This window comes from Marmota monax, unplaced genomic scaffold (assembly GCF_021218885.2).
Source record: "Marmota monax isolate L192 unplaced genomic scaffold, Marmota_monax_Labrador192_F-V1.1 WCK01_AAM20220418_F8-fsc00071, whole genome shotgun sequence".
Classification (NCBI taxonomy): domain Eukaryota; kingdom Metazoa; phylum Chordata; class Mammalia; order Rodentia; family Sciuridae; genus Marmota; species Marmota monax.
Genome location: NW_026695217.1, coordinates 3,990,570 through 4,062,658, shown reverse-complemented (window position 1 = coordinate 4,062,658; position 72,089 = coordinate 3,990,570). Strand labels below are relative to the sequence as shown.

Genomic DNA, 72,089 nt, shown 5'->3' with positions numbered 1-72,089 from the left:
TGAAACTCCATTGCATATTTATAGTGATTATATTCTGGGATTAGAAATGGTTAAGGTTACCTCATCAGCGGGGCCATGTTCTTCTTGCCAAAACCCATTCATTCTGTGAAGACTTATGAAGAGCACTCTGTGCCTGTCCCTCAGATACACACAGTACATACAAGAAGCAATTCCAGACCCGCAAGCGTTCACCTTAAGATGAAAGGATACAATCTCATGTCATATAAAACCATGAAAAGCAAAGAAAACAATGAAAATTACCTCTGAAGCTCCTAAGCAGATTGCATGGGGGATGGTGAGGGAAGTCACCAGCCAGGGAGGATGAGGGAAGGACCTCTGAGACGATGGCAAATTTGAGGCAACTGCACAGAAGGCCTAAGTGTTTCATTGGAGCACATGGTTTTGTTTCCCCAGACCCTCCCAATCAACTTTCCTATCCAAATCAGCCCATGAACCCCAGAGAGCAAACTGTGGCCCAACAAGCTCTGCCTACTGGGTCCAATGAATGAGACAGAGAGCTCACGAGAGGATTTAGGGTTCTGGCCAACGCAAGAGAGTTCTTAACAGGATTTGAGAAAGTGGTGATATTTAGATAAAGGCATGCTATTTTTGTTTATTTGTTTTGTTTTATAAAACATTGATCTGCTGGGTGGGAGCAAAGTGGTTCTCTGTAGGATCAACACCAGATCTGGGCTGCCAGGAGAATGTGGGATCCTATTCCCTTGGAAACTGCACAGTGAGTAGGATGTGGGGGTCATGCACAGAAAACCTGCCCCACAGCTGTGTCTCTGGAGTAGAGATGGAGGCTGCTTCCCTGAGCACTCTGCATCCTCGACTCTCAGGTTCTGATGAAGTCCCGAACTCCCCTCCATCCCTCTCCTGGTTAATTTTGATCATCTTTCTCCATTCATCTTTGGACATTCCAATTTTTCTTCCTGGCTTTGCCTGAGGATTTCCATCTGAATCCTTTTGGACTTGCTACCCCTCTCTAATCCCATGGCTTCCTCCTTGGTATTTTCAACATATCACATGCTAGTTATTTTCTCTCCACTCTCCAAATTCATCTCTCATCTCCTCTGCCTTGATCTGTTTGATAAGAACGCTTTGATGATAGTGAAAATTTATTTTCCTGGGTGAGTAAACCAGAATTGATATCCCTTACCAATGATATGATGAAGCCCTCTCCTACATTAGGTACACAACTTCATCTAGATGAAATCAACCCAGGGAAACGAGAGATGCAGGTGGACACAATTCTGGGCTGTTGGTTCTTCTGTCTTTGTTCTCAGACTCATTTTTGCCATTTTGTTGCCCTGGAATTTGCCCCATGAGACAGACTTTAAAACTGTCCTCTGGAATAGTTGGGTTCCACCAATATGAGGTAGCACCTGAAGATGGGAGGGTGGAAGTCAGCACAAGAGTAAGGTCCTCACCCTTCCCTTCCTTCCTCATTGCATTTTGGTGTGGCTGCATCTGTTTGGGGCTACAGCTCTAGCTGGATAGCCCCCTATAGTCCACGCTCACAGGGGCCCCTGTCCCTTCAGGCAAAGTACCAGCACAGTTGTCTCCTGTTGTTTGTCCCTGGGTAATTTGCCACCCCAGAATACCTCCCTTGACCCTTACACCACTCTACACAGCACTTTCACTGAGTCATTTTCATTAAGCCTTTTAAAATGTGTCATTTGTTTCCTGCTGAGATGCCAAAGTGCATGCCCCAACTTTGCCTGCAGGTGACTGATCTCACTGAGAGCAATCTAGCTCCACAAGAATTTGGAAGACTTGGTGATGAGAAACGTGATCATCCCCACAGTGTTTTGACACTTCGCCGTAATTCTAGAGATATTCCAGAAGGATCAAAGGGACAAGGAATGAGTGAAGCAGCATCAGGAGAGGAAGCACATGGGCTAAACAGCTCTGGAGGGCTCATCCCAAGATCTAGGCTTGTGTGGTCTTCATGCATTCAGATCACCCCAGTGATCCCCAGACAATGGCAGTGGTCGAATAGTTAACAAGCTTTCAATGAATGGATGAAACATGATAAAGGAAAGAAAAAGTAGACTCTATCAAAGAGGAATTTTTGTTTGTTTTATCTTTATGAAAATGTATCATATAGACAATGTGGTATAATAAAAAAAATCAATGTAAACCCTGCATCTAGGTATTTTTTATTTGTGGGGTGATTTGTGTCTTTCTTTCCCCTTTTGTGTTATATTTTTTGGCAAGTAATAGGTTCAAAGTACTATTATCTGTTATTTTTGATCTGATTACTGATCTCACTGAGAGCATTCTATCTCCACAAGAATTTGGAGGACTTGGTGAAGAGAAACGTGTTTATAATTTGTATAGAAGATGCATCTATACCAAAAAGAGTATAAAGTAAATATATTTATTGTTCCACTATCCTTTATTAAAATTAAACCTACATTTTGGATTTTTTTAGTACTAGAAATGGTTTTCATCTTGAACTTTAAAAATTTGGAGACAATGTATATTTAAAAAAGCTCAGTATTTTTTTTCTTTTTCAGTGTCTATTTTTAAAGCTTCTTGAATAATTATAAAAATTACCTTGGGGAAGTTCTTTGTGAATTGCATTATCTTCACATAATATTATGAATATCATTCATAGCATCATAAGCCTGCCCTTCAAAATGGAATTACTGGAGCATCTTAAAGCACAATTTTCATATTTTTCTAACGTGAGTATGTCTGAGAACTAAATATGTGCAAAACATTAGAAGGATTTTATACAGTCAATAATTTCTTAGCCTGGAAAATATTTTTCTTTACTCCTATCTATATCTATGGCTCTATTTTAATTTCTCCTAAATGCAATACTGAGTAATTAGTGGTTTTATATCAAAAGATGATGATAAATTCTTTAGCATAATTCAGTATGATTCAATGCAGGAGGACTTAATGGTATAAAGATTTTAGATGAATAAATATAATAAAAAACATCACAACCAAACCTTCTTTAAATGTAAAAGAAATATCTTTAAGTATTTTTAATTTTAATTGTTTCATTAGGTCTTTAAATATAATTTTTCTTTTAAGTAGAGTAGGAATTTTATATTTATAATTAAATGCTTCAGTGTTGCAGAAGACAACATATGATTCTTTGAAATACATTGAATGTCATTTGCTTGTGTTTAAAAATCATGGTAACAATGATATTAAAGCTCCTTCAAGGAAGATGCAAATACCATTCATCAGGAAGAGAGTGACATGGAATAGAAAACAGCTTCAAAGTTCCCCAGGAACACAGACAGGTACTATTATTTCTATCAAACCCAGAAAATAAGAATAGGTTATTCATAGGAAATATTTTTTTAAGAAATAATTTTTTCTTTCTAGAATTTTCTTCTTTCTATCATGCAAGTAAGGTCCTGTCATTGTATATCTTAACAGGAAGTGAGTATGTCTTCAGTTTTGATGATCTATTAATAACAGTGATTGTAAGAGCAGTATGACCTCATACTTCATTTTTAAACTTTTAATACCAATGCAAAATGCCACTATTGATTTTCAAAAGATTTAAATTAATGTATCTTGTTTAAAGTGCTGTTTAATTTGTAGTCCATAATCCAGTCTCTTTTGAATTCATTAATTTAACAAACGTTGCGTTTCTACTGGGTGCACGGCATTAGGACAAACTTGGGGACAAACAAATCAGTGAGGCCATGTGTTTCACTAAATATCAAGGGAAACTTCGAAAAAATACTTCCAAAATACATTAACATATGATCAGAATATCCAGTCAACCTGCAAAGAGTGGGAATATCAATCTTTGGGCTGAATATGAGAATCACAGCTGGGACATAATGGTACACATGCTCTATTGTCACTTGTCACTTCATTGCTACAGAAAACTGAGAGTCTTGGAAATCACTTCTCTGTTGCTCCCTGACTCAGCTCTGGTCACCAAAAGGGTACCTGTACCAACACCAAAAGAAAGCACAATACAGAGTTTGCTTTCCAAGCTGTGGTCAGACATTTCCACTTTGTGCACACCACTCAAGGGTACTGAAATTCAAGGTAGCTTAAGGCCACAGATCAATAGTAGAAGGATTGGCATGGAAAGTCTGTGGCAGTTAGCATCTTGCATTTTGTAATTGCAACAGTGCATTATTGTAGAAAAGCCAAAAACAGGAAACACACTGTAACAGCACATTGGAGACTTCAGGTTTTCAGGAAGGACATCGGCTGAGAGGGTCAAATACATGCACTGGTACTGGAAGAGCGAGGGAGATGCTTTCAATGGAGGTTTGTGGGTAAGTGGAAGATGGCAACAAAACAGCTCATGTCTTAGCTATAGAACTGCTAGTGCGATTTTTAAACATGGTTTAGGGTTTCCAGGGATCTCATTTTTAAATTAGCAATCATATATTTGCTTTTGATCATGACATAAGCTGTGAACACGCTGGCATTCTTGTGCATGTTCAGTTTGCCCTAGAGCCCATGCCCACTGCATACTTAGGAACAACACCACGGGAGATGAGAAGTCCAATATTTCTCGAGACTTTCAAAAACCCTTTACCAGGGGCTGAACTCAGATGCCACTGCAATGTTGGCAGCCATAAGATCTGTAGATGAGTCTCCTTGTTCTGGAAAGAGAGAATAAAGGAAAATCGCTTTTTAGAAGGAATAATAAATAGTAAAAATAGGTAAAGGAGGAAAACCCTAAGCACAGGGCACACAGTACCGCAGGTGGGGCGGGTTGCATGGCAATTTCTTTTCTCTCTATTCTCCAGCTAGAAGTCGAAGACAGAGGCATGGGCAGATGTGAGTTCTTTCTGGGCCTCTCTTGCCCTGTAGATCAGTCTTCCCCTGGCGTCTTTACTGTGGACTTTCCTCTGTGTATGTCCCTGTCCTGATTTCCTCTTCTGATGATGACACTAGTCACAGAGGTTCAGGGCCTTGCTTATGACACCATTTTAATCCCTCCAGTCACATCCTGTTGGACTTGGGGTTAGGGTTTTACCACATGCACAGCAAAGAGGACAGGTCATCCCACAACAAATATCTCTGAAAATAATTAACTACCTAAATCAGCCAGGTGTGGTGGCCCATGCCTATAATCCCAGGGGCTCCAGAAGCTGAGGCACAAGGATCACGAGTTCAAAGCCAGCCCCTCAGGAAAAGCAAGATGGCAATAAACAACTCAGCGAGACCCTGTCTCTAAATAAAATACAAAATAGGCCTGGGGATGTGGCTCAGTGGTCGAGTGCCCCTGAGTTCAATCACCTGTACCAAAAAAAAAAAAAAAAAATCTAAATAACTCTAAATTACATTTATGTATAAAAATGGAGCCATTTGTATACACGCACACAGTAACAGTATTTTAGGGTAACAATGTGAATTGAGGGAAATTTTATCAAGATTCTTTTGCAAGATACAGTACAGATGGATGTTTTTGTGGGAAGTGAGTCCATAATATATAATTTCCTGTACAGGAAAGACAGTTGCACCAGAAGTCAATGAAGGGCAATTCGGGATAATCTTATTAATTCACTACACCCCGGAATGTCTTGAATTGATGGAAGAGAAGCCATGTGGCATCTGTGTGTGGCATCAGTGAAGAAGAGCACATTTCACCTCACCTTTCTCCCAGGAGGGCAGTGGGCACAGAGCAGAGCCCTGAGATGGCCCTTCCAGTTGACTCAGGGCAGATAGAGCAGTCAGTCACGTGGGACAGCACTGCTTCAGGGGCTGTTGGCAAGAGCAGCCATGTGGCTACAGCTTACCTGCAGCCTGGCCTAAACCCCAGGTGGGAGGTCTACAAGGCTATAAAAAAGCCACACACATATGTCTTTTCCTTTGCATCATCTGGAAATATTTGAAAGGGATCTGGACATCCCTGAAAGAATTCCTAATGCTGTTCTACAGTAGCTCAACACCAGATCACAGTCTGATATAGTAAATGTGAAATGTTTAAAATCAGTTGGGAAGTAATGGACTTCGGGGACTCTGCAGAGAGACTGTGAGAAGTTATCTCAGGGAATAAATGTACAATTTGTGAATATTATGGGAATCCGACATGTAACTACAATGCTGTAGCAGTTCTGAGCTTGTGCTCGCAGGGCTTAATACAGTCACAAATTCTCTTTCCATGCTACGCATCAGCTCCTTAGGAAGGCCCCAGGGCTGGGGGATTGACTGGCAGACATACCCATAGGACCTTCCTGGTGATCCATCGCCTTCCATATTGCTTACTATTTTCCCAACTAACTGCATTATATGATAGGAGTTAATTGTTTAGGATTTGAGACTTTATTTTACTAGTAATATACAGTCTTCAGTCACTTTAGAATTAAGATACATGACATAGGGCTCTAAGGATTTTTTAAGGCCTCTTAAGACCATCAAGATACTCACAAAGCAGGGACAGAAACCCCCTACCTTGGTCTTTATTGTTATGTGGTTTTTTAATAGTGTCTGAAAGAGCCCTAGAGAAAAAACAAAGCAAAACAAAAAACCCTAAAAGTCACTATTACATGTGTTTTGCAGAGGCTCTAGAAATACATTCTCTGCACTTGTCTCAACACACTCAAAGCCCAAGTCCAGTTTCAGGGTTGTACAGTGTACAGAAACGTACATTCTGATTTTCTCCAGAAGACAATGTCTGCCTGCTCCTCTGTTCTTGAATTTCTCTCAAGTGTCTATATCACAGAAGTTCATAGGGAAAAGGTCCTGGGAGAAGGGAAATAGACCCTAAATCAGAATCAATAATATATCTGTATACCCAAATTGTATCAATGGAAATTAATGAGAGAACATATAGATTGTTGTGCAGAAAACCTAATTTCTACTAGATGAGGATTTTGTCAGCACATCTCAAATATAAGCAAGGTGAAGGATAGAGCTTTATAAACAATGAAAATTTCTGGAATAATAGACATACATTATAAATTACTTTTCAAATTATTATTATTTTTTTATTTTTTATTGTTGGTTGTTCAAAACATTACATAGTTCTTGATATATCATCTTTCACACTTTGCTTCAAGTGGGTTATGAACTCCCATTTTTAGCCCATATACAGATTGCAGAATCACATCAATTACACATCCACTGATTTACATATTGCCATACTAGTGACTGTCCTGTTCTGCTACCTTTCCTATCCTCTACTATCCCCCCACCCTCCCCTCCCCTCCCCTCTTCTCTCTCTACACCCTCTACTGTCCTTCATTTCTCCCCCTTGTATTATTTTTCCCTTTCCCCTCATTTCCTCTTGTATGTTCTTTTGTATAACCCTGAGGGTCTCCTTCCATTTCCATGCAGTTTCCCTTTTCTCTCCCTTTCCCTCCCACCTCTCATCTCTGTTTAATGTTAATCTTCTTCTCATGCTCTTCGTCCCCACTCTGTTCTTAGTTACTCTCCTTATATCAAAGAAGACATTTGGCATTTGTTTTTTAGGGATTGGCTAGCTTCACTTAGCATAATCTGCTCTAGTGCCATCCATTTCCCTGCAAATTCTATGATTTTGTCATTTTTTAATGCAGAGTAATACTCCATTGTGTATAAATGCCACATTTTTTTAATCCATTCGTCTATTGAAGGGCATCTGGGTTGGTTCCACAGTCTTGCTATTGTGAATTGAGCTGCTATGAACATCGATGTAGCAGTGTCCCTGTAGCATGCTCTTTTTAGGTCTTTAGGGAATAGACCAAGAAGGGGAATAGCTGGGTCAAATGGTGGCTCCATTCCCAGCTTTCCAAGAAATCTCCATACTGCTTTCCAAATTGGCTGCACCAATTTACAGTCCCACCAGCAATGTACAAGTGTACCCTTTTCCCCACATCCTCGCCAGCAATTTGTTGTTGTTTGACTTCATAATGGCTGCCAATCTTACTGGAGTGAGATGGTATCTTAGGGTGGTTTTGATTTGCATTTCTCTGACAGCTAGAGATGGTGAGCATTTTTTCATGTACATGTTGATTGATTGTATGTCCTCCTCTGAGAAGTGTCTGTTCAGGTCCTTGGCCCATTTGTTGATTGGGTTGTTTGTTATCTTATTGTCTAATTTTTTGAGTTCTTTGTATACTCTGGATATTAGGGCTCTATCTGAAGTGTGAGGAGTAAAGATTTGTTCCCAGGGTGTAGGCTCTCTATTTACCTCTCTTATTGTTTCTTTTGCTGAGAAAAAACTTCTTAGTTTGAGTAAGTCCCATTTGTTGATTCTAGTTATTAACTTTTGTGCTATGGGTGTCCTATTGAGGAATTTGGAGCCCGACCCCACAGTATGTAGATCGTAGCCAACTTTTTCTTCTATCAGACGGCATGTCTCTGATTTGATATCAAGCTCCTTGATCCATTTTGAATTCATTTTTGTGCATGGCGAGAGAAAGGGATTCAGTTTCATTTTGTTGCATATGGATTTCCAGTTTTCCCAGCACCATTTGTTGAAGATGCTATCCTTCCTCCATTGCATGCTTTTAGCCCCTTTATCAAATATAAGATAGTTGTAGTTTTGTGGATTGGTTTCTGTGTCCTCTATTCTGTACCATTGGTCCACCCGCCTGTTTTGGTACCAGTACCATGCTGTTTTTGTTACTATTGCTCTGTAGTATAGTTTGAAGTCTGGTATGGCTATAGCGCCTGATTCACACTTCCTGCTTAGCATTGTTTTTGCTATTCTGGGTCTTTTATTTTTCCATATGAATTTCATGATTGCTTTCTCTATTTCTACAAGAAATGCCGTTGGGATTTTGATTGGCATTGCATTAAACCTATAGAGAACTTTTGGTAATATCACCATTTTGATGATATTAGTTCTGCCTATCCATGAACAGGGTATATTTTTCCATCTTCTAAGATCTTCTTCTATTTCTCTCTTTAGGGTTCTGTAGTTTTCATTGTATAAGTCTTTCACCTCTTTTGTTAGGTTGATTCCCAAGTATTTTATTTTTTTTGAAGATATTGTGAATGGAGTGGTTGTCCTCATTTCCATTTCAGAGGATTTGTCGCTGATATACAGGAATGCCTTTGATTTATGCATGTTGATTTTATATCCTGCCACTTTGCTGAATTCATTTATTAGCTCTAATAGTTTCTTTGTAGAGCCTTTTGGGTCTGCTAGGTATAGAATCATATCATCTGCAAATAGTGATAATTTAAGTTCTTCCTTTCCTATTTTTATGCCTTTAATTTCTTTCGTCTGTCTAATTGCTCTGGCCAGCGTTTCGAGAACTATGTTGAACAGAAGTGGTGAAAGAGGGCATCCCTGTCTTGTTCCAGATTTTAGAGGGAATGCCTTCAATTTTTCTCCATTCAGAATGATGCTAGCCTGAGGCTTAGCATAGATTGCTTTTACAGTATTGAGGTATGTTCCTGTTATCCCTAGTTTTTCTAGAGTTTTGAACATAAAGGGATGCTGTACTTTGTCGAATGCTTTTTCCGCATCTATCGAGATGATCATATGGTTCTTATTTTTAAGTCTATTGATGTGGTGAATAACATTTATTGATTTCCGTATATTGAACCAGCCTTGCATCCCAGGGATGAATCCTACTTGATCATGGTGTACAATTTTTTTGATATGTTTTTGTATCCGATTCGCCAGAATTTTATTGAGGATTTTTGCATCTAGGTTCATTAGAGATATTGGTCTGAAGTTTTCTTTCTTTGAAGTGTCTTTGTCTGGTTTAGGTATCAGGGTGATGTTGGCCTCGTAGAATGAATTTGGAAGTTCTCCCTCTTTTTCTATTTCCTGAAGTAGCTTGAAAAGTATTGGTATTAGTTCCTCTTTAAAGGTTTTGTAAAATTCTGCTGTATAGCCATCCGGTCCTGGGCTTTTCTTAGTTGGTAGTCTTTTGATGGTTTCTTCTATTTCCTCAATTGATATTGGTCTGTTTAGGTTGTCTATATCCTCCTGACTCAATCTGGGCAGATCATATGCCTTAAGAAATTTATCTATGCCTTCACTATCTTCTAATTTATTGCAGTATAAGGATTCAAAATAATTTTTGATTATCTTCTGTATTTCTGAAGTGTCTGTTGTGATATTGCCTTTTTCATCCCGTATGCTAGTAATTTGAGTTGTCTCTCTTCTTCTCTTCGCTAGCATGGCTAAGGGTCTGTCGATTTTGTTTATTTTTTCAAAGAACCAACTCTTAGTTTTGTCAATTTTTTCAATTGTTTCTTTTGTTTCGATTTCATTAATTTCAGCTCTGATTTTCATTATTTCTTGCCTTCTACTTCTTTTGCTGTTGTTTTGCTCTTCTTTTTCTAGGATTTTGAGATGAAGTATGAGATCATTTATTTGTTGTTTTTTCTTTTTTTAAGGAATGAACTCTAAGCAATGAATTTTCCTCTTAGAACTGCTTTCAATGTGTCCCATAGATTCCGATATGATGTGTCTGTGTTTTCATTAATCTCTAAGAATTTTTTAATTTCCTCCTTGATGTCTTCTATAACCCATTGATCATTCAGTAACCTATTGTTCATTCTCCAAGTGATGTATGCTTTTTCCTTCCTTCTTTTATCATTGATTTTCAGTTTCATTCCATTATGATCAGATAGGATGCATGGTATTATCTCTACTCCTTTATATTGTCTAAGAGTTGCCCTGTGACATAATATATGATCTATTTTTGAGAAGGATCCATGTGCTGCTGAGAAAAAAGTGTAACTGCTTGATGTTGGGTGGTATATTCTATATATGTCAATTAAGTCTAGGTTATTAATTGTGTTATTGAGTTCTATAGTTTCCTTATTCAACTTTTGTTTGGAAGATCTGTCCAGTGGTGAGAGAGGTGTGTTGAAGTCTCCCATGATTATTGTATGGTGGTCTATTAGACTCTTGAACTTGAGAAGAGTTTGTTTGATGAACATAGCTGCACCATTGTTTGGGGCATATATATTTATGATTGTTATGTCTTGTTGGTGTATGGTTCCCTTAAGCAGTATGTAGTGTCCCTCTTTATCCCTTTTGATTAACTTTGGCTTGAAATCTATTTTATTTGATATGAGTATGGGCACTCCTGCTTGTTTCCGAAGTCCATATGAGTGATATGATTTTTCCCAACCTTTCACCTTCAGCCTATGTATGTCTTTTCCTATCAAATGCGTCTCCTGTAGGCAGCATATTGTTGGGTCTTGTTTTGTGATCCATTCTACTAGCCTGTGTCTCTTAATTGGTGAGTTTAAGCCATTAACATTTAGGGTTATTATTGAGATATGGGTTGTTGTTCCAGCCATATTTATTTATGTTACTAAACATGGTTTGTTTTCCTCTTTGATTATTCCCCCCCCCTTTACTGTCCTACCTCCCACTGTTGGTTTTCATTGTTATTTTCCATTTCCTCTTCCTGTAATGTTTTGCCGAGGATGTTTTGAAGAAATGGTTTTCTAGCTGCATATTCTTTTAACTTTTGTTTGTCGTGGAAGGTTTTAATTTCATCTTCCATCCTGAAGCTTAATTTCGCTGGATACACAATTCTTGGTTGGAACCCATTTTCTTTCAGTGTTTGAAATATGTTATTCCAGGATCTTCTAGCTTTCAGAGTCTGTGTAGAAAGATCAGCTGTTATCCTGATTGGCTTACCCCTAAATGTAATCTGCTTCCTTTCTCTTGTAGCTTTTAAAATTCTCTCCTTATTCTGTATGTTGGGCATCTTCATTATAATGTGTCTAGGTGTGAATTTCTTATAATTTTGCACATTCGGCATCCTGTAGGCTTCTAGAATTTGGGATTCTGTCTCATTCTTCAAGTCTGGGAAGTTTTCTCGTATTATTTCATTGAATATACTTCTCATTCCTTTGGTATGGAGTTCTATACCTTCCTGTATCCCAATGACTCTTAAGTTTGGTCTCTTAATGTTATCCCATATTTCTTGGATGTTCTGCTCATGGTTTCTTAACAGTCTTGCTGAGCTGTCTATGTTCTTTTCCAGTTGAAATACTTTGTCTTCATTGTCTGATGTTCTATCTTCTAAGTGTTCTACTCTGCTGGTAGTATTCTCAATTGAGTTTTTAAGTTGGTTTATTGCTTCCTGCATTTCTAGGATTTCTGTTTGTTTGTTTTTTATAACCTCTATCTCCCTGTATAGTTGATCCTTTGCTTCCTGGATTTGTTTGCGTAATTCATTGTCGAAGTGATCTTTCATTGTCTGATTTTGCTGTCTAATGTCTTCCTTGATACTCCAGATCATCTGAAGCATATATATCCTGAATTCTTTATCTGACATTCCATCTGCTGCAGCTGTTACCTCTTCTAAAGTTGCGTTGACCTGCATTGCTTGTGGTCCTTTCTTTCCTTGTCTTTTCATACTGCTTGCGTTTCTTTCTTCTTGGTGAAACTGTTGTGTTTTTGAAATTTTTCCCCCCCTATCTATTTATATTGCTCTTGTATAGTTGAAAAGTCTCCCTTGCGGGCGCGGGCGGGGGCTCTGCTCTGCCCCTCCTCCAATTGGTGTGAGGTGTCTACCACGCCCTCGTACCACTGGGCCTGATCCGCCGTTCTGTCGCAGGTCTGCCTACCTTGCAGGCGGGGGCGAAGGCTCTGCCCTACCCCTCCTACCACGCCCGCGGACCGCCGGGCCTGATTTGCAGGTTAGTTGCCGGTCTGCCCACCTTGCGGGCACGCGTGGCAGTTCCGCTCTGCCCCCACTCCAATTGGGGTCACGTGACCACCACACAGGCGGGCCACTGGGCCTGATCTGGGCGCGGGCAAAGGCTCTGCTCTGCCCCTACTCCATTTGGGGTGAAGTGTGTACCACGCTGGCAGGCCGCTGGGCCTGATCCACCGGTCTGTCGCAGGTCTGCTTACCTTGCCGGCGCGGGCGGCGGCTCTGCCCTGCCCCTCCTACCACGCCCGCAGTCCGCTGGGCCTGATCTGCAGGTTGGTCGCAGGTCTGCCTACCTTGCGGGTGCAGGCGGCGGCCCCGCTCCTCCCCTCTGGCTCCACGACAAAGCGAGAGAGACTCGGGTATCTGTGACTCACCCTCCCTACCAGTTGACCAACTGTTTCCGTTTCCGCTGGCACCGATGAAGTTGTCTCCTCGGCCGCTCTCCGATGACATCAGATCTCTGCCATGCTGGCATCCCCTGTTCTATGGCTGAATCCCATTTTCTTCTCTTCCAATAGGCAGAGCTGTGCCCTCCGAGCCGAGCTTCTGCCCTCTATGTGCTGACAGAAATCACTGTAAGGTGGCTCCTGGGAGTCTCTCAATCCTGTTAGTCCAGAGCCCTTTCACTTATCCGGCCCCTCCCCCTGTTCCTCCTCCCAGCCAGCCAGCCAGGTCCTGTTCACCGGAGGCGGTTCCCCAAGTGTCTGATTACACTTGCAGCCCCACCGCGTGTCCTATATCCCGAACGATGAACACCCTCTCTGTCATTCATCTAAGCCCCAGTGCTGTGGTGGGGTGATCTGGGAACCAACAGTTTAAATTTTCTGGACCCCTTTGGTGGGCACGCCCCCAGAAACTGGCGGCTAAGATCTTGGGTGTCGCCGCTGGTGTTAAGGGAAGGTGGGGATCTGGAATCCCCTCTGCTTCCCTACAGACACGCCCCCGGTTTCCTGGCTGCTTGTATCTGGAGGGGGTGGGAGTCACACACCTGCTAATGTGGATTCCGCTGGGAAGGAATTCCATAGGCGGAACTCTGGTGAAGTCACCTGTCTGCTATGGTGGGCCCCAGGCTCCTTTCCGGAGTGTCCGAAGGGAGGGGTGGGACTGGTCTGTCTCTGGTTGGTTTCAGCTCCCGGTTCGCTATTTCATGAAGGCTTGGCGAGAGACCTCTTCCTAGAGTCCCTGCACCGCTCCTGCTGCGCCGCGCTGTGGAGGCTATCCGCCCAGACGCGGAGGCAGCGTGCAGGCAGCCCGACAGTCGCCGAGTCGCGCGGGCAGCGGCTGGCGGGTCTGGACCTCTGCGCTGCGTGGCGGAGATTCACTCGTCTAGGGCAAACTGTCACCTCCAAAGATCCTACCAAATTCCCGGCCGGTCTCTCTTTAGTGGAATTTTGCTAGGAGTTTCTCAGCAGGTCGAATCTAAGCGTATCCATGCGTCTCTCTGACCCCGTTGTTGCGGAGGTACTGAAAGCACTGCCTCCCCACTCTCCGCCATGTTGGATCCCCCCTACTTTTCAAATTAGTAACAGAAAAATAAACCTCTCCAGCAGCAAACTGCACATAAACACAAAGAGATAAGTTACAAATGGAAATAACCTTTGATATGACTATGAAACATGGTTTAATCTTGCTGGTACTCTCAGATGCAAAAATTAAAATAATAATATGAAATGCATTACTGAACTTGACAAAGATATTTTAAGAATGTCTAAAATGTCACATGGAAACTACTTAAAGAAAAAAACATCCTTATTAATTAAAGTGTGATTTTATAAAATTATTTGGGGTCAAAGTTAATTTCTGTCATTAACATGTTGTATATCACTTGACCTCCAAAGATAAATACTGTTTGCATAAAACTGCTTACCTAGGAAGTGAGACAGTGGAGGTTTAAATAAAGAATTAAAGGAAAAAGAATAGGCTGTTGTTTCTGAGCACAATTAGGTGTAGGCAAAATCTAATAGTTGACTCTAAGTTAAATTTGCATTGAGATATAAGAGTTATGTGTGTGTTTATAATCTTTTCTGCATTGCTTGTAATTTTGGTATTCCCAATTTCCCAAATCCTAATTACCCTTATGTTAGGCTAAGAATTCTAATTTGAATTGTTCAATATTCTAATATGCTGGAAATTTCCAAAATGCCAGCCATTTGATGCAGTTTGTTTTATCAGGAGGAAAACATTGCACTATAATGAATTCAGTGCTTCATGTATGACTAGAGACTTCTGGTTCTTCAACAGTTAACCTTAAGACAGGGTCATCCTTTGATGATGTTCTAGATCTTGGAATAATTCTAGGCATAATAAACATGAGTTGTCTCATGGCCTGAGAAAATGCCCCTGCAGGTGTATTTGCAGTCCAGAGATGATTGTTCTAAAGGTCTTGGAGTCTGGTCAACCCTGTACTTACTTTGGCTACCTCACTGGTGTGAGATAAGCTTTCGGCAAATCCCAAATGCTGCATACAGGGTAGGGAGAAGGGAGACAGTGAAGAGCCTTTGACTAACTGTCCATCTCTCTGTCCACCTGTCAGTCTTCTATCATCTGTTCATTGCTTTCTATCTTTTCCAAGTTATTTCTTATTACATCTATTTAGCGTCTCTTTGCAAACAGGGACAATAAAGAAGGAGAAGTTGGTACGAATAAATCAATGGTGAACTAAAAGCTAAGTGTCTGAAGGTTGGCAAATATGTTTACTGAAAAACCCTATAAATCAATATAAGTATTTTTCAAGGCTGTTTCACCACAGTGGAATTCAATAGTGGAGAAGGATAATTCCAAAGTCCATACTGAGGAATTTAATCGACTTTAATTTCACTGGCTGTCACATAAGATGTACTACTCTGCAGTAACATCAATGTTTAAGTGTTTTCTTTTTAAAAAATTATCAATAAGATATCTAGAAAACTTGGTACATTCTTTCTAATATCTAGTGTTTCAGACATTTTAATAATTTCCAGGGCTGGAGGTGTAATTCAGTGGTAGAGCAATTACCTAGCATACATAAAGCTTAGGTTCAATTCCTAGCACCACAAAAATAAATAAGCAAATAAGATAAAATTAATACTTTCTAGGTATAATTAAAAGTGTCATGTATTGACAGGAAAGCATCCATTTAAAACAAATACCAGGGGCTGGGGATGTGGCTCAAGCGGTAGCGCGCTCGCCTGGCATGCGGGCAGCCCGGGTTCGATCCTCAGCACCACTACAAATAAAGATGTTGTGTCCACCGAAAACTAAAAAATAAATACTAAAAAATTCTCTCTCTCTCTCTCTCTCTCTCTCTCTCTCTTTTAAAAAAAAACAAATACCCTTTCAAACATAAGACTTTATAACTGATATAGCTCTTAAGAAACAAATCTACAAAGATCAGAATAATTTCAAGATCTATTTGTTTCTTGAAAAGATAACACCAACCTTCAGTTCAGAAAGATAATAAAAACAGCCTAGTAAGAAATAATTATTTTTCTAAATCCCCATCTAAAATAATTTTTGCCAGGTGTTCCATTTTAGGAATTGATAATTTTAAATCTACATCATAATGAAATAACTACTTAAGGAAATAAATTTAGCATGATTGAAAATAAACTTTCTAAAACACATTTTATTCCTGAAAGAACTTAAAAGTCAAGTTATTAAAAATTTTTGCTAGATATGTATGAAGAATCAGTAGGATGAGGCTTCTAAAATTAATACCTCATTTGGTGTGATTTGAAATCAGCTTCCTTATTTCTACCCTCACTTCTTTGAACTCCAGAACCTCCCAGAACCTTCTCTGTCAAGTTCAGGTGAAGAATTGGCAGTTACTTACAGTTCTATACCCCATGAGTTGAGAGGAGAGTGAATTGTCTTAGAACAGAGAAGCCTGAGATCCAAGTCTCCATGGTCTGCACCCGTGTGCTCGTGTGTGTGCGTGTGAGCACACGAGTGCTGGCCAGCAGAGCAAGCAGCTCATCACCCCATGAAGAGCACTGAGAGCCCGTTGTGCAGAATGCAGAACTAGCAAATCTGAAGCATCTTCTCCACTTGTTCTTCACCCCAGTATAGGCTTTTGGGAAATAAGGATTATATCAAATGCTGTGGATTAATTGACACTTCTCTCCTTCAAATTTGGCCTTCTTTCATAAGACCCCACTGGCTCAAAAGACATGTGTGAATTCTCTCTCTGACCCAGAAGGACATTCAAAATTACTCTAGTTCTTACTGGTAATGTGAGCGCCTTTCACACCAGGAAAACAGATTCCATTCCAACACTGAATCACTTGTCATACGATTCTTCTGGTAAAGAGTGAGCATTTTTCTTAGTCCAAATCTGAGCTTCACTGAGGTGTCAGGGAGTGAGTGAGCCAGCTTCAGTCTTCCCACCCCTATCTGGTGCAGTGTGCCTCTGTAGGAGAGTATTTAGATGTATGGAAACTTGTTAATTTATGATTAATGGAAGCGTGTAAAAACAGACAAATGCATTTAATTTTGTTTGATCTCAAATAATTAATAAGATCCTTAGTTGCCTCGCATCAGACCAGAATTCACAGAGAAAACCACTTAAAAAGGAGCAATAAATAGAAAATCACAATTACACACTGGCTTTTTTGAGGTCAATGAATTCTAGTGAGGTTAAGTACAATAGAATTAAAGTAGTCACTGTACTAAATTAAAACTTTAATACCAGAGGAAAATGAGAGTTTTGAGATGAATAAAGTTTGTCTTAATTTGTATGTGGATATCAAGATAAATATTGCAACTTACAGAGGTCTCAAAGTGAGAAAGTCATAAACAGAGTTAGTGTTGCATGACATTTAAATTTTAATAAGAAATACATGCAGGTAAAGAAAGTTCATTTTAGGGTTGACTAGAATATAAGAACACGTGTCTTATCATCACCAAGTGTGTTTTGTTCCCACAAATAAGAATTGTTTTTGCTCCTTGGTTGTCTTTTGGTGTACTCTCTGAGTTATATGCATTATATACATGGACTTCATGAGGAGTAGGATTTTTAATAGTCTTACCTCAAAAATAAACTGTTTCTGTGTTTTAATTTAGAGTATATTTCTTAAGGCAAGATTGAATTGGGGGGGGGTTTGTGAGTTTTTAAGAGGCATTTCTTAGTCAAAGTGAGTTCCTTTTGCTTCACTTCATCTTTTATTTTTTAATTTTAGAGTTCTAGGGATCACACCCAGGGCTGCATGCATGCCAGGCAAGTGCTTTATCTCTGAGTGACACCAGCCCCTAGGTTACTTGTAAGAGTTAATTTGTTTCTGCTTCTATTCCTGTTTATGCATGGCTAGGATCATGTGGTAGATTATTCCTCTCTGGCCTCCAGGAAATCCCACCTCTCCTTTTCTATGCCTGTGTGTAGTTATTTTCTTTGTTGGCTTCAGGTTTGGCTGTATCCCTAAGGACAATGATACATAATTAAATGAAGCCTGTGCATTGATCTCCTCTCAGAATACTGACCTACCACAGCTCCTCAATGATTGGTGTTGCCTGTTACAAGATGAGAGACCACAAAGAAAACAGAGGCACCCCCCTCACTAGCCAGAAATAACACCTCCTAGCAGCAGAAGGATTGCAGGTAAGAAGAGCCCAAGCCCTAATTGCTAACATCAGCAAATTTTGGCATGGCTGGTTGCACTCCAATAGATAACTGAAACAGATAACGTGATTTTCACCCTTGACATCCAGGACTCTCATTGAATAGCCTTGGCTATGCAGCCTATTTCCTTTCCTGGCTTATAATTTGAAAAATCAAAGGTGCATGTGTTGGGAAGGAGAAAACACAGTGTGAGTAGCAGTCTGACCGCAAGGGCCAGGGGCATCTCAGGAGCAGGCAAGAGTTGCAACAAATGCTAATCTGAAAATCCGTGAAGCAGGAATCCTATACAGCTCTCTTTGCATTACCCCAGTTAAGAGTCTTTTCCTTTACCTGTAAGACAGAAAGTTATTTTTGATCCCCTTTTCTTTTCACTTAAATATTTCTCTTTAGTGGACTCACACCATGGATCTTTAATGCTTTCTGTTTCATGCTTCAAATTTAATTTGTTATTTGAATGTGCAGATCGGTTTTGCATAGATATGGTAAACTGTATCTGTGCTGGCAATGCTATCTTTCAAAAAATAATCATCTTAAAATACCCTCCTATAATTAGTTTTCATCTTATATTATCCTACATATAATCAGCAATAATCAGACAGTATTCATAATTTAGCCAGTGTTAAGACATTAACATAACAGCTTGTGAGATCAGGTGGCTTTGAGTTAATGAATAATTGTCAATAACTATAGATAGCAGATATTTCTGAGGTATCCTTAGACATTATTGCTCCTGTCTTCTCTCCTCCCTTTTTCTATGAGTTCAATACATTCCCCTTTATAGCTATTGATAGAAATGGGTAGACAGAAACTTATTTTCTTGATGTAAATGAAAAAACTACCTCCAGCTTAGTTTCTGAGTCTCTTGTCTAATCTTTTCTAATGGTGTGTCAATCACAGGTGGCTTTGTGGTTTGGAAGAAGGAATATTGGGAGGCTTCGGTGCAGATTCATTCATTCATTTAGCAAATGGGTTTGATGTTTAGTATATCTCAGCATTGCTCCATGTCCCAGAGATACAGGACCCAACAAAAATGAGTACAGCCTCTAATCTTTTGGAACTTATATTCTAATTATCTTCCAAATAATAAGTTGTCTTGCAATTGATCCACAGAAGGCAAGATTAATACCCCTGAATTCAAAATCAGCCTGAATGTTGGGGTAACAACCCGTGCATATGCCTAAGAGTATGCACGGGTTACTCGTGTGTTCAGGCTGGGGGCAGCACAGGACAGCCATCCCAGGGGTGGAAAGAGGGCCCAGTGAGGGGAGGGTAGAATGACAGTTTTTACTGTCATTGGGGGTGAGGTGGGGGTTCCACCTGACACAGGAGATTTTTTTCCTCACAGTTTCAGCCTCCCCAGTGCAGAGAGGGAGCTCAGGTGTGGGGTAAGAAGGGAGAAGGGTGGATGGAGTCTGAGGCCTGCAGAAGTCAAACATCAAAGATGGACTGATCCTGTTAAAGTTCCCCCAGAGTTTGAGTGCAGGCTGAGGTGCACAGTTCTTCATACTTATTTGAACTCATGTAAGTATGACATTGGGTGCTCTAGGAGGCCAACAGTTAGAGCTCCTGTGAGATCAGAGGTCTGTGGAAGCCTGGTTTAGGAGCCCAGGCTGTGCGTGGAGGATTTTTACCATGGAAATGAGTGCCTTGGTCACTATAAACAACATGTGGAGCTTAAAAGGAACACCGAGTACCTGGAGAGGCCCTGCAGCTTCCATATGTGCAGAGACACACATGAGTTTGGTTTATGCTTTTAGTCCCCTGATGATATTCCCAGAGTTCTTCATGGCAAAGATGATAACCTTGAGCACAGAGTTGTTGCTGTTGGTCAAAGTAGTCAGCTAGAAAGTTGGTGGTGGCCCTAGAGTCAAAAGAATGTGCAGATAGGACCAGAGATTTAGTTTTTCAGTACTGGGGATTGAACTCTCCCTTGCACAAGCTGGGCAGGTGCTCTACCACTGATTACACCACCAGATCGACCCTGACATTTTCTACTGTTAAGATAACTGCTTGAAGTGTCTGTCTGTGCTGATCCATGAGAATGATCCTACTTTTATGTGTTAATGTTCCGCCACTCACTTTAGAGTACAGGTTAATTTTAGCTCTCGGCTCTAGAGATTCCAGTTGCAGTACATTGTGTGGGGGCCTATGGAGGAGCCACCACCTCATGGGCCAGGCAGCAAAGAGAGAGCAAGGAGGGGGCTGGGGTCCCATCCCCTTCAAGGGCTTATTCCTAGTGACCTAAAACAACCCACTAGGCTCTAACTCTTAAAGATTCTGCCTCCTCCAACAGCACCCTCCACCCCAGGGACCAAGCCTCTAACACATGGGTATCTGAGGGCACTCAAGATCCAAGCTATAGCAGTTGGGGACATCCTGGTTAGGGATGGATAGCAGTAAGCCCCTTGTGATTCCATCACATGTAATGGTGACTCTGGCCTCAATAATCTTTTGTGTTCATTCAGTTGATCCACAGGGGCTCTCCCGGCCAATGTGTCCAGGAATGGGGTAACCTTCCCAATTGCAGCTGGTAAGGGATTGAACATGGAAAGTCACTTTCTTCTGTAGGTGGGATATGCCAGAGGCTCTTTCATGTATGTATAATCTTCATTTCAACAAGCAGCTTTCTAAAGTGCTGCTGGATCTGTGGGGTGCGGCCTTCATGTGCCAAGGTACAATGGGCTACTGGGCCTAAGGCTCACAATCCATAGCTGTTATCTTCATTCTCCAAACTAAGCTGTGCTTATGAAGTATATCCATATATATATGACTTCCCATGTGTGGTGGTCTGCCTTTCATTAATGTAACAAGGTAAACTGAGATTTATCTGTAACTGAGATAAACCAACTTAAAAAGAAGAACAGTTTGAGCAGGGAGCTGTGGTGCATTCCTGTAATCCCAACAGCTCAGGAGGCTGAGACAGGAGGATTGCAAATTCGAAGCCAGCCTCAGCAATGGCAAGGCACTAAGCAACTCAGTGAGACCCTGTCTCTAAATAAAATACAAAATAGGGCTGGGGATGTGGTTCGTGGCCAAGTGCCCCTGAGTTCAATTCCTGGCACCAAAAAAAAAAAAAAGGGGGGGAGGGGGATGGTTTGTTTTTGCTCATTGCTTCATTACCTATGCAAGGGCAGGGATCCCCAGGGGGTTCCAGGTCCAGGATCTTGGCATCCTGAGCAAAGAATTGAGCAAGACTTGAGAGGTTGGCAAGCAAGGCAGATATTTATTGAAAGCCAAAGTACCACTCTGGGAGAGCAGAATGGTCTTAGTTGTAAAGGAGCTCAAGGCCTCATCATGGTGAATTTTGCATTTATTGGACTATTACTAATTAACCCCTTCTCCCTTGGGTGGATCTGGATTTGATTGGCACTTCGATTGACACTTGAAATAATATAATTTCTTTTCTCCTGCCCAGGTGTAAGTTTCTTTTTGCCTCAGAAAATTCACAGAGGGGGAACAGACTATAATACTAATGATATAATAAAGATATAATGTTATTGTTTAACATGCCTTGAGCCATATGTTAGCCCTCAGTCACTGGGGCTATTGAGCATTACCAAGACTGGGGTTTCCCTTCATGGTCTGGCACTCCCCTTGTGGTCATCTGACTTTCTCATTTTAACCACACCCCGATCCAGCTTCCCCTCACAGGAAGGGGCTTCACATGGAGTATTGTGAGGGCCCTAAGTGGACCTGAGAGGCCCAGGGGTGGTCCCTTCCCCTTGCAGAATCTCCTACCTAACAGGTTTGGAGGTTTCAACGCATGACTGGCTGGCCCTGTTACTGTGGGCCTTCGGTGAGGCAGCACATCATAGCAGGAGTTCATGATACAGCAATCTGTTCACCTCAGCACAGCCAGGAAGGGAAGATGAGGAAGAGGAGGGGCCCATATCCCTTTAAGAGCACGCTCCCATGTGACTTCAAAACTCTCAAGGGCCCCCACCTCTGATGGTCCCCACTCCTCCCATTGGTGCCACAGGATGAAGAACAACCGCAATACCTGGCCGCTGGAGGACACTTCAACAAACCACAGCGTATGATGTTTCTGTAGCAGTTGTTGTGGCCAACATGTGTATGCCAGAGATTCCAAGATGCATGAGAGAAAACTGCTGAGTGCTCCAAAATACAGGAGAGTCTGAAGGGTGCTAATGGGATTTTGCGACTTACTACATTTGGAAATATTCTAGATCTTTTGTTATCAGAGTCCCATTTAAAGTGACCCAATTTGAAGGTAACAGCAGAACTGGACTTAATTAAAATTCATAAATGAGGACTATGTACACGACAATGGAGTATCCCTCTTTTATGAACTGATCTGTGAATATTTGGGTGAATTGAGTGTCAACTGATTCTTCTCAGGGAAGGACATTGTCATTGTACTGTCACACACTTGTGATTCTGGAGAAAGCTGGGCATGACTGAGCTCCTTCCTGTAAAGATGGTGTGAAGGCAAGGTTGTTGAGACAGCACACAGGTGGCAGGTAAGGTGTGTGAAGGTAAAGCCAGACTGTCACTGTGAAGTTGTTGGAATAGGCACTGAATGTGTCACATTCACAGCAGTGAAATATTTTCCAGCTGATGATCATATGGAATTTGGGTTCAGGAGATTTAATTGGGGAAACTATGGTGTTAATGATGGGATAACCCACTGATAAATAGCATTCATTTTTGATCACTGGAAAAACTGGATTATTAAGTGGGGCCTGGTAACTGGAATAGAAGTAAAAATGGTATCTTCTTTAATAGGCTAATGTGAGAGGTGGATCTCGAATGATGGGCCATGGTTTCTCTGTGCCTTGTTTTATTCTAAGTTCAGTCATATAAACCAATTTTCCAAAATATAGAAATGTGTTTGACATTGAATAGACCCAAATTACTCCCTTGGCAAATTATTTATTGCAATAAAGTAAGGAAAGTTTCCACATTTGGGGTTTTCCATATAATTGTTTTGCTCTAAGGGAGAATGAGCATGTAGAGAGGGCTTAGGGAAATAATAAAATTTAAGATAATAAGTAGTGTAAATGGAAAATGCAATGAAATTAATAATATAAGGAAGAGATGTATGAATTATAGTTGATTAGTTGTGCTTTTTTGTGTTTGAATTTTGAAAGAGAACCATAGTGGTGTAATAGTTGTATGATACCTTAATATAGATCTAAACATCTTCACTTCTATTTTAAGTAGTTTGTAAACTTACATTGGAAGGCAGGATTTGTGTCCATTAAGGTAGAAGTATTAGGCCTAACTATCCTGGTGGCTCAGTACTAACAATTAAATAATAACATGAGAAGTTTTAATATTTCTACCTTTGATTTTTCACCACCCAGGTAGAAAAGAAAACTTGTAATTTCTGATTTTCTGATCATAGTAGCCGTGGCATAAAGGGACCAGTCATCTTGTTAATAAAATGTACAATTTAATATTAACACATCTAAAATGTAGTTATTCTTGGCCTCATTAACTTCCCAAGTCTTAGTATTTTTACTATTTTTCTGTGCTCATCCCAGAATTCTCAGAGGTGGACTGTTTCCCAGTGCTCCTCACATGGGTAGGTATTTGTAACTAGTGATTGTAAAATACTGGGACACATGGTCATCATTCTTGTCATAAGCCATATTACTAGGGAGAAGAAAAACTATTAAAAAGTAGGAGCCATGGTGTGTTCGGCACAGCCCAAGTCATACAGGTACGCCATCTGACACCTGTGGTCAAGTCAGGAATCAGGGCTTCCAGGACAGTACATTTTTGGTACAATGATACACAGCCAGTAAGTGGGGAAAAGGGATTGAGACCCAGGATAGGATGCCAAACCACCCACTCTTTCCTCCAGATTTCTGGCTGCAGTGTCACTGAAAAATTGTTTGTATGTTTCTAAAATTCAATTACAGCATATAAAGTAATTTGTGAAGTTATTTGGAGTTTTATTTTACCATTACAATTACTCATGTTATGACTTACGTCAGGAGATGAATTAAAAACATAACCAAAGAGGAGTCAGGAAAAATCCATTCTGCCAATGCTGTTGTCTCAGAATCAGATCATACAGGTCACAATCTGGCCTATGTCACCAGCTTCATGACCTTATCCAACATGGTACAGTCCTCTGCCATTCAGGTATCTAGAGTACCTGCTTTAAAATTATGGCTATAATTACTAGACTGAGTTGTAATTACTGAGTGCAGTAAACTTATATGCTAAATCAAATGAATATTTTTGAAGAATGTTCAACAAGTAGATGTTCCTATACCTATTAAATGAGTTATTTTAGATAAAATTGTTTGTTCATTCTGAGATTACAAGAAGGGCCCATATCCAGGATATACTTTTGATTTAGTTCTGAGGAAATACCTTGCTGTTCCCCACCCCATCACCATATCCTGGAGTCTCTTGGTGGGCACCTTCTTGGATAAGGAGGAGCCTCACTTTTGAAATGGCAGGTCAGAAGCAGGCCAGAAGTGCTTTGTCCTGGAATTGAACAATTTGGGGTCAATGATGAGTTGTGTGGATGGAAAATAAATCTTAACAGATTTCTTCCAATGAAACAACAAATTGAAAGTGGTGAGTCATAAATGTAGCTGAAAATAATCAAATTTAAGAGGATTAGTACAGAGAATGATAGATACAAAGTAATATTATTTTAAAATGTTAAAATCAATTTGATTTTAACATGTGCAATGTGAAGTAACATTGAGAAGACAAAAAGAGCTGTAATCAATAATAAGTTAAGATATTCAGCGATATCTTTATATGCAGCATAGTTTTTGTGGATCATATTTCTAAATGTTGAAGGAAAATGAAATCACAATTTGCAAATAACATGCTTTGCCTGTTTGATAGAGATTTATGGCAAAGATTTACCATCCCTTAAGAACACTGAAGTCAAGTCCTGCTCTGTATTAAATAAGAGTTTTACTTAAATTTAATTTGGTTTCCCAAATAGATTTTTCTAATATGCAGAAAGTCTGCTGAGTAGCTGACATGAGTATTCTATCACTCTTTCAAGTTACAGCTCTCTTAATGTGAATAAATGAAATGTCGGCCTTTCATTCAGTAGTAATTAAACTCCAGTGTTTTTCCATCCTTGATGCACAAATAAAGGCATACCCATCATGGAATGATGGTAACTCCCTCAAATTGCAGACCCCATTGCTACTCTCCCAGAAATAATCTGTTCATGCAAAGTAAAACTCATCCAAGGTTTGAAGGATAGTATAAGTCTTTGAGATTTTTTTTCTTATACTCTCTGTCTTTCACTATTCTTCAGAACTCATTAATATTATTCTATTTTAGAAGATAGTTGTGTGAGAAAGTTTATGAATTCAATTTATAAACCTCCAAAATAGTTATTGTACAAGCCTGAGATGAGAAGATGATGAAACTATTACAGATTCTGTAATATTTTATGGTCAAAACTATCAGAGTTCATTTAAATTACATTCATCACAATAAAGGCACATTTAAATTAGCTGAATTTAAAAAAAATGGCTGTTATAGTGACAGCTAAGTGAGGATAGCAGAAAACCCACAGTAACTATTTTTAAGAAAGAGGCATAAACGAATCTGATAGTTTAATCATTGTTAATCCAGAGTTGTCATATGTAACCTTTGTTTTTTTCAATATATCACTATTAATTTTAGTCAGTCATAGATTTTTGTTTGTCTCCTATTGGGAGAGAAGATAATTGTATTTAATGCAATATTTGCATGGATATCTGCATAAAACCAGATGAAGTATTACTTCAGTGAAATAGCAATCTCCCTGACATCCTGATAATGAAATGACCCAATATTGATTGACATTTTATACACAAAGCTGTTGTTAATGCATATTTGCATACTGATGATATTATGTTAATTACAAGTCACTCTAGTATTACCATACACTGAGAGAGAATATGCTATTCTAAGGCTATTTTGAATTTGAAATGAAAGATACCCTATTTATGTATTTGAATCAAGACAAAAATCTCATAACTAGTAAAACAAATGTTGGGAGAATATTTATGTGTAAAATAGTGAGTATTAGTGAATATATCTATTAAAATGCCATTAATTAGTCTCAGTATGCTGATAAAATTTTCAACTAAAATTTTACTCTAAAATTAGTATTTTTATTCTTAACATTGAGCAAAGTTCTTGTTGTGTAAAATATTCATTTTTAAAGTTAAAATTTAGAGTTTTCTGTTGTTTCTACCACTATTGTAACTATAACCAATAAAATAGCTATTTTAATATATACAGAGAATTTAAAAAAAAAAATGTTCCTCCTTTTCAGCTCAAAACAGAATTAACTTGATGCTGTAGAGATCACATGGCATGTGTGTGTTCACATATGTGGCCACACACACATGGTTTTCCCACTTTATTATCAGTAACATTTAGATTTTCATCCCTCTCAATTCAGAACTCATTTTCAAGTCTGATGCCAACCGATCCAGGGGTCTAACTCTGTATTTGACAGTGTCCTGGCTTCCTGCTGCCTCATCGCCATCTCTGACTCTTCCTTATCCACCATGATCTACCTAATCTACCCAGTCTCCTTGTGTCCCTGGAAATGGAGGTGGAGATGATGCTTATAAAATGAATTGTAGGTGCTACTTATTTGGGGACAGAAAAGAAAGGATGATTGTAGAGTGTCTGAAACTGTTCCAACTACAGTAGAGCCGACAGCTAAAGAGGTGCTCATCCAAGAGAATTATGAGAGGGATCTGATAGTTGGAATCCCATAGATTGGGTAAGAGAGCATTTTTTCCTACCACTACTAGTAAAATTAACCTAACAGCTAACATTTTTTGGAGTTTGCTGTTTGCTGTGTACTATTCTAAGCGACATAATTGCATGATCTCATTCAAACCTCACAAAGTGGGTTTGCACCATAATCCTGAAAAACATGATCCCAAATGTTATAATCCTGAATGTGGAAACTGGAAGAAATAAAAAAAATCTCTAAAATTTAAAATTCTGAAAGATAGAAATCCTGGTAGTATAACTCTCTCGGGTAAACCTTGAGCTAGGGGTATAACTTGTTGGTAGAGCAGATGTTTAGCATGCATCAGGTCATAGGTCTAATCCCTGGCATGGAAGGAACATCATTGCTTCTTCATCTGATTATTCTTTCCATTATTCCCAAGAAGCACACATGTATTAAGCCTGTTCTTTTTGTGAATTTCCGTCCTTGCCACCAGATATATGCTCTTTTATGGTCAGAACTTGGTTTCCTCCACTCACATTTCCTTTCCTTCACCCTGCAGCAGTGCCTGGGCCTCATGAATATTCAGCAAAAACTGAATAAATGAATGAGTTTTAAATGAATGAGTGGTGAGTGAACAAATGGGTGAATGGAAAATGAATGCTCTTTTCTTCATATTAATCAGTGAAGTTGGGGAGCCCAGGAACAGAGTGATCTAGGACTTCTCTCTCTCTCCCTCTCTGTCTCTCTCTCTCTCTCTGTCTCTCTTTCTCTCTCTCTTAATTGTTTTCCAAATTTATAAAACAGAAGTCTAAAAATATTGAGGGTGGGTGGTGCTAAGGCTATTGGTAAGTCGAACAGATAAATCTTCAGCAGTCAGTTAATGAAAGTGACCACAGCATGAGATTGACTATTTAGAGACAGCAGATGAATCTTAACGAGGTTAAACATACATGGTGGAAAGGTACTGAGTTTGATGATAAGAAAAGGTGATGGAAAAAGTGTTATTCACATTTGAGGATGGAATAGAAATTAATTATGTAGGGTTGATGTTCAAATCCCAAACCCCTTCAAAGGAAAAAGGCATAATTTTTACAAAAGAGTTTTCTTAAATTAACCCAAATGTATTCAGAACTGCCTTACTTTGTTAATTGACAGGGTTTAATTTCCCCACTAAATAAATGTGTAGTGAGTGACAGGTAGGCTTCTACAGCTTCGCTTGGGCCTTTCCCCTGAGGGATCATAGACTTTGGATCAGCAGAGGTACTCTAGCTCTGACTATACCATCTAGTGCTGTGTTAGTATTTAGCTAACAGCCACATGAGGCTGTTTAAGTCTACACTTGTATTAATTTTATAGTCTTATTTATAGTGGATGACATTGTTTTTTTTTTTTTTTTAAAAAAACACCCTTCATTCTAACTGGCTATTTTTTTAGGGCTCAAAGGCCTCACATACCCAGTGGCTACCATGCTGGATGGTGCAGAAATGCAGAGCAAGTCTCCTCCTCTTCAAAAGTGCTATTGGATGCTACTGGAGATCTTTAGAGAACAGAGGCCTCAAGAGCCCTTGAAATGCTTTATTTTTGTCAGTGCAGTACTAAATATAAATAGCACATCAATTTGCTAATGATGTATTAGTGAGGGAAGACTTCATTGGCAGGTAAAACTGTAATTAACTAATAACAGGATTCTAATTGCTCTTTAATAATGCATTACTAAAATTTCCATTCCCTATTTGGGGGATGGGCAACAGGGCAGGAATCATTGCTCTGTTGACTACAACTTGGTATTATTCAAAGGGATGTGTAGGGTGATTAATTAAAGCACTGGATGTACAAACAAGGAAGCATAAGTTTGAAATTGTAGTGAGAAGCAAGAGGAACACTTGAACATGTTTCCTCTCATCAGTAGCTTAAGAAGGACATTCTGGGTTTCAAGATCTCGATGTTTAGAAATCCTACAAGACATGGTGTCAGCCTATGTGCCCATCGATAGATGACTGGATAAAGAAAATGTGGTAAATACACCCAGTGGAATATTAGGCAGGCATGAGGAAGAATGAAATACTCATCATTTGCAGCAAAATGGGTGGAAGTGGAGAACATTACATTACACAAAGAAGTACTAAATGTTCTCTCTCACATGTGGAAGCTAAAAATAGTCAACCTCAATTCAGATTCATGATTTCTAGAGGTTGGGAAAGACACATGTCTCAGTGAGGAGGAGGAAGAGTGGGTAACAGAATATCGATTTCATCAGTGCACACTGTATGCATGTGTGGAAATCTACATCACATTGAATCTCATTAATATCTACATGAAAATTGCTTACAGACCTGCACTAATATGGTACCACTTCCCATGTGTTATTTCTGAGCCCTTGAAATGTAGCTAGTCCAAATTGAGTCATGCCTCAACCATGAAATGCATATCAGAGTTCAAAAATCTAATATGTGGAGTTGTGTCCAATATCCCACTCATCACTTTGCACTGACTTCGTATTAACACAATAATGTTTTGGATATAGATATACTCTACTGAGGACCTGATTGAATCAATATTTTCTAGCCCATTTGACCAATTCCTGCCTTATCTGTGTCATTGCAAAATACTCAGTTAATTGTACTGCTACTAGTTGCTTAAACAAATCCAACAGTTAATACTACATAAAGTGCTAAAATCTAGCTGAAATCTAGGTTTCCATTTCTTTTATGCTAGTGAAATTGTTGTGGTAGGAAATTATTGATTAAGTACTTTTAAAGAAGGATTGGATAATAATCCATATATGGAAATAAGAGTAGAGTACAAAATTCTCTGTAAAGTACAAATTCCTCCAGCTGAATCTGAAACTCTGCAATTGCTTCCTAGAAGTCTGGGCAGTATCAAACTCTCTAGGGTTCTCTGATGCCTGCTAACCTGGAGAACTTCTGCTTTCAAAGTGACTCAAAATCCTTTCTCCTGAAGGAAGGATATCAGCCTTATAGAAATTACTAATTTTAAAATTGTTTCCTAAAAGACCCTTATGTCAGGAGTGTTCTTTTAAGAAAATTATATGCAGGCAGATGGGAAGGACAGATGAAGACAATTCATGACTACAAGGTCTCCCAGTCCAGTTAGGAGCATTTTCATTGATGTGTCTATCATTGAGTGTGGAGATTGAATGATCAGGACAGATGGAGTCCACGGCAGCAGGAGGAAACCCAGAGAACTAAGAAAGGGAGCATCTGTGGCTTGTCCATCGGGTTTGCTTCCATATCTAGTCTATGTCAGAAGTCTCTACGGTTGGATAGAGATTTACCCAAATAATAAAGGTTAATATTTTGCAACTCTGCCACCAAGATAGGGCACATTTCTAACTGAAAAAGATGTATCGGGTAGCCAAACTACTAGTATACCCTAAAAAACAAACAAACAAACAAAAAACACTGTTTGTAAATACTGTGAGGATAACGTAAAACAAGATGTATTTAAATTGGCTCCATTCACATTCAGATGCCTCTTATACTAAGTGGTACCTGAAATCTAAGGTGTTGCTTCTAAAACTAAAGTTTTCTGACACACCACATGAAGGAGTTGTGAGAATGCAGAGTCTGGTCCAGTGAATCTGAGGAGGGGGCTGGGTTTCTTCAATTCTCACAAGCTCTCAGCTGATGTTGATCCAAGGACCACATTCTAAATACCAAACACCCTCCTCCTAAAATCTGGAGTCAAAATCTTCATTTCTAAAAAAGATGCTTAGGCCATTCTTGCTTGGCACATTGAAATGTGAAAAGCTGATATTAGGATCTACATGATTTAAAACTCTGCACTTTATAATCAAATGGAAAACTTGAATAAAATTTGACTCCTGGTTCTAATTCTGTATCAAATAAGTTAGGAACTGTGGGGAATAACCCAGGTAACTGCATTTTAAGAACTCCCAGGCATGGTAGGTTGATGAATGTTCCCTCACATCTACTCCCTGGAAGCTTTGACTATTACCTTAAAATGTTAAAAATGACTTGGAAAATGTGACTAATGGTGTTGAAATGGGGGAGATTCTCTTGAATCAGTATAAGCACATGAGTTCTCCAAAACAGAAAATGTTTCCCAGCTGCATCAGAGAGAGATGTGATGATAGGAGCATGGTCACGAGAGAAGGACTCTGCCCACCCACCATTGTTACTTTTGAAAAGGGGTAAATGGGGCTGGGAACACAGGTTGGTGGTAGAGCGCTCTTGGGCATGTGTGAGACCTTGGGTTCCATCCCCACTACAGCCCCAAACTAAACAGATAAATAAAATAAGGAAAGACTTGGGCTTGAAACAAAGGGAAAAGGTTACCTGTAGGAGCTGAGTAAGGCACAGGAATGGATTTCCTCTTAGAGTCTCCAGAAGAGAACAAACACAGTTCTGCCAAAAACTCCGATTCAGTCCCAGTGAGATGCTCACCTACAGAGCTCCAAGCCAACAAATTTGTCAAGGCACTGTGCCTGTGTAACTTGCACCAGCAAATCACAGTGCTATACACCAGGGGACTGTAATCTGCAGCCACTGCTCTAGGCATCTATATAAGGAAGAAGCCAGCCCATGGCTTCTGGGGTTTTCCACATGTGGTAAGGTTTCCCTGTACCCAAGTGTTCTTCAGCTTCCTAGCATTTCCTGACCAGCCCAATGACTGAGCTCCATGTTTTGCACACAGGGATGTCTAAAGGGTGGAGTAACCACTGTTTACCTGTGCTCTAGAAACTGTGATTTTGCTGATGTGATACACTTCAGTGGGCTGTATAGGTCCTTTGTGTGCAGTGTGCTAGATGGGGGCACAGGTTTTCTTTTTTTAGCAGTAGGAGGGGTGTTGGAAGTTCAACAAGAAGTTAAAAAGAAGAAGGAATAGGATTTATCATGTGTCAAGAAGAGTTCTCTATGACATGAAACACAATTGCACCTTTTGGAGACCTGGCTATCTCAGGGATGAGCTAGTGAGCACAGGACATTTCCTGTCCATCTGTCCCCAGCACTGCCTTTCTCATTCCCTGCTGCTCTTGCTGACAGTTGCTGGGCTCCCTTAACCACTGTGCAAGACAGAGCAATGGTGGCAGCAGCCATGGGGCCCTGTGCCCACCAGGGCCCTCCTTTTGAGGTCAACACACTTCCCAGTATGGGTGGGGGGGGGGGCGTTCCTGCCTCTGCAATTCCTCTTCCACAACCCCCAGGGCAGGATGGAGTATGTGAGGGAGGCCTTGCTCTCTGAACCTAGTCTAGGCTAAATGAAGCCCATATCAAATAAAAATCTCAGGTGTGTATCGATTTTAATAATTTATGCTTTTTCAAGTAATTGGATTTTTAAAAGTGTCAACAATATAACAATGGGTTTCATCATCAGCCTAAGTTTCTGCGGTCTAACAAATTAGAACATTCAAGCAGCTTTTCAACACTGTCACTAAAGAAGCACTTCAAGGAAACATTAGATATCAGCATTTAAGAGAACAAAACATTCAAGTTTGGGAAAGGGCACCATGATATGATGGCTTATTAGCCCATTCTTAAATATTATTTAAGAAAGCTACTTTCATTTACAAAGAACACATTGATGGAGCACAAACTCCTTCTGAGAGGGCTTCATTCAGCAAGTACAGAGACCAAAGGCTCAAGGAAGCCGGCAGATGCCTTCTCAGGCTGTGATGTGTGCTTCCATTAGGCTTAGACTTTTCATATTTGTCCTTTGATAAACATAACTTTGAAACATATTTGGTGATACAGTTTAAAATGTGACATCCTGAAACCCCTTCTCCTTTCTGTTATGCTAAAATTCCCTCTGAGGTAATGGGGCAGGATGGAGAAGAGGGGTCATGTGTTGTAACCAGCTGTGATGCTCAGGGGCCTGGAGGCCATGAGGCCGTGCCCAGAGGTGGGCACGTGCTTTCTGCTGGTGTTGTTCTGGTGCCTGAAGGTGCTCCACTTGGGAACTGACTTACAGACTGTGGTGCTGGCCCAACAGAACCTCTGAAGGTGCAAAAGCCTGAAGAAGAGAGGAGAGAGCCTCTGTCAGGGGGAGTGTGACAAGAAGAGGGTAGGCAGGAACAGGAATAGCCAGGACTAAGGATGCTTTGAAGGTTCTGTGAATAGAGGGGAGTGACTAATGCCGAGAAGAGTGCAGGCACGGTGAAGCCTTTCAAAGACATTGAAATCCAATGAAAGCCATTTCCTCTCAGCTGCTGTCCTTGTGCAGACCTTGACTCCTGGGAGAGTGTTGTCTCCACTGCAGCCAGGAGAGTCTGAGCACCTGTCCCACCCTGGCCCTCTGCACCTCTGTCCAGCATTCTGCTCAAAGCCAACGCCCGCCTCCTGCTTACCAATCTCAAGTGGCTAGATTTCCTGAAAGTCTCCCCACCTCTGCTCCAGCCCCACCTGGATGCCAGCCTCCCTGCCTCAAGCACTCTTCTGCATCTGTGAGCCCCTCCCATGCTTGGTCCAGACACCCATCCAGTGTTCACACATCTGCCTTACCAAACTCTTCACCCCACCTGCATACCCACCCTCTTCCCCTTCTGTGCTTTATCTCCACCTTCAATTCTCACTACCCCCTTTGGCCCGCAGCAAAGGAAGCTCCAGGAGAGACAGCAGCGACTGTCAGACTGTCATCTCCTACCCTGCTGACACCTCAGGATACATTAGAGGGGCGGGGGGAGGGGGGAGTGCTGAAGGGACTAGATAGATACTTGCAGAAGTGGTGGGGTCGCAATGGCAATGTCATGAGATTGACCAAACCATGTTATGTGAACACATAAATAGGTCACAACGAATCTCACTATTAGGGATAATTATAATTCACCAAGAAAAATTTAAAACATTAAACAATCTCAGGAAGGAAGGAAATGGTAAATTAAAAGTAATTTGTCTGAAGAGGAAATAATAGCTAAGATTGACCTAATAGGCAACAAATATCACATTGAGCATGTTACATAGGTAATCTCATTTGCTATTTACAACAAATCTGTGTGACTGATACCACACTGGACCTGTTTTACAGGGGAAGCCATGGGCCAAGGCAATAATGTGGCAGAAACATGGTCATAGGGCATTTGTGAGGAGCTAAATCTGATCTTCTGACACCAGAATTATTGTCCTTTGACTTTTGATTACTTAGGTATGCATGAAAACTTTTGTTAACTATGATATTAAAAAATCTCAACAGAGCTATTGGGACAAACCATCCTGATTGATTTATGTGCATTAATCCTCAAACAAAGTGGTAGAGTGGAAGACTTGTTCACAACTATAATATATCTATTTTGTCCTAACATCAAACCTTAGAGCAAAATTTACTTTTCTGAAAGAAAAACAATTCAACAAGTTCAACTTTCTCTCTTATTTCTCTCTCAGGGAATGTTATTATGTTACCATTTTCCCCTGGAGGACTTCAGATTCTATATTGAGAGGCAAAAGAAATGGACATAGTAATAACCTCCATGGTTTTCAGTATTATATTAGTTGATTTATAAAGGAGAATTGAAAAGAAATATACCTGTTTCCAAATTGTGTCAAAATAATATTTGACTCATTTTGTAATCTTAAAATTGATAAAGTATACTACAGTAAAGAAAGTATATTATATAAGGATTTCATATCCTTATAAGTTATGTTTATTTCTGTTTTTTTTTCCTTAGTGAATGTGAGTGGTCTTTATCTCCTCAGAAATAAAGTATCTTTCATTACTCAGAAATAGAGCTCAAGGTGATTTTGATATGGCATTGTTCTATCTCAGAGTTCTGCAATTCTACTTCATTTTCCTTTACTGTGTCTTGTATCTCCAACAGGAAAAGGAATAAACCTGGGAGAAAAGGAAAAGAAATATTAGTGAAAAATAGGAGAACAATTTAAAAAGAATTATAAAGATGGAGTTTACCTACCATGAGCCCTTTCAGTTCAACACCTGTGCCGGTCAGGTTTCCACAGGAAGCAGAACCAATAGGCGTATGTCTCGGGAGAGTTAGTGGAAATTGGCTCACACCATCATGGAGGCTGAGAGTCCCACAGTCTGCTGTCTGCAAGCTGGGGAACCACCAATGGTATGATTTGGTGAGGCCAAAGGCCTGAGGACGGAGCAGCTGCTAGTATAAGTCTAGGTCTGAGACCTAAGGCTTGAGATCTAGGAGCACAGATGTCTATGGCAGGGGAATATAGATGTCTCAGATCTAATGGGAGATGAATTCACCCTTTTCCACCTGTTATTTTACTTGGACTCTCAAAGGATTGGTTGGCACTGCCCACCTTGGGTGATATGTCATCTACTGACTCCAATGCAAATTCTGCAGGAATAAGTAGTCATATTGGTAACCTCCTATGGTTCTGTTTCTTCGGAGTCTCTGACTAATATGAGTGTAATAGTCCTCAGGAACTGATGATTAAAGTTAGTTCAAATTTGAGGCTCAGGGCTAATATTGAGGAGAGACACATTGACAGGGAAATACTGTCTGCTCCTCAAGCAAGAGAGAAGACTGATTTAGACAAAGAAAAACAGGACTGAACTAATTAACCCAAATGAGTCCTAGTCCTCTGATGCAAAATCCATGTGTGTCCATTATGACTCTGGAGGTAAATGTCTTCAGCAAATTCATGTTTATTTCTAAATGACCTGGAATAGATTTGGAATGCTCTTTAAAGATAAGTAACCACTATAAAAATGGGCTTTGTAAGCTTTGTGATTGTGGTATGCCTTCATATAGGTCTTGCTAAATATTATGCTGAGATAGGAGTTCACACTTTAAATTATACATAATAAACCTACAAGTATATTTTTAGTTCTTCCCTTTTCTTTCCAAATGTAAATGTGAGATTCAGAGTAATTTTTTTAAAAAAATTTTAATATATTTTTTTTTAGTTTTAGGTGGACACAATATCTTTATTTTATTTTTATGAGCTGTTGAGGATCAAATCCAGCGCCCCGCACATGCCAGGCGAGCACACTACCAGTTGAGCCACATCCCCAGCCCTCAAACATAGTAATTTTTGATTCTGTTACTGGCCTTTGGCATGTAATTCTAAATGCCTCTCAAGTCCTTCTAAGACCATTAATGAACACTGATGACTAAATATTTTCAAAATTTCAGGTCTGAAATTGAGCTGTCACATAATGCCTTCTATTAGAAGACAATTTTTCCACAGAAAAATAAAAGTCACTCTTATCAACCTGTTTTTCCTAATGCAGTATTTGAAAAGGAAGACCTAACTAATCAAAAAACTGAGTAATATTTCCTTGGTATTATTTATGTGCATGTAATTGCATATAATTTTTATTGATAAATGACCTTAGCATGTCTGGAGTATATATTTATTTTTCATAGTGTGATATCTTTTATTATCCTATAAGATTCAATGTTTTGATACTCTTGGTCTATGATTTTGTGGGTTTTTTTGTTTTTTGTTTGTTTGTTTACTGTTTCACTCTATAATACGAATGATAGATTTATAAAAATATTAGATAATATTTTATTTTTCTCTGTTGTCACTATGATTGTTAAGACAATTAGATGTCAGGGTTTGGAGTGTGTAAGAGAATCTTTGATAATCGTTCTATCATTTCAGTACTGTTCGTAGCTTTTTATCTGCTGTTATGTGTGTATATATTTATTAATATGTATGTGGTTCTGATATAGAAATTAATTAGCTTAGAGGGATTCCAGTTTTTCTTATTTGAAAATTTTATAATATTCTACAAAGATGTTTTTGTTTGTATTACAGCCCATTTTTACATGTTTTTATGTATTAAAATAATTAATTTGAACATTTTTCCATATGTGAATGATTCTTAGATTAGATAATTATTTAAGAAATTATCAGCTGCTTCTTTTTCCCTTTTCTTTTTTCTCTTTACCTTAAGCAAGGCTGTAGAGAATATGGGTTGTATACTAGATTGAAGAACCAGGAAGCCCGAATTCAGATCAAAGCTTAATAGTTGAGTGTTCTTTGATGTTTAAAACAAGAAGTTTTTAAAATTTGTCATCCTTAAAATCCTCCCACTATCTTCCAGGGTTGTGGTGAGAACTGGGTGGAATGTGTAATCAAAGCCGTTAGAGTGCAGCCTGATACACTCTCTGCACTATGTATTTGTAGATATAGGAGTCTATTTGCCTCAATCACTTAGTCTATTTTTTTTCTTTCATGGATGGATAAGGAAGTACATATTGAAGTGTTGAAATTGCCTTGGTTGGATTTTCTTACATTAAATATATACAATTTTCTTGGGAAAATACTCATTTGACTATATTATGATATTTGTGGGAATACCACACTATGGCTGTACCTCCAGCTAAAATTTTAAAGAAACTATAGTTTTCAGAAATCAAAATCTCCATGATTTACCATATCGCATCTTTGAAAAGAAGCTCTTAGAACTTTTTATTACTCTTCTGAACAGACCAAAACATTTTCTCTGCTGAGTTACATTCCCTTTCCTGTTGGTTGCTTGTGTGTCTGTAACAGGTGCACATTTTGATAATCACAAGATGTCTCTGCTGGAAGGGACCTTGCCCATCTCTCAGTGTACAAGATATCTTCCCTTCACAGAGGGGGCAGCTAAGGCCAGAGAGGCTGAGTGACCTCCTCAGGGAACCTGAGCCCACTTCAGGCTTCTTTCAGGAACTCAGAAGTAATCACAAAGACCTACAAAGAAAACTTTATGATTTCACTCCTGCCTGTTTCTCTGAGCTCAGAATATCATTTCTAGTTTATCATATTAAGAAATAATATTAAAACCAACTGAAATGGCATGAAAACTCACTTTCAAGGGCCCCTGGCTCAAACACTGGCTCTAGCTCCCCCAGTTTCCCACATGACTCAATTGGTGTGAATGTGTTACTTTGTAGTCCCTGGGATTGGTAAATTTTTCACTAATTATTTATTTGGAAAATTGATCATACAGCGTGACAGATACAGCTGTGATGGCACTTGTGTTCTCGTCACATGAGCTAGTTTGACAGGTACCTGTCATTTAAGAGAATTGATTGTTTTCTTATTTTCTTTGATAGACTTCATGGCAATTCAAAAGGATTGGTGTCATATCTTCTCAAAGTTCCTGTGCCAGAACATCTGTCATCCTACAGAAGTGCCAAAGTAAGTTGTCCCCAAAATGCAAAGTCCAGCTTGATTCCCCATTGTGTAGCATGCTGTTAAAAGCCCTCTAGATAACACTGTCCCATTCCAAGTGCAGACCACACATCTTTGGTGAATTTTAAGGGTAACCTGCTGTATGGAGAGAAGAGGTCATGTATAATGTTTTGTCAGATGTGACTTCAGCCTCTCCTATCTTTGGTTCTAAGTTTAGAAGCAGGGCAGTTTGCTTTTTAACCCAACACAGAGGGGTTTTATTTATGCTTTTTTTGTGGATACCTCCGAGACAGCCTAGATTTGCAATGTCCTAAAAGCTCCTAAGCAAAATTACAGTATGGAGGTGGGCCATGTTCTCCCTAACAGCAAGTGTGTGTGTTGGGGGGGCGGGCACACAGGCACGCACACATGGGTGCCCATGAAGCTCCAGAAGTCAACAACTAGATGCAAACTCACCAGTTGCCCCCTGTACCTCGACCCCAAGGGCTCAGAGAGTGCAGGTGAGATACTTCCAGCTCTGGAGGGGTCTTCACAGTGCTTCGTGGGGGAGGCAGGGTACAATTACAGCACCCAGAAAGCCCTCGTGCCAGATCATAACTTTAACAACATAGGCATCGTCGTCCTCACTGCAGACTTTTGAAACTGAGCTGAGAGGAGCAGAGTTATGGAACTCCATGATGGGATGAATCTGTGATGTTATATGGTGCTTAGTTTTAATACCTAGATAAAGAAATTTTCAGTAGTGTCCTTTAGTGTCCAGAAGGTTGATTGTGTTGTTATATAGCACACACCCACACCTGTGCTTCAGTTGAGGTCCTATCCTGATTCAAGAGCTGCTTAATATACTGGATGGATATGCTGAAATTTGTGTTAGTAATACCCTTTGATAGTCATCTTATAAGTGCTATTTAAAACTAGAAATTGTGCACTGATTTGCATTCTGCCATGTTATATGACAGTGCTGTTTCCATAAACCTTTAAGTGGAACAGTGGAATGAATCTGACCTCACTTTCCTACTTTCCTGTGGGCATAGATGAATATACCACAGTGAATCTTACCATCACATATATCCCCAGGACACTAACTAAAAACAAATAACCAAAAGTGAACAACAGAAAGATCATTCAAGCAGAGGGGAAGGGAATTGGGGTAAGGAGGAGGGGAGGGACAGGTAAAGTACTAGGGACTGAACTATAGAAAATTGTATTCCATGCTTTTATGATGATGTCGAAATGACTCCTAAAGCTAAGTATAACTAGAAGAAGAAACAGTAAAAATGAATTAAAAATTAAAAAGGAATGCAAAAATGTTAATTATGATTTAAGAATTATTAAAACCTTGCCAATCTGATAGGTTTAAATGTTTTGTTATATCTCTTTCCTATAATTTTAACATCTTTTATCCTTATTAACTTTAAGCATTTATGACAATAATATTACAATATGTATTATGTAATAACTATTATATTAGCTTTTGTTCTTTGTTGAATTGCTTATGTAATAATATGTGAGGTCTGCATGAATTAAGTGAATTTACCTCATGAAAGCATTTATACTACAAATGTACTAGTACCCCTTTGTCTGTGGAAGATATGTTTCAAGATACCTAATAAATGTGTGAAACTGAATAGGACCCAAAACTGTAAAGCTACTAAATATGTCTTTAGACACATTGCTAAATGGCAAGGAAATTGGACAACGTGTCATATGGGCAATTGTGAAAAGTCAATTTAGATTCAGTGCTTAAGAGTGGTAGAGAAGCAGCCTCCCCTGATAATGGGAAGAAAATTTGTATTCATTTCTTTGAATGCTTTTGGTCCATTGCTCAGCTGAAGAAATTTTCATGTGAAGAGACATCATTGCATTCCCTTAGTTCCTATTTGGCTGCCAAGAGATTAAGTTTATGCTCTGGTGACTGATTAATTCCCACTCTGTGGAACAGCTCATATTTGCAGGCATTCAGGGAGATAAACAGGAAAAACTCTAAATTCCTTTTTGTAAGTGTTTATTTATTTATTTTTATTTTCACTTTCAAGTTAAGCTGAAAGTCTGTAACACCAGATATTAAGCCTCAGGTTTGGTTTCCGGTTAATAACTTTCTCTGTTTTGGTTCCCTTTGATTTTTCTTCTCCTGAAATTAGATATTTCATTTCTGAAGTTAATCTCAGTGGGTGCCTATTAACTGGGTGCAGACCACAACAATACCTAACCAACAACTCCATAGTTCCTTTCCTTGGCTTGGTTTCTGATCTTTGTGAAGAATGGAATTTAGAAGTTTATTACTGACCAGAAAAATGTAGAAAACCAGAACTGGAAGGTCTCTTTTGAGATGGGGCAGCAATCTTGGATTAGTCACAAATCAATGAAGACTGACTGCAGCAAAGAAGCAAGAGTCAAAACAAATATTCTCCCCCTAGTGTTTGTTCTGCATCATAGACAAGAAAATATGAGCTAGAAATGAACGAGGATCAACTACAGATCAGGCTGTTGAAAGGAGATTGAAAGCACTGATAGTTACCCCCCACCAGACACACCTTACCCTGAAATCTGGCTTCTGCATTTCTTTGCTATTTGTCAAAATGACTCCTAAAGCTATGTATAACTAGCAGAAGAACCAGTAAAAATAAATTAAAAATGAAAAAGGAATGTTAACTATAATTTAAGAATTATTAAAACCTTTCCAATCTGATAGGTTTAAATGTTTTGTTATATCTCTTTCCTATAATTTTAACATCTTTTATCCAATTTTAACATCTTTTAGCCAATTTTCTGTATAACAGATTTCAGCTTGTTTATCCTTGCAAGTGGTTTGGATTTTTTTCTTTGCTGTCATAGACAGGATAACTGAAAATTGTCTTGAATAGTATACGGTGCCAACAGGGAAGCTAGGGCCAGCGGGTAGATGCTCTAAGGAAACTAGGAAATTCTAACAAGTAGATTTGTCTTTATAAAGTTACAATAATCGTCCTCCAGGTCTTCATTCATTCTTCAAGGTTATTTCCTACAGGGTTTTAATTTTGTATGAAGAGCAAAACTCTAAGTACCCTTGGAAGAGAGAGCAACTTGAGTTAAATATGCATCAGTGGGAGCCTGATGGAAAATTGTTTCCAAGAACCAGAGTTGATAACATGTTTATGTTCAAAGTTTAAGTTGCTCAGGGGAAGAGGAGCATGATGCATTATGAGAAGCCAAACTGGGGTTGGACCTAGTGTCTTCCTGGAATTGGACCAATGAACTAGCACTTTTAATCTAATTTCGCATATTAAAATTGTTAGGTCATTACTCTGACATATTGATGTTGACTCACTATTAACCCTTTTCCACTCTAGAAAAAAGAACGTGCTTTGAAAAGTACTTGAAGCAGGACTAGATATTTTCCAAAGTCAAAGAGAATGAGATTATGTTACAAAAATACTAAACATGGATGCCTATTCACAAATCAAAATGTATTGTAACCTATTTGAAATCCCAGATGAGTAAAATGTTCTAGATATTCTGGTGATGTGAAAATAAATATAAAAGATGAATACTATATCCAGATATATGAATTACATAGAAATGAGAATTTTCTTTCTTGGATTGTGCATCAAATATATGGCCATGTCTGTTTTACTTACGTTGCATGACACTATGTCACCAATGTGAATTGATAGCTCTATTACTCTGTAAAAGATATTGCTGAGATTTGCTAGTTCATGTTTCATGTGCAACATTTTTTTTCATTTCTTGGAAAATTCATTTAATCTGACAGCTCTAATTTTACAGAATTGCTCTTTCAAGACCTATCTGAGGTTGCTCTTTATATCAGTATTGCACAACCTCCTTCATATTTTCTCAGCTCACAATCTAGACATAACTCTCACAAAACAATGTGCATATTTTATTGTCTGTATTTCTGCTGTCTTTGCCAATATGCTAAGAAGACTGGAGTATGGTCTTTGGAGACAAACTTGCTAACCCCAAGCATTTCAAGGGTGAAGTTCATATCTCAAAAAACATAGTCCCTAGAACATCCACAGATGCCCCGAATAAACACTGAGCATTCCATACCTTCTTTTTCTATGCAGTTTATCATATGCATCCATAGATGTCTAAAAATAGTTCCTTTCATGTAAAGTAGAATGCAGAGAAATTGTGTTAGTCTTATAGCCTGAGTGGTAATAGGATATGACCTATCCTATTAGATCCTGTGATAGGATATGACCAATTGACTTTCTGGTAAAATTAAAAACTTTATTCTCTCCTTGTAAATAAAATTACAAAAAAGTATTCCCTTTCCTTTCTCTTTACCTATGGCCTGTCACTCCCTGTAGTATGAACACTGGCTGGCCTTCAGTGTTTCTTTTGATATTTCCCCCACTCTTCACCCATTTGTGTGTTCAGTTTGTATAAAGTTCTAAATATTTATTTCAAGTCTCCTCTTCTTCCTAAACCAGTGAACTTTAGACAATTGTTTAATTGTCCATTTTTCCCTGAAAACTCTTCCTATTATGGTCAGTTGTGGACACTCTCAATGACCCTTCCTTCTTTATCCACAAGTGTTGGCCACAGGGGGATAAGGTAATTTGAACATAAGACTAAAATGACATATAAGTTTTTATAAAGAATTTCAGAGAGGATCCCACAATTTAATGTATTTCCCTCACATTAAGATGTTCAACCCTAGTCTTCCTCTTAGCCCGTTTTGCTGACTTCATCCTAGAAGACAGCCAATTGCTTTGCCCATCTCCACCATTTGCAGCTGGGGTTTCCCTGGTGCACTTTGAAGGCCCTGTAGAGTTGGCTCTGGTGTTGTTTCTGTTGCCTACGGGGCTGTAGTAGATACCAGTAGTACTAACAGTGCACCACGTTGCAGCCAATGTCCTCCAAATGCAGTCATTAATTTAATCTTCACAACAAACCAAAGAGAGTAGAACTATCATTTTCTACAACTTTGTCCTTCTTTTTCAAAGGTGCTTTGACATTTCAAGTTTCTCTTCATATGCACAATAGTTTTACAATTAATTTTGCAATTTTGACAAAAAAACACACCTGCTATAACTTGATTGAGTTTACACTCAATGCCAATGCAGTGATCAATTCCAATGCTCTGTATCAATTTAGAGAGGGTTGGCGTCTTAATACTACTGCGTGTTTCCAACCATGAATATGCTACCTCTATTCATTCAGGTCTTCATAACATGTCACGGCAGCGTTTTTTTTAGTTGACAGGTCTTTCCCATCTTTTAATTAGTTATTCCTTTTTCATATTTCCATACTATGTTTAAAATTTCAATTCCTAATTTTCTATTTCTAATATATGAAATATCATTGATTTTTACATTAAAGTTGTATACAGTATCAACCTAAACTCATTCATTATATTTGGTCGCATTCAAAGATTTTCAGATTTTTTCCCCATAGACTAGGGATAAGCAACCTTTAAAAAATAGGATCTTGGACTGGGGTTGTGGCTCAGGGGTAGAGCACTCGTCTAGAATATGCAAGACCCTGAGTTTGATCCTCAGCACCATATAAAAACAATAAATAAAATAAAGGTATTGTGTCCAACTACAACATTTTTCCCCTTTCAATTTCCTTGTGAAGTCAGATGCTACTTAAATGCATGTGAATTTGCATACAAATGTTTTAAATTTCTCAGTTATTTCCTTGTTATTAATTGATTATTTAATCCCATATTTGTCACTGCATGTATTTTGTAAGACTTGAATCTTTTTTCATTTACAAAAATAAAATATTTAAATAAAAAAAGGTTCGTGCAGAAATGTACTTTGCAAGCTATATGTTTCTTTCTTAAACTCCTCAACTCTGCCACAGTGTGAAAGAAAGTGGTCAGAAATTATGTCCACACAAATGAACATGGCTGTGTTCTACCATTTTGTTGATTGGTGTTTGAATGTTAAGGCCACCTTGCATTATGTGACAACCTTTGCTGGTAAGGACTTATCATCACATAGTATTGGTTCCACTTGCTCAGCTCCTGTGTGGCTCCCTGCATGTATGCTCATGAGGAGTGTCCACCAGTAGTTTCCAATTGTTCTAATGTCTTTGTCAAGTTTTTGCATCAGGATGATGTTAGCATCATAGAAAGAGTTAATTACTTTCTCTTCCTTTTATTTTCTGGAGGAATTTGTGTTTAAGTTTTATTATTTCTTGTTGAAGTTTTGGAGAGAACTCACCTGGGACCTGCATTTTTCCTTTCTGGACATTGTTAACCTAAAGACTCAAATTCTCTAATAAATACCTGGATATTCATGGCATCTCTTTCTTCTTTAATACAGGTCTTGTAGGTTGTGTTCTGTAAGGGATTTTTCCATGGAAGCCATAGTTTCAAGTTTCATGGCATAAATTTAATCATGGTGCTTTATTATTATTCTTAAAATATCTGTATGAACAGAATGCTCTATTATTATCCTTTAAAACACGGTAGTTATATAGTGATATAAAGTCTCTGCTTCCTGATGTTGGTTATTTCTGTTTCCTTTCTCTCCTGATAAATCAGATTAGAAATTTATTAATTTACTGATTTCCTCAAAGAACCAATTTTGTTTTTGTAATTTTTTCCTACTTAATTTTTCTGCTTTGTTATAACTGATTTCTACTCTGATTCTTATTATTTCCTATTCTCAACTTTAAAGTTTCGCTTGTCTTTCCTTGTGTCATAGATAAAAGGTCCGTTCTGTGAGGTCATAGGTTTGATACTTTTCTTTGAAAATACACATATTCATTGCTAAATGCATCCTAATAATAGTGCTTGAATTGCATCCCACAGAGTTTCATATATTTTCGTTTTATTTCATATTAAACACTTTTCCCCTTTTAATTTCCTTGTGAAGTCAGATACTACTTAAATACATGTGATTTTGCATATAAATGTTTTAAATTTCTCAGTTGTTTTCTTGTTATTAATTGATCATTTAATCCCATATTTGTCATTGCATGTATTTTAAGACTTGAATCCTTTTGCATTTACAAAATTTGATGGTCTAAAATATGCCTTATATTGGTAAATGTTTTATGTGTTCTTAAAAAAATATGAGTTTTTTGATGTTTCCTGCAATACCTCCCAAACATCAATTAGGTCATATTGGTTGGCAATGTTGTTTAAGTAATATTCATATTAAATTTCTTTTTATTCTTTAAAAATAGAATAAAATAGCTGTCCAAAGAGAAGGCAGTTGTAATCTTCAGCTATAAATACTGATTATGAATTTCTTTGGCATCCCTATCATTTTTGCCTATCATGTATTTCGAAGCCCATTAGTGGGTACTTAAATACTTTTAAAATCCTCTCAAGAAATTGATCTCTTTATTCTAAAATGGCTTTCTTTTACCTTGCCAATATTCATTGCTTTTTTCTCTACTTTATCCAACCTTAATATAGATACTCAAACTTCCTCTTGATTAGATTTGCCAAGGTGTTTTTTTTTTCCTCATATGTTAATTAGCCTTTTACATTGGATGTGATTAAGTAGGAACCAAGGCACACTCACCTGTAATCCCAGCAACTGAGTGGCTGAGGCAGAAGGATTGGGTTTATGGTGTCACAAGTTCAGTCCGTGGTAGTAAGCCCAGAGGTTTGAGGCCATTCTGGACAACATAGCAAGGCCCTATCTGAAATAAGAGAAAACAACAAAACATATATATCTGATGTGATTGTTCATATGGCAAGATTCAAATGTATCTTCTTCCTACATATTCTTCTTTTGTTCTTCTATGCCTTTTTTTTGGAGTTAATTGTATTAAAGTGTTCTCAATTTATCTCATGTTATCATATTAGCTTTAAATCTTTATTATTTCAATCCTTACTCTGTGCTTTATATCATCCTTTACATATTTAACTTACTGGCCTCCCGCCCAATGATAGTAGAGTTTATGGGTATGTTAAAATAGTAACTTGCATTCCTCCCACTGAATTACTATTCTCTTATTTTAATTTTTGCATGTTAATATTCCATACTTCCTATTACTTGTGTTTAAAGAATCAACTTAAATGATAAAAAGCCTTTACTGAAGTTACCTGTTATGGTTTGGGTCTGAGGTCCAAAGCTCCTGTTAATGCAGGAATATGCAGAGGTGAAATGACTGGATTATGGGAGCTGAAACCCCATCAGTCCATCCTAGATTGAATAGCCTGGGTGCTAACTGTAGGCAGGTGGGGCATGGCTGGAGGATGTGGGTCACAGGGTGGGGTGGGGGTCCCTGTACATTGTATGTGCCCTGTAGCCCCTTCTCCTCCCTCCCTCCCTCTACTTCATGGCTGGCATGAGTGTAGCAGTATTCCTCTGTCACACCTTTCCTCCTTGGTGTTCTGCCTTATCTTGGGCCCAAATCGATAGAGTCAGCCTACCATGGACTGAACCTCTGAACCATGAGCCCAAAGTAAACCCCTCCTTCTCTTAAGTTATTCTTGTTAGGTATTTTGATCACAGTGAGGAAAATGTGACCAGCACATTACTGCTCAAGTTTCCTTTTGTATAGATGAATATCTGCATCTGGGCTGGTCTTCCTTCTGTCTGTCTTGACTGTAATTATCCTGGAACTCTGGGGATGTGGTTTTAAGATGTGGGGAGGGGAGGCATTCTAGTCTATCATCTAGTTAGTCTGAGATCCTTGGGGAAGGGAAAAACCTTTTCCTCTAAGTTCAGGACTCTCCAGATGTATTTTAAAATGGCCCCTTTTCTCTCCCCATGCCAGAGCCAGGAAGGGGACTTTCTTTTGGCTCCTCATACAGAAGAACTGTGTGACCAGCAGGCAACGCTCAGGGTGGCTGGTGTTCCCCTAAGATTGCTTTCCACTCTTTAGTGAGTTGTTGTCAAGTCACATGGATTTGTCAAAGTTATCCTGCCAGTTCCTAACTGTTTATCCACACAGTGGCTTCTTCTGAAGGCAAGATGATCTGGGTGGATTCTCTGTATTTGCCTGAATCGCCAACATTTTCAAGGGCAGATTACTTTGCTACACCAATTTTGTTCGATTTAAGAAAAATCATGGATTATTATGTTTTTCAGTTTCTTTCTTTCTTATTTCTTATTTTAAGCTGTAACTGATAACTTGTAAAATCTTTATATATTGTACCTGAAACTGGAAGTGGAAAATATCTTTAATAATTGGTTTTTAATTTTTTTATTTTGCCAATAATTCTAATATCTGTGTCAATTCCATATCTGACTTATTTGATTCATTTGTCTCTTCATTGCTGATTTTGTGTTTACCTGCTTTCCTGTATTCTTTCCCATATCTTTTGCTAGATGCCACACATTGTAAATTATACCTTGTTTTGAAATCCTTAAAATATTCCCAATATTTGTTCTGGGATGTATTAACTTATTTTGAAATAGTTCTGAGTTTTCAGGTATTGGTTTTATGCTTTGTTAAGCAAAACTGAAGAGGCATAGTCTAGGATGCATTATTCTCTGCTGCTCAGGAGGGTAAGATCTTTCTGCATAGCCAGCCCTATCCCTCCATGATCCTGAGGGTGTCCAGTCTGGTTAGTGGGAGCAGGACTTCTAGGGACTGGTTCTTCCCATTCTTCCAGGTCATTTTTTTCCTTAGCTTCAAGGAGCCTCTTAGTCACACACACTGATGAACACTAGTCTAATGTCCTAGAAAGATGCTCCTCAGACCTCTCCACCTGCCTGGCTTTGCAGTTGTCCCCTTGGCCTGCTTTTGTAAACTCTAGCAAAACTGGTTTTCCTGGACTCTTGGCTCTGGGAATCTGCCACTCCTCCCTCAGTCCCCTTCCTGTGGGGGGAGGGGGGTTCTTTCTAGGCAAAAACTTGGATATTCTTCATATCTCTCAGGTCTGACTTTCAGAGTCTTTAAATAGTTTGAATACACGTTGTACTATTATTTTTAAGTGTCTTTCAGATGACAGGGTGAATTTTGTCCATTTTAGTTTATCTTCAGGAGAAGTAGAAGGTAAAACTAGTTTTTAATTTATTTATTTGTATACTTCAAGTCTACCTTTGTCCCTTCCCTGCACACTTAACATCATAATCCCGGTCCATTTTCTATGGATTCAGCACAACTGCTCTCCTGCAAGTCATTTCATATTTAAGTGGATCTTACAGGAGAAAGGATACACAAAGATATGTACTCCCTTACTTATGGATGCTTTCAAATTTCACCTATAGACTCTCTAGTTCAATTTTTTAGGAACTGGATTCCGCTTGCAGTATTAACAAAGAAGAATAACATTTTCTTCCTTTATTGGGTTGTAATTCTGTCTGGTCTGTATATTGCCAACCATAATTTAACATCTGCATTAAAAATATAGCAATCCTGAGTTTCATCTTCCAGTGGAAAGGAAAGATGGAAAAACATTTGGAAATTTCTTTCCTTCAACTCCCAACTCAAGTAAATGGAGCAGTATTGAGATTTAATTTAGATTTTAGTCAAAAAGTGTTTTCACTCTTCTGTGTTCATTTTGTCAACATATTCTTTGTGTCCCATTTGTAAAACACAGGCAGTTCTACAGCTAAGTTTTGTCATTGACCTTTGTGAGGTGAATATATATGTACTTATTTTGATGCATAGACCGAGTCTTATTGAAAGTCTTATTTAATTATATAAACTTATTCAAACTATTTAATTCTATACATTTAAATAATATAAACCAAATGCCAATACCAACATTAAAACCCAGATCTTTCAAGTACAAATGATTTGTGGTTCTTAGGGTTCAGGGACTTTTTTTTTTTTTTTTTGGTGCCAGGGATTGAACTCAGGGGTGTTGAACCACTGGGCAACAACCTCAGCTATGGAAACCCCGACAGGGTCCCCTTGAGTTGCTTAGGGCCTCACTTTTGCTGAGGCTGCATTTGAATAAATGATCCTCCTTCCTCAGCTTCCTGAGCCTCTGGGATTACAAGTGCACACCATCAGCCCTGCCCAGGACATTTTTTTTTTAAAGCAAAAAGCACCACTGTGGTCATTTCTGTGAAAGAGTGGCAGCAACCTTGAGGAATTGTGCATGGCACACTAATAAGAAATTAAAGCTAAGATGTAGGATGGTATAAACCCCTTCTGAGAAGTCAATTCTAAGAAAAACAAAAGATTGATCACTACTCCTCTATTCATAGGAAGATGCCTTGAAGCATTGTTTCAAAATCAATTAATGCAAAATTTCAATAAATTTTTTTGCACAATCCTGAAGGGCAAACACCTATATTGTTAATTCTATATTTCTAGCTTTAGCTCTCTGGGAACCAGAGGAAACACAGGTTGAAACACTAAGATGACTATGAAGTTCAAAGCTATACATCTTCTCCAAGCTGGAAATATAAACCTATTATAACTTAGCACAGGAGAATAACGATCTTTAACTCAAGTTACCAATTCTTTGCATGACTCAATAGGAAAAAAAATGAACTATTTAGCTTTCTTATTTCCTTGAATGAAGCTTGGAAGATATTTAATTTTGCCCATGTTATGCAATAGTTTGTAAGGAATCCATGTTGTTTAATACCATGAAGTGAAGGCTGTACCAACTCTATTCATCTCACAGTATTGTGAGAATGTAGAATAGACCTATTATCATTAAATTGTCCTTTGTTTTCCCTGGAAGAATATCATATTTATTTGAGTAGTAGACAGGGCAGTACATACAGGAACATGAGCAGTGTAACATTGCAAGTAAAGGGTGAGTAGCAGCAGCATCTTAATGGAGGGAATCCCAATTTAAAAGAAATATTAACCAAAAATAGATCCAGTAGCATAAAATTATCCAGTAGCATAACATACTTGATATCCAGGAGTATGTCAATGTTTTGATGAGAATATCTAGAAAAAATGGATTATATATATAAATTGTCTTTCTAATGAATTAGCAAATTACTAAAACCATGGGGAACTAATGAAGCTAGTATTCTGTTAGATTAAGTATGACATAAAAGTATGTAGAGTTTGTCCTGCAGTTTTCTCTGCAGCTGATAAATTGAAACTTAACCCGACATGTAAATAGACTGTGATCTACTCCCAGATCAGGGAACTGGAGTTTGACCAATTACAGCAGCCAAGCTTCCATCAATCACAGGCAGCCAAGTACTCAAACCAAATTCAAATAAAGCAAACCACCTAGCTTTGCTGACCAAGCTCTCCCTGCACCTCACTTTGGCTCTTTGTATGCCACTTCCTCTTCTCAGGTTCTAAATATTGCTGCACACGGGGCAAGGCAAAGCATTCTGAAGCAGTTTTGGTCTGAAATGCAGGTTGATCCAAGAATTGCTAATAAAAGCCAATGATCTGTGAACAGGGTTTGCTGCAAGTCTGTTTCAAGAGTTCCAAAATGAGAGTAACTCAAAGAGGGGAGCTGACTTCTGAGAACACACTCCTGGACACTTGCAGACTTTGCCTAAAACAGGAGGCACTGGAGAATTTGGACTGTGCCCACAGAGGGCAATTACTGCCAGGACATCTAATGACCTTATGTGGCTAGAGAGACACACTGAAGGCTTGACGCTGTTAAGTTGTACAGAATATTTTGTCTTTGAGACATTTGCCAAATTCTAAAATTGTATGCCTATAAATTCTAAATTTGTATACTGATAAAAAATATATATATCAGCCAGAGATCTCTAGAGTTGAGTTCAGAAAACAAGGGCTGAGTATATGTGCATGGTGCTAGTATAGAGTAAATCAAAGACCGAGCTTCCTTAAAACTTGAATTCAGCCTTGACTCTATTCGCCCAGACCAAATTAAGGTGATGAGATACACTATTCACTTTCATAGCAGAGGAGAGTAATAACACTCTGCTGAAATAAAACACAATCTCCAAAGTGCAATAAAAATCAGTAGGTATACCTAGAGGCAAGATGATGGAAAATACAAAGATACCTATGTGCCAGAACACGTTTAATTATGAATAAGGAAAAAAGAAAAAAAACGTGAGTAGAAAGATGTCAAATTTAACTAGATTATAGGAAACTAAAAAAAGGAACTAAATAGAAATTCTGGAACTAAAAAGAATGATACCTGAAAATAAAATTAAATAGGAAGCACAAGTGGTTTGGAACCATCCACGATGGTTCTGCAGAAGAGCCTCAGCTCTGGAACCAGACATCCTAGATCTGAATTCTTCCACTAGTCCTACTAAGGAAGTGAACTTTATTCACTGATTTGGACAATAGATTCTTTATCTTTACCATTTGCATAATAATGTTTATCCCTTAGAATGAATTCAAATGAAATAATACATAAGAAAATCATATAGAACCCTCCACAGATGGAATTTTACCAAAAAGATGTGTTTTTATTCTAATATTAACCCAAAATAATAAAATAGATTATTTTTGCAAGAAATAAGTGCTATCAGGATTTTTTTAAAAAGCCTATTTGTTACTTGAGTTATTTATTGTTTTATTTTGTTTTACTGCAGAATTGAGTTCCTTGTATATTCTGGATATGAACTCATCAGATATATAGTATAGAATATATATTCTGAATATTGTCTCTTGGGGATAAACAAAATATGTGTGCACAGACATCATATATATGATATATAAATATATGTCATGTATAAAATTCCATGACATAACATATTCCTATATATATGTGTGTGTGTGTGTGTGTATATATATATATATATATATATATATATATATATATATATATATATATATGAATGAATGACATGGAATTTTTTTCAGCCATCAAAAAGCATGATGGACAAATGAATGGACCTAAAAGGTAGTTATTATATTAAGTGAAATAAGTCAGGCACAAAAAGGCAAATGCTGTCTGATCTCCTTCCAGGATGGAATCTGAAACATTGATCTCATGAAAATTTGGAGCAGACACCATCTCTAGCAGTCAGAGAAATGCAAATCAAAACCACCCTAAGATACCATCTCACTCCAGTAAGATTGGCAGCCATTATGAAGTCAAACAACAACAAGTGCTGGAGAGGATGTGGGGAAAAGGGTACACTTGTACATTGCTGGTGGGACTGCAAATCGGTGCGGTCAATTTGGAAAACAGTATGGAGATTCCTGGGAAAGCTGGGAATGGAACCACCATTTGACCCAGCTATTGCCCTTCTCAGACTATTCCCTGAAGACCTTAAAAGAGCGTACTACAGGGATACTGCCACATCGATGTTCATAGCAGCACAATTCACAATAGCTAGACTGTGGAACCAACCCAGATACCCTTCAATAGATGAATGGATAAATAATGTGGCATTTATACACAATGGAGTATTACTCTGCACTAAAAAATGACAAAATCATGGAATTTGCAGGGAAATGGATGGCATTAGAGCAGATCATGCTAAGTGAAGCTAGCCAATCCCTAAAAAACAAATGCCAAATGTCTTCTTTGATATAATGAGAGCAACTAAGAACAGAGCAGGAAGGAAGAGCAGGAGGAAAAGATTAACATTAAACAGAGACATGAGGTGGGAGGGAAAGGGAGAGAAAAGGGAAATTGCATGGAAATGGAAGGAGACCCTCATTGTTATACAAAATTACATATAAGAGGTTGTGAGGGGAATGGGAAAAAAAACAAGGAGAGAAATGAATTATAGTAGATGGGGTAGAGAGAGAAGATGGGAGGGGAGGGGAGGGGGGATAGTAGAGGATAGGAAAGGTAGCAGAATACAACAGTTACTAATATGGCATTATGTAAAAATGTGGATGTGTAACCGATGTGATTCTACAATCTGTATTTGGGGTAAAAATTGGAGTTCATAACCCACTTAAATCTAATGTATGAAATATGATATGTCAAGAGCTTTGTAATGTTTTGAACAACGAATAAAAAAAAATTTGCAAAAAAAAAAAAAAAAAAAAGAAAATTTGGAGCAGAATAGTGGTTACCAAGACTGGGAGAACAGAGGGGAAGAGAGAAGTGTTGGTAAATGGGTACACTCTTATTATTTGAGGACAGAATGGGTGTCAGTGGCCCAGCAGGGTGAATGTAATGAAAAATATTGAATTACATATCTCAAAATCATTAGGAGCTAGGAATTTGAATGACATCACCATAGTGAAATGATAGAAGTTTAAGTGATGGATATATTAATGAGCCAAGTTGATCACTACTCAATGTCCACATGAACTAAAACATCACATTATACTTCATAAACATGTACGAATATTATGTGTCAATCAAAATATTTTAAAGTCTGTTTTAAAATAAGGAGGCTTATATGAGGGCTGAGAATGCCACAGAAAGTTTGTAGAACTCGAAGATAAGTTGAAAATAGAAGAAATAGTAAATTGAAAGTCTAACCCCAAAAGAAAAGGGCAGCGAGGTAGAGTGGAAATAGCTAGGCAAGGAGTTTGACGATTTGAAGAATACATGTTATATTGATCTTGATTCCTGAAAGTTCCATCCTCATTGAAGTGATGCCCGTTGCTCTCCTTATACTGATTGGAATGAGGAGAATAATTCATGAGTTTCTGCGGTGTAAGCTCAAAGCACACACAAACACACAGGCTGGCTAGCATCACCCACATTACCCTCCTTGCTGAGGATACGAATTTGCTAACTGAAAACCGCTCCATAAATAAAAACATATATCTGTGCTAATGGCCATGCGACAGGGTGTAAATCCTCAGCTAGAAACTACTCAGAGACATTCACTTAAAGTTTATTAGCTCTGGCTAGCATTCCTTCAGCTTGTCAACAGAGGAATATTTTTTTTCAGATGGTGGGTAATATTCTGAGACTCTGTGTAAATAAATCGTCTTAGGGAATATGTATTTTGATAAATTACAGTCTCCCTGAAGCCAAAGGGAATCCTGGGGCCACATATCTCTTGCTGTTGCTACACCATGACACAGCCCTAGAATTTAAGATCAGTAACTTCCGTTTTTATTTCTGTTTCAAAATGATATATCCTGAATTGTTAAGTCAAATTTTATTTGACTTGTAGGGAACCATGTGCTACATCAGTAACAGAAAATTTTCAAAAATTCTAGATATATTATATTTGACATATTATAACTGACATAAATAAATAACATTTATTTATGGAGTACCATATTTAACTCCATATATGCATGCATGAGTAATGATCACATCAGGGCACATAGCATTTCATCAAATATTTTTATTTATATTTGTTGGAAGCCTTAAACCCTCCCCTTCTAGTTATTTTGAAATGTATAGCTAATTGCTCTGGATGGACTATAATTACTGTCCAATGCAGCATTAGAACTTCCTCTCGCCAATGGTATTTTCTTCCATTATCCCCACTCTCTATCCCTACCCCTTCCTACCTTTCTAGTGACTGCTATTCATTGCTCCACTTGTATTTTCTGAATTTTTATACCTTCCACAACTGAATGAGAACCTGTGGTAGCTTTTATGTTCTTGGTTCATTTCACTTAACATAATTTTGTCCCACTTCCCACCATGTTGCTGCCAATGACAGATTTTCATTATTTTCATGGTTGAATAATATTGGATATAAATACCTTCCACATTTTTATGGCCATTGATAGACAACTGTGTTGATTCTATATCTTGGCTATTGTAAATATTGCTGCAACTCACAGGCATGCAGTTTTCCCTTTGATAGAATAACTTCATTTCCTCTGGACGTATACCCAGTGGTGGGATTGCGGAGTGGCGTAGTAGTTCAATTTTGTTTTTATGTTAAGGCACTGTATCCTATTTTCCCTAATGGCTGTATTTCTGTTGCCTTCACCATTCCCTAAGCGTTCCCCTTTCTCTGCTCCTCTCCAGCATTTGTCTTTTTGGTCTCTTTTATAATGACCACTCTGTCTAAGGCAAGATGAGATTGTGATTTTCGCTTTGCATTTCTCCTATGGCTAGCAAAGTTGAGCAATGTTCTATATAATTGATGTCATGTATCTGTCGTCTTTGGAGAAATGTCTACTTGGTTCTTTTTCCCATTGTTAATTGGACTATTCACTTATGGCTATAGATCTGTTTGAGTTCCCTATATATTCTGGATTTCAATCCTTGTCAGATGGACAGTTTGCAAATATCTGTCCCCTTCCACTGCCTGATGTCTTTTCCCTCTGTTGCTTGTTCCCTCTACTGTGCAGAAGTTTCTTTGCTTGGTGCAATCCCATATAAGAGAGCCAGCTTTTGTTGCCTGTACTTTTGGAATGGATCCAAAAAGTCTTTGCCTATACCAGTGTCTTAAAGTGCTTGTCCTATTTTTGCTCGTGTTTCTGGTTTCACAATTAGGTCTTTGATTCATTTTTTTGTTGATTTTTATAGGTAGGATTTTGTAGGTGAGGCATAGGAGTCCACTTTCATTCTTCTACATATGTGTGGACAATTTCCCAGCACCCAAGAGGTTGCATTCAAGAGACTGTCATTTTCCAATCTATTTTCTTGGTGAATTTGTAAAAAAGTGAATATATGGATCACATGGATTCACTTCTGGATTTTTTTCACATGTCAGGCAAGGAATCTGTCACTGAGCTACAACCCTAGCCCTAATTTCTGGATTTTCTACTTTTTTTTCCTTTGGTCCATGTTTCTATTTTATGCCAATAATTATCCTATTTTGATTGCAACAGCTTAGTAGAATGGTTTAATATCAGAAAAGGCCAGGTTTGGTGGCTTACACCTGTGATCCCAGCAGCTCAGGAGGCTGAGGCAGGAGAATCTCAAGTTCAAAAGCAGCCTCAGGAACTTAGCAAGATTCAGCAGGTTCTAAGCAACTCAGTGAGACCCTATATGAAAATAAAACACAAAAAGAGCTGGGGATGTGGCTTATGATTAAGTGCTTCTGTGTTCAATTCCCAGTGGCCCCACTTTAAAAAAAAATCAGGTGGGGTGGGGCCTCTAGAAACTGCAGTGGCAGTCTGTACTAGAGCCTCTACTCTGGGAGGCAAGTCCTCATTATATAGCACTGCGTGGGCTTGGCTGTTTGGGTCACAGTGCACATCTCAGTCTTAGTGTGTTTGTGAGGCCATGGCCTTTTGACCTTTACCTCCACAGCCTGGAATCCTCCCAGTCAGGGAGCTGGGGATCAATTGTCACACATTTGTCTCTCTACTCTGCTACCCTAGGCCTCCAAGTCACAGGGCTCCCCTCTTCCCCTTGCTGAATTATAGTGCTCTCCTCGGCCACCCATCTGGAAATGCAGTTTTTTGTTTGTTGTTTGGGTTCTTCTTTACAGAGGAGGTAATTGCTGGGCACCTCTATTCTGCCATCTTGAGTCTCTTTTCCCAACTTTAGCTTTAAGAATAGTCTATAACAGTTCAGATATAATTTTCAGAGATGGCTGCACCACTCTGTATCCCAACCCCACTTCTCTGTGGAGAGGTGAGATCTGCCTCCTCCCCATGAACTTGATGAACCCATGTAATGCTTTGACCAACGGAATCCCAAGGGAAGGATGTGGTTGGTTTTAGAGGTTAGGTCACAAATGGCAACCAGTTTATTCTAGTCTAGAATCCTCTTGGTTTGCTGGAGAAACAATTGGATTAAATAAGGACACTGTAGTCACAAATAATTAGATATCATAATTTTAAAGATGTTACTTATAGTAACACAAGAAGGCATCAAATATATCTACTAATTTAGAAATACACCCAGGAAAGCAGCTACTGAAATCATCTAAGTCAATTGAAGAACTCTCTCATGTTTCTGTCACTAATTAAAGGTGACCTTAATAAATTAAAGGATAAACTGTTTTCCAAGAATGAATGAACAATTCGTATCTTGACAAATGTATCTGTAGATTCAATGTAATTCCAATAAATATTCCAGTAAGCTGTTTTGTTCAAATTTAAAGCTGATTTTAGAGTTTTTGAAAAGGTCAAATTTGGCAAGTCCAATTCAATATCAATATCAATATCAAATATTGAGGTTTACTATAATGTGAGAATACATTTTTTCAGAAAAAAAATAAAGTATTTAGCAAACCATGAGGTGGAAGAAGACAGATTGCTGAAACATGTAGACACATGTGTGGTTATTGGATTTACTAAAGAGGGCTCTGAAACCCAGTGGGATGAATAGTCTTGCAATAAATGCTTTATCTGATACATCTGTCCTACCTCATAGAGACAAACTGTAATTCCAGACTGAGTGGATGGGAAAGTTAAAACTTCCTGGTGATGACAGAGTGGTCCTCCATCCCTTATGTCTAGCAGACACTGAGGGAGGTGAAAATAGACCAACCACACTCAAGCTTTTGCATGCAGTTCAGTGAAATTAGGGACTTTCTTCTCAAATAATGTTCATCCATTAAACAATAGACTCCATTCAAAATATCAAAAAAATAACTTCAGATCCACTTGAAAAATACAACAAGTCTCTCAAGGAAATGGCAAATAGTTGCAGACAGGCAACTTGCTAAAAATGGTCACCATATACCCCCAGTTCCTATAAGAAAATACTTTATATCAGTTATTATCAAGTAATTTTCTGAGAAAAACCAAATAAAATGCCCTTATGTATCTAACAGAATAGAATAAAAGTATGTAAACAAATTGGCACTAGTAATCAAACAAAATTCTCAATACTTCTGGAAGATGTGCACATGAAGGCAAGCCACTGGTGGGGAGTGACAGTGTCTCCTGGCTAAGAACGCTCCACAGCCCATCAGGTTTGCTTGCTGGAATCCACCAGCAGACATGAGGACATTCATCATCAGACACACATCTGCAAATGACTCCAGTGGCCTCATTATTAGGAGCAAAGACCTGGAATTGACTACATGGATCAATAGTAAAGTGGATGAATGCATTTTAAAATATTCATGAGATGGAATGCCAAATATCAATGACCAGAGGACTCGTCAGGATCTGGCATATGTGCCCTGTGACCTGAAGGATCTGAAACTAGAACCAGGATATGAAACTAGGCTGTGGTCAAGATGTTGTGGACTCTCATGTCCATGTCCACTTGGGCAAGAGAGCAGTCACTGGGTAACAGACAGTGTTCTCTATGGTCACCAGGCTATGGATTCATGATATGTGTAACTGTCTGTAGCATGTTGTACTGTCACACATCATTTAACACCTTGACAACATCTTCCCATCTTGCATGTATCAAGGTGTGTTTTGAGTAGGAGCAATGAGAGCAAGTGCCAGAAGGGCGCGTAATGTCACCAGGCACCATCCAAATGAGAAGGAAGCCCCTTATCTCCAGCCCACCAAATGCTCTCACACAAGAGGGGAAAATCCATTGCTGCCGTAAAGTGGAAATTTTAGATTTTTTGGGGGGTTTTTCTTATTTTAAAAATGTCTATTTCATCCCCCCAAACAGTGCATCAGCATGAAAGATGCAAAATACATTTGGTACGTTTAGGGGATTTTTTTTAATTCCTTGTGATCCTGATATAATTATTACAATATCAATGACAGATTTCTTCTGTAATGTTTTGGGAGACACATGTAGACCTCCCTGTGCTGTTTGGTAAAGCAAACTCAGTGCTGTGGCAGAGTTGTTTGCCTTTTGTGGCACATTTTCCCCTCTGGCACCTCAGCTCAGCTGGGTGTCATAAGTGTCACTCTGCAGGAATCATCAGTGTGGAATGGTTACAATACAATCACCTGGCAGAGTACCACCCCCACCTCTGCTGCTTAATATATATATATATATATAAAAAGCTGAGTTGAGAAACAGAATACATGGAAAAGTCTCTGAACATTAAACCTTGCTCTCATGTCTCTAAATGTCCAAAAGCCAGCCATAAATTAATCCACAGTGGAAGTGTACCCTCAACCTCCACCATGTGCATTTACCACCACCCAGTGCAATAGCAATCCCAGAAGTGCTTTATGGCAAGATGCCGTAGTGTAAAACAAGGGGCAGCTCTGAGGCATTTGTTGCTTTTATGCTACAATGCTTTTACCTGTGACAGATTCCCAGGAAAATGCCTCTCCAATCTGAATATCAGAAAAAAACTGAGCATGGTTTTTGAGTTGCTTTTGTTTCTTGGACTCCATCATTTGCATGCCTCCCTGCTTCTCAAAAGAAGAGTACTTCGAACTATATGCATGCACTAGAAAATAGAGAAGGAGTACACAATGTAGGGATGTTTCACTGGAAAGTCATTTTTTCTCGAATATTTAAAGAAATGTTTTGAATTTTTGTGATGTACCCTCAAAACCCTGTTACACAAGTGCATAGACCAATTAAAACCTAAATTTTCCATTTGGCTAATCAACATTTTTTTGGTTTTTAGCTTTTTTGTTTGTTTGGTAAAAATCTCAAAAGCATAACATCAAAGCACAAGTTTGAAGTCAGTAAGCATGCATGAGATAATTAAAAATAGATAAAGAAGAAATAAGATTATGACAGAATTGAACTGTTTCATGTGTAAGTCTCAAATACTTTGGCAACAAGGGACATAAAAGCATTTATCAACTATACCAAGAAATTTGGTAGAAAACATTCAAGTATTTACAAGAAATATGTATTGAAATAGATAAACTCATTTTCTCCTTGTGATATAAAAGCAAAGAATAGCTACCTGAATACGTCACCTTCATGTAATTCTGCAAGCATAATTATTTCACACTTTTTGGTTTCTTATGCTAAGAAGATTAAGGAAACGTGGTATGAAAGGCAGATTGCAAAACTGTCATTTTTCCTGCCTACTATTTCAAGGCTGAAATTGTATTTACTTACTAATGATGAATATTTGGGATGCACTTGAAGCTTACTGAATTGAAACTTGAATGTGAGATATTATGAATATCAGAGGATACTAAGTTTCAAAAGGTGAAGAACAGAATACTTATAAGAATTTGGAATCATATTGGAACCAAACATCACATAACGATATCGAATGCAAAATGTTCCATACCTCTTGATTTCTAATGGCACATGATTATGAGCATACAACGCCAAGCCAAAACAAAATAGAAAAAAATATAAGCTACTATATTTGCATATCTGGAGGTTAATTTCCCTTAAACTATAGTCATAGATACATTTTGTCAAAACAGTAAAGGCGTCTAAAGTAACAGTGATATTCTATTTAGCCCATATATTTTATTGTAGAAAAAAAGAAAAATACCTCTGGTTTATCGTTGAGTACCATGATTAGCATGAAAGCAAGCAATTGAAATTAGGAAAGAAGGTCATGGGACCTTTAGGGAAAAATATATTACTGTAATAAAATTACTCTGAAGGCACTGGATACCATTAGTAAATGCTATCATCTGATAGCATAGCTTAAGTAAAAAAGAAACAGACAGGTAGCTGGAAAATCCATAAAAGTGCAATTTCACTTTAAATAATGTCTCACACGTCAAAACAAACTTTTATAATTATGAACAGCTTGCTGAACAATACTACATACCACATTTTCTCTGGACCATTCACCATTCACCTAGAGCAACAGATTTAGTAGATTTTAGCTTCATCCCTTTTTCTCCTGTTTCAATTTCATATTTTGTGCATAAATTAATATTTAGATAATCATAGTAGTATAAATCTTGTTCCTTACTTTTCCCTGTAGAATGGACCTATAGGAAAAAGGGAACTGTTTTTACTGTTTTTTTATATAGATGTTATGTTATATGATGTTTTTTAATTTAAAATATTTAAAGTATAAATGTTAAAATAATACTACAAATAATAGCTGGGAAATAAAGAGTAAGAGAAGATTGTAGACATATGCATTTAATTGGCCTGCTTAATAGGACCATTAAGATATAATTTCTAACATTGACAGATGGAGACATAATTGTGAAACATTTCACATAAATAAAAACCATATTAGAACACACAAAATTTGGGACAGTAAGTGAAGAAATAGGAATAGTTTCCATGAATTAAATTCCTGGATATTCATAAATAATATCCAAAATTAAGAAATGGATATTTTTTGGTCAGCTTTTCATGTCTGTGACCAAAATAGCTGACAAGAACAACTTAGAGGAGGAAAAGTTTATTTGAAGCTCATGGATTCGGAGATTCAATCCTTAGTCACTCAACTCCATTGCTCTTGGCCCAAGATGAGGCAGAACATCATGGCAGGAGTGCAAGGAGGAAGAAAGCAGCTCAGGACATGGCAGTCTATAAGCAGAGAGGGCTCTGTTCACCAAGGACAAAATATAAACCCCAAAGGCACACTCCCAGTGGCTCATGTCCTCCAACCAACCCAATCTGCCTGCAGTTACCACCCTCTTAACCTCTCTCAGTGGCTTAATTCATGATTAAGTTAAGGCTCTCATAATTGAATCCTTTCACCTCTGAACAAACTTGCATTTTTTCACACAAGACTTTTGGAGGACATCTCATGTCCAAACTATGACAGGTATATATTCATGTTATGTACATTTCATGAAGAGGATTAAAACAACTCTTAAAAATTGTTACTTTGGGGGATTCATAATTGAGAATAGGGATTTCATTTTTATTTTTCATTTTATGTTCTTAGTGCGTTTAAACTTAGAAAAAAACATTTTGAATATATATTACTCAATATCAAATCTGTATGTGTTTTGTGAAGTGGGACAATCTGGCTTTGCATCAACTTTTTTTCCTGGCTAAAAAAGAGAATTATTTTTGAGTTATCAAAACATCTGAGTATATTATGTTGCCATAATTAAAGACAAGCTGGTGAGTCCTTGGGCTACAGATCTGGTTAAATAGAATATAAGAATGGAAAGAGATTGCCAAAATAAAAGTTCTATATATTTGCTACAATTTGGATCTTGACTGACCCTCAAAGGCCTAGGAGAGTTATGGCATGGTCTCCAGGGTGACACTAGTGGGGATGGTGTGAACTTTAAGAGGTGGAGCCTAGTGGGAGGGCTTAAGGTCATTGGAGGCGTGTCCTTGACACAGTCTATTTTGCTCCCTGGGTCCAGACTTGAGGAATTTTACTCTGCCTCATGGTACCACCATGGCTTGATGCTTAGTAATGGAACTGATTATGGACTGGAACCTCTAAAACTGTGAGTCAAAATACTCTTATATTTATAAGTTGATTATCTCAAGTGTTCTTTTTTTATAATGAAAGCTGACTAACCATATTATCTTTTCGAATGCTGCTATCAAAATGATTTTTTAAAATTCCAAAGACATATTCAAGCAACTGGTTATTAAATAAAGGATAAATTTCCTTCACATCAAATTTTATGTTAGTGATCAGACCATTTTGTAGATCTTTAATAAAGATATATTTTGCAGAGAGTGCTTGATTGTAAAATCAATAATGAATACACTTTCAAGGGATTTCAATTTTATATCAATTTAAAAACAACATGGGGCTATGTCTTCGGACTGGCCTTATGCTGTCAGAGGAAGCACCTTTTAACAACATCCACAGAGGAAAATTGCCAGTCACCTCTGGATGAGTAACGTTATCAGGTACCTGCAGGCCTTTACTTTAGGTTTGCCATCCTAAGTAAAATATCAATGTCAATATGAGCATGTTGAGGTTTGTTAAATTCAGTGATTAATTTATCAATCTTTGTGGAGCTTGTGGTGACACAATGGGAAACTTAGATGCCTCACTGTAACATAAAAGTGAGCATAGTCTTTATTCTGGTTTCACAAATTCACCATTAAATTGCACCCGACAGCATCACAGTAATGAAAATTAAGTTTGAACAGTAGATGAAGTGGCTTGGTTACTCAAGACTCCTTTATATGCCATAAAAATTTAAAATTTTAGTTGTAAAATAAGAAACATCATTAGTCAACTTCCTTTATAGTGATATTCCTTTAATGAATATTTAACTATTTTTTTTAAAAAAACTTAATGATTGAATCATGAAACCTTTGACTCAGTCATGTGGCAGAAACAATTAGAGATCTAGTGAGGAGGATGTGTCTCTCAATACCGTGTTCAATCTGCGCAGTGAGCATTTCTTTCAAAAACTATGGCAGGTCAGTTTCTTAGTCAAGAGTTTTTAGTATTCATCACCAAAATTCTAGATAAGAATGTTCTGAACTTTTAAATGAATAGTTTTTACTAGGAGAAAAAAAGGAGCAATTCTCATCAGATAGAAAAAGAAATGAAAGAAGAAAAGACAGAGCAATGAAATGAAGGAATGAGAGAAGGAAGAATGCATGCTAGTTTTCCATTAATGTAACAAAATGCCTGAGGTAAGAATTTTAAAAGAGGAAAAGTTTTGGGGAGTTTATGGTATTGAACCATAAAACTGTGTTATATCACTGAGTTACACCCTCAACCCTGAGGTTTAGTCCTTGACTGACTGTCCCTGTTGCTTCGAGTCTGTGGTGGCATAGTACCTCATGAGACCACAGGGAGCCCCTTTATCTCATTGCTGCCTGGAAGCCAAGAGCAAGAGAGGGGAAGACATAGACATCTGCAGTCCCCTTAGAGAGCACCCCCTAGTGACCTTAAACCTTCTATTAGACCCTACTTGCTAAAATCTCCACCAGTTCCCAGTAGCACCATAGACTGAGCACTTAGCCTTAGCACATGGACCTTTGAGAGATGCTGGAGATCCCAACTATGGCAGGAGGAAGGGTAGGAGGTGGGAGGAAGCATGAATTCAACCAAGGTAAATGAGGGGGGAGCCCAAGAACACCCCAGTCTCACCTGCTGGAGCCTGGCTGGCCTGGAACCCTCACTTGATGTAGTCACAGAAGGCAAAGTGTGGTGTCTGAGGAGCTGGGAGCTGGGACCCAAGAGTCCTGTATGACAGCTGAGCTTGTAGGAAGCACGGGGAAGCATGTTCTCCCTTTCAATGTTTTGGTGTACTTTGAGTAGAATCACGGTTAATTTTTTGAAAAGTCTGGTAGAACAGCAGTAAAAACATGTCCTTTACTCTGTTTGTCTGGTTTATTTTCTTTGGAGTGGGGGGCTTTTATTACCAATTCAATCTCACTGCGCATTATTAGATTTTTAGGTTTTCTCTTTATTCATGGTTCAATCATAGTAAGTTACATGTCCAGCAATTTACCCATTTCTTCTAGGTTTTCCAATTTACTGATGTATCACTATCCATAATAGTCCCTAATGTTCCTCTGTACCTCTTTGAATATCTCCCTTTTGAAGCTAAAGCAGATGATCTCAGAAATGGAGAGAAGACTGGTTGCCAGAGGTTAGGGAGGGTAGAGGAAGAAGGGAGCGAGAAAGGACAATTACAGGTACAGGGTGCAGCTAGTGGGGGTAACACCTTCTGAGGCTCTACAGCACAGTGGCCTGACTGCGGTTGGCAACGATTATTTGCTCTTGTTGCAAAATAACTAAAGAGAGAGCATTTTGGATGGTCTCATTGTAAAGAAATGCTTCATGCATGAGGTTCTCCTTTCCAGGGTTTTCCCTCTGAGTGACCAATCTCCACGTACCCACAGCTGTTTCCTGGGATTGCTTCTCTGCATGGATGCAAGTCTAGGTGTGTCTGGAGGAAGCCACCAATTCAAACAGGTCTTGCTGTCCTGTTTCTTTCTGAGGTGTGTTCCTGCACTTCTACAAGCATGTCAAGAAATCACTCAATTTTCTGCAAAAGCTTTTCTTCCCATTTCTCCCCCAAATTTGTAATTGTTTCTGAATGAGGCCCTTTGCCATTCTGGAAAGTAGTACCTTCTGTCTCCCTCTTTTATAAAAATATAACATCCTCTGAAGAATAATGTAAATATATGAATTACTTTCTTTTTAAGTGCAATTTAATTTCAGTTAAATATTTAATATCAATGCTACATGCTAATTTTAAATTACCACCAGCTACATAGGAAAACAGTGAGCAGATAGATGATCCTAGACCTGGAGAACATAAATATATACACAATGTAAGAATCTAATTTACTTAAAGCATCAAACTTTTGAATATTCTATATTGAGAAATAATATTCCTTCTTATTCAAATGAGTGTTACTGAAGAATTGGTGATTTGTGAAGCAAAAGAACAATTTATGATCTTTATAAATGGCAACTTCCAGAAGATGGTGTGGACAATCTGACCAGGGAAGCGGAACATGTTATTTCTCTTGTCATTGAAAATCATCTGAATCTTGCTGCCTAGTGATAAAAATAAAACAAAATTTTTTAAAAAAAGATTTACTTTCCTCTTCTACTTTTATAGACGACATGATTTTTCTATCATTCTACTGATGCCTAAGTGATACTTCACAATAATATGTAATATATAGTGTGTGTTCTTGAATATCTTAACATTTTTGTTTCAATTTAGGTAATCATCTACCACTTTCACCTCTTTATTTTATTTTACAATTTTAATATAGAGTAAGTGAAATTTTCAGCAATACTCTCTTTAACTGTATAAATACATATTATTTATCTGTAACATATATATTCTAATCAGCCCTCCTATGTATACAATGTAAAATTCAGAAGATAATGCATTTGGTAACATAAAACACTTTATATTGTTAAATATATATATATATCACCCTTTAAATTTAGGAATGTGTTATTCCCAAGCTAAATCTTTTAAAAACGTTTTGTTCAGAAATAAGGCAAAAATAATATGACTAAATTGTGGTGGTGTGAAAAGATCATGCCAAATAATTGTTTAGAATATGGATTATGAGAAAAGGGGCTTCTGCTTTCATAATGACGGAGAAGAATGACAGGATTTCATCTTAGTGTGACCTCCCTCCTGCTCATTTTTAGGCAGAAACCTCCCCACAAAGCCATGCTCATTAGAGACAAGGTGCTTGATGACTTTAGTATCAGTAAGGATTTGTAATTCTGAATTTATTTCTTCATAGTATCTAGAAAATTGGAGAATCACATTCATAAGGCATGTAGCCACAAAAAATAAATAAGCAAACTCCTATTTTCTATACAGCTTGTCCTTTGAAAATACCATTCCTGTCACTTTGGGGCAGGCAAGACACAGTGGATGATGCTCCTATACATGACACAAACTGCAGCTAGAATTCCACAGGAACGGGAAACAGCTGAAGGTGCCATGCAGGACATCAAGAAGAAGCTACCTCACCTCAAGTTCTGGAGGGCATATACATGATAGACCTGTGTCAGTCTCATGAGACATGGGTACAAGTTATAGATTCAAGGAAGGCTTGGAAAGTGGGTGTTTCACTTCTTCAGGATTTACCATAAAAGACAAGATCATATCACAAAGTAGGAAATTAAAAACCTGTGAATTCATATGTTCGGTAGTCAAAAGAATGGCAGACATCTACCATGGAATGTTCTGGATGAAATGAAATGCACATTGACTAAAACCAATGTCATGTTAGCTTTTCAATGCTATGATCACAAATACCTGAGAACAACTTAAAGGAGAAGTTTATTTGGACCCATGTTTTCCGAGGTTCAGTTTATTGTAAGCCAACTCCGTAACTCTGGGCCCCTTGAGGTGAGGCAGAACATCATGGTGGAAGGGCATGGTGAAGGGAAGCTGCTCCCTCATGGCAGCCAGGAAGCAGAGGTGCAGGGCTAACAGGGGTAAGGGGCCACAAGGAAGATACACCCTTCCAGGGCACCCCCCTGTCACCTGCCTTTACCCCCCCCCCAACAAACCTCCTCCAGCCATGCCCCATCTGTCTACAGTTAACACACAAAGTAGGATGGACCAGTTAAGTTGCAGCTCTGATAATCCAATCTCTTTTCCTCTGAACATTCCTGCATTAACAAATATTTTGATTTTTGTGGGGACACCTTATATCCAAACCATAGAAATACCAAATGAAAATACCCACCAATTTAAAGTTAATTTAAAAGTTCTAATTGCATCTAATTTTATCTTTCCAAATGCCTTCTAAGACAACTTTAAAAAAGAATGAAGCATTGTTCGAGTATTCCTTCACTATAATACTTTCAGTTTCAAAAGGCAAACAAATCTAGCATTATCCAAAGGGAAGTATCTATCTGTTGTTCTCTAGGCAATGTTTTGTCCTAAATGATCATTTTCTTCCCTTTTTCTGAAGGCACATCTGTGATTTTTGCATTTCTAGTTTAAAAATGTGGCTTTTCACTTGCTCAGTTGGTTTTATCACCTGCTCATTCCTCACAAGGACAACCACAAGTGCAATATTTGCATAAAATAGGCTTATGTTAAGCTGCCTATGTTTAATGACTCCATTGAATCAGGATACCATCTACAGCCCAAAATTTCAACTATGGAGACCTTGTATTGCTGAATTCTTATTTCATTTGTAGTAGTGAAAAGTATTTCTTTTTGTAGGTATCTTAATTTATTGTATTTTGTGCACTAGATAATGATTACATTTCTTTGGTTACTTAATGGAATTGCTTATTATCTAGAAAATGACCAGAAAGTTATCTAAAATAATGCAAGTCTAGCATCTACCGTGTGAAAGTCAAGTATAAAATAGAAATTATTTTATGGTTATTTAAAAAGAAGCAGAATCAAGTTCTATGGATTTTTAATATTATAAAAACTTCTTTTATACTTCATCATATTGAATTTTATACTCACACAATGCTTCTAATTTAACCATAGATATACTTTCATTTGAAATAATATATGCATTCTGCATTTTATCCAAGGAAATCTTCAGCAAGAATTAGTAAAAAGAGGCGATATTCCCAAATACAGAGGTGGGAGACATAAACTCTGAATAAATAATTCACTAATGCACTCTATGCAAATCTGAAATGAATTTCCCCTGACATATAATTACATATGCTCGAATTGTCCTAAAGTTTATTCACGGACTTAACTTTAATGTTCTGTACCATCAACTCCACAGCCCTTGTTTTTTGCCATTAAGCCTGATCAATATGTGCAGCTCTATATTTCCGGGTTTCCTAATGCTTAACCTGATCTTTTAAGTCGTTGTTTTCACTGATTCCACATTCTAATGCTGAAGAACCCCCTTTAAGTCAATTAAAAGTTAATTATATGAAGCCCTGTGAAATACTGTGTTTATATTATTGAAATAAAAAGCTTGTGATATATTTGAAAAGATCATTCTCACAAATCTTGTTTGTTCCAGATAATCAAGCCTGTTTTACTTTCCTCTGTGTAAACAACTGGAAACACTATGTAGCCTCCATTCAAGTCAATTCACTTATAGGAAGAAAATAAAACTATGTGAGAAGTGCCAGGTTAGGAATTGCAGAGTACAGAGAAGGACACAGGTACCAGAACCCCATCACACAGGAACAAGAGAAAACTCAGATCGACCCAGAAACATTAGATAAAGGAAGGGGGCAGGGCAGGAAATCAGTACAGGCAGGCCTCATTTACTGCCCTTCTGAGATATTGTGTCTTTTACAGATTAGAGGTTGACAGTACCCACACCTAGCAAGACATTGGTGCCACTGTCCCAACACTGTGTGGTCACTTTATGTTTCTGTGTCACGTGTGGCAATTTTCACAATATTCTCAATTTCAGCCTGTTTCATAATTACAATAGCTGTTGTGGAGACCTGTGATGGGTGATCTTTGATGTTACCATGGTAATGGTAATGGGGCACAATGCACTGGACCCATAGAAGACAGTAAACTTTGTCCGCAAACCTCATTATCCCCTGTAATGACTTGGGGCATGAGGGATGAGCCTTTTCTCGCTAGTGTTTATTTCAATTGCTGGAATATGTAGATCCACATTCATCTTATGGCCCTGTGAGCAAAGCAGCAAAAGAACCAAACCCAAACTTCCTGAGTTAGATATCTTTCCCCATCAGATTTGATTCTTTTTTAAAAAAAAATTTTTCTTATCTTTGTTCTATTAATTTTTTATTTATATATGACAGTGGAATGCATTACAATTCTTATAAGACATGTGGACCACAATTTTTCATATCTCTATTTGTATGTAAAGTATGTTCACACCAATTCATGTCTTCATACATGTACTTTGAATAATAATGACCACCACATTCCACCATCATTTCTAGCCCCATGCCCCCTCCCTTCCCTTCCCACCCCTCTGCCCTATCTAGAGTTTATCTATTCCTCCCATGCTCCCCCTCCCTACCCCACTAGAATCAGCCTTGATTCTTGATGAAGGTATCTCTTAGAGGAAATATCTGTACAGAAGAACCATCTACACCTGGAAAAGCTAATCTCTTTACATTTCCTAGGCACCACCCAAATAATCTGAGGCAAAGTCTCAGGAATGTGAATCCAGTAACCTGAATTTAGAAGGACTTCTTCTCAGATGGTGGCATGTTTCTCCTCTTCCTTTACAGAGACTGGCTTGCCCAGTTGCCATGCAGAGACCAGCAGAGTGCGACATGGCTGTGGTCCCAGTTGCTGGGGAGGATGAGGCATGAGGATCGCTGAGCTCCGGAGTTCAAGAATAGCCTAGGCAACATAACAAGACCCCTATCTAAAATAATAATAATAATAATAATAATAATAATAATAATAATAATAATAATAATTAAGTAAGTACAAATATTTTGGCTATTCTGGAATGTTATAAAATAAAATAATTAAAAATTCTCATACTCCAAAAGCATTAAGTAGTTCATAATTTTCCTTAAGTTTTAGAAATCTGAGTTTATATTTTTGACTCACTGTAGCAAAAACTTTAATATAGTATAATCAAAATTTCTTCTTCTTTTTTTTTTTTTTTTTGGTTTGGAAGTATGGATTGAACCCAGGAGTGCTTAACCATGGAGCCTCATTGCCAGCCTTTTTAAGTTTGTGATTTTGAGACAGGGTCTTACTAAGTTGCTTAGGGGCTTGCAAAATTGCTGAGGCTGGCTTTGAAGTTGGGATCCTCCTGCATCAGCCCCCTGAGCTACTGGGATTACGGGTGTGCACCACCATGCCATGCTATAAAATTCTTTTTAAACTAAGCATAATCCTTTCCAGAAAGATTTAGATTGGTCCTAAATTATGCTTTTTGTTTTAAATAAGTTTATAATGCTGTCTAAAATGATAGATAGATGAGGGAAGATGATAATTACTTTATTTAATTTAAAACATCTTAGAAAAACAGTGTATTTTAAAATAACTTATCACTGTAATAAAATCATATTTTCATTTCTAAAGAGCACATGACTCTAAAGTTATTTAGAGTTTTATAAAATACATAGTATATATAATAATTATAGAATATTGAAATTAATTTTAAGCATAAAACATGTATATATGAGCCATAAAATTTGCAGTCCATCATAGTAATGGCATTCAATTTATAAAATTAAAACAGATTATATACATACTTAACATTTGTGCACAAGTACCTTTATATACCTCATGTATATTTAGGTATGTATAGGTATATGTATGTGTGTATGTAGGGATCTACACACACACACATAAAGGCCATTTATTGACCAACTAAATTATTAGGAACACATTTACCACCATATGTAAAAGTTGCCAGTGATTATTTATTTAATTTATCAAGTATTTCCAGTATTTTTAAATTCTCAGAAAGGAGCATGAATTTATTTATTTATTTATTTATTTGAATAATATTTAGCAGTTGTGTGAAGTTTTAGGACATGTGAATTGAAAGACTTTATCCTGAGACCATGATACATACAGTATGTACCCGTTGCTGCTATGTTATTCACACTGGTTAGTACTAGTTAGTTGTTTCAGTTTGAACTCTATGTGAGTTTTAGACCATCATTATTTTTAAAGATCTTTCTCACTGTGTTTATGAATGGATTTCGGAGTCCTGAGCATGGCTACTGCAGAATGGACCATCTTGGCTTTGATGAAAAGCTAGAGCTTCCAGACTAAATATACAGTTCAGGTGAAAGTGTTAGCACATTCCTCATCCATCTCCTTTAAACATATTTTTTTCTGGATAGAAAAAAAGATAAAAAACAAGGTACAATAAACTTTTAAAATCAGAAATACCCTTTTTTAACCTCAGACTACATGTTTTTTTTTTAATTTTTTATTGTTGGTTGTTCAAAACATTACAAATTTCTTGACATATCATATTCCACACTTTGATTCAAGTGGGTTATGAACTCCCACCTTCACCCCATACACAGATTGCAGAATCACATCAGTTACACATCCATTGATTTACATATTGCCATACTAGTGTCTGTTGTGCTCCACTGCCTTTCCCATCCTCCACCATCCCCCCTCCCCACCTCTCCCCTCCCCAACCTCCTCTCTCTCTACCCCCTCCACTGTATAACCCTGAGGGTCTCCTTCCATTTCCATGCAATTTCCCTTCTCTCTCCCTTTCCCTCCCACCTCTCATCCCTGTTAAATGTTAATCTTCTTCTCCTGCTCTTCGTCCCTACTCTGATCTTAGTTACTCTCCTTATATCAAAGAAGACATTTGGCATTTGTTTTTTAGGGATTGGCTAGCTTCACTTAGCATAATCTGCTCTAATGCCATCCATTTCCCTGCAAATTCTATGATTTTGTCATTTTTTAATGCAGAGTAATACTCCATTGTGTATAAATGCCACATTTTTTTTATCCATTCGTCTATTGAAGGGCATCTAGGTTGGTTCCACAGCCTTGCTATTGTGAATTGTGCTGCTATGAACATCGATGTAGCAGTGTCCCTGTAGCATGCTCTTTTTAGGTCTTTAGGGAATAGACCAAGAAGGGGAATAGCTGGGTCAAATGGTGGCTCCATTCCCAGCTTTCCAAGAAATCTCCATACTGCTTTCCAAATTGGCTGCACCAATCTGCAGTCCCACCAGCAATGTACAAGTGTACCCTCTTCCCCACATCCTCGCCAGCACTTGTTGTTGTTTGACTTCATAATGGCTGCCAATCTTACTGGAGTGAGATGGTATCTTAGGGTGGTTTTGATTTGCATTTCTCTGACAGCTAGAGATGGTGAGCATTTTTTCATGTACTTGTTGATTGACTGTATGTCCTCCTCTGAGAAGTGTCTGTTCAGGTCCTTGGCCCATTTATTGATTGGGTTGTTTGTTCTCTTATTGTCTAATTTTTTGAGTTCTTTGTATACTCTGGATATTAGGGCTCTATCTGAAGTGTGAGGAGTAAAGATTTGTTCCCAGGGTGTAGGCTCCCTATTTACCTCTCTTATTGTTTCTTTTGCTGAGAAAAAACTTTTTAGTTTGAGTAAGTCCCATTTGTTGATTCTAGTTATTAACTTTTGTGCTATGGGTGTCCTATTGAGGAATTTGGAGCCTGACCCCACCGACTGTAGATCGTAGCCAACTTTTTCTTCTATCAGACGGCGTGTCTCTGATTTGATATCAAGCTCCTTGATCCATTTTGAATTCACTTTTGTGCATGGCGAGAGAAAGGGATTCAGTTTCATTTTGTTGCATATGGATTTCCAGTTTTCCCAGCACCATTTGTTGAAGATGCTATCCTTCCTCCATTGCATGCTTTCAGCCCCTTTATCAAATATA

At 38.2% G+C, this 72,089-nt stretch overlaps 1 long non-coding RNA gene across 1 annotated transcript; it reads left to right on the top strand.

Annotated features, from left to right (window-relative positions):
- Positions 1 to 17,764: 17,764 nt before the first annotated feature.
- On the top strand, positions 17,765 to 65,014 carry LOC131423728 (uncharacterized). Its single transcript, XR_009225647.1, has 5 exons — positions 17,765 to 18,144; positions 22,145 to 22,646; positions 37,860 to 37,944; positions 61,705 to 61,791; positions 64,127 to 65,014. It is a non-coding gene; the product is annotated as an uncharacterized LOC131423728 (long non-coding RNA).
- Positions 65,015 to 72,089: the final 7,075 nt, after the last annotated feature.